This window comes from Gekko japonicus, unplaced genomic scaffold, assembly GCF_001447785.1.
Source record: "Gekko japonicus isolate JY-2015 unplaced genomic scaffold, Gekko_japonicus_V1.1 scaffold687, whole genome shotgun sequence".
Lineage (NCBI taxonomy): Eukaryota > Metazoa > Chordata > Lepidosauria > Squamata > Gekkonidae > Gekko > Gekko japonicus.
In genome coordinates, this window is record NW_015161424.1 from 107,702 (window position 1) to 179,790 (window position 72,089).

Sequence of the window (72,089 nt, forward strand, 5' to 3'; positions counted from 1 at the left end):
TCACCACCCTGAACAACTTTGTATCATCCGCAAATTTAGCCACTTCACTGCTTACTCCCATCTCCAAATCATTAATGAACAAGTTAAAAAGCAGTGGACCAAGTACTGATCCCTGCGGTACCCCACTGCTTACCACCCTCCACTGAGAAAATTGCCCACCTACACTCACTCTCTGTTTTCTATGAACTAGCCAGTTTTTGATCCATAAAAGGACTTGTCCTTCTATCCCATGATTTTTGAGCTTACTTAGGAGCCTTTGATGAGGAACTTTATCAAAAGCTTTCTGGAAGTCAAGGTAAACAATATCTATTGGATCCCCCTTGTCCACATGTTTGTTCACCCCCTCAAAGAACACTAACAGGTTAGTGAGACAAGATCTTCCCTTACAGAAACCGTGCTGAGTCTGCCTCAATAGGTTTTGTTCATCTATGTGCCTACTAATTCTTTCCTTAATAATGGTTTCCACCAATTTACCCGGTATCGACGTCAGACTGACAGGCCTGTAATTTCCCGGATCTCCTCTGGAACCCTTTTTAAAGATGGGAGTGACATTAGCTACCTTCCAATCCTCAGGAATGGAGGCAGATTTTAAGGAAAGATTACATATCTTTGTCAGGAGATCTACAAGTTCACATTTGAGTTCTTTCAGAACTCTCGGATGTATGCCATCTGGGCCTGGTGATTTTTCAGTTTTTAAGTTGTCTATCAGTTTTAGGACCTCCTCTCTCATCACCTCAATCTGACTCAGGTCTTCCAACACCCCTCCTGAAATCAGTGGTTCTGGAGTGGGCAAGCACTTCTCATCTTCCACAGTGAAGACGGAGGCAAAAAATGCATTTAGCTTCTCAGCCATTTCCCTATCATCCTTCAATACTCCTTTTACCCCTTGGTCGTCCAAGGGCCCCACTGCCTCCCTGGCTGGTTTCCTGTTTCTAATGTATTTGAAGAAAGTTTTATTGTTGGTTTTTACGTTTTTTGCTATATGCTCCTCATATTCCCTTTTTGCCTGCCTGACCTCAGACTTGCATTTTATTTGCCATAGCCTGTGTTCCGTTTTATCAGCCTCACTGTGACTAGCTTTCCACTGCTTAAAGGAATTCTTTTTACTTTTTACAGCCTCCATTACTCTGTTTGTTAACCATGCAGGCTTTTTCCTATACCTGTTTGTGCCTTTCCTAACCTGCGGAATATATATTTTTTGAGCTTCTAGGATCGTAGTTTTAAATAGATCCCAAGCTTCCCCAATTGTTTTGACCCTTTCTACTTTTCCTTTCAGTTTCCTCCCCACGTGTCCCCTCATATCAGAGAAATTACCCCTTTTAAAGTTAAAAATGGTTGTGTGAGTCTTTTTGGCCAATTCTCTATTTGTACAAATGATGAACTCAACAACATTATGATCACTGTTTCCAAGCGGTGCAATCACTTTTACATCTCTCACCAGGTCTTGAGTGTTACTTAGGACCAAATCAAGGATCGCCTCTCCCCTGGTAGGTTCCGTGACCATCTGCTCCATAGCACAGTCATTTAGAGTGTCTAGAAACTCAATCTCTTTTTCCCGACTAGAACACATATTGACCCAATCAATGTGTGGGTAGTTAAAATCACCTATTATTACACAGTGTTTTTGTCTAGTTGCTATCTTTAAGGCATTCATCATTTTATAATCCTCCTCTATCTTTTGATCTGGTGGGCGATAACAAACTCCCAGTGTTAAGTTTCCTTTTGGCCCCCCTATTTCAACCCATAGAACTTCCAGAAGCGAATCCAATTCACTTAGCCTCTCAATCTTTCTAGACTTTATACCCTCTCTGACATACAGAGCTACCCCACCTCCAACCCTTCCCCCCCTATCCTTCCGATATAATATATAACCGGGAATCACTGTGTCCCACTGATTTTCCTCATCCCACCAAGTTTCAGAAATACCCACAATGTCTATTTTTCCCTCCGACACCAAGCACTCCAACTCCCCGATTTTACCTCGGACACTTCTAGCATTTGTATAGAAACAGCTGTAATTTCCCTTACAAGTTAAGCCTGCATCCTTCCTCTTGCTATCTCGAGTCGTTGTCCGGCAGTCCATGTCACCAGCCATGGCCTCTGTGGACAATTTCAATCCACCTCCCTGTAGAAAAGCAACCGGTACCCCCTCACCTCTCTCAGATGAGCCAACCCGAACCAGAGACTTTTCATCTCCTGTCGGCTTTCCCCCAATATTCAGTTTAAAAGCTGCTCTGCCACCTTTTTGATTTTAAGTGCCAGCAGCCTGGTTCCTTCTCGGGACAAGTGGAGACCGTCTCGCCTGTACAGCTCCCTCTTGTTCCAAAAAGTATCCCAGTGCCTAACAAACCTGAACCCTTCCCCCCTACACCATCGTCTCATCCACGCATTGAGACTCCTGATCTCTGCCTGTCTCTCCGGCCCTGCGCGTGGAACAGGTAACACTTCTGAGAAGGCTACCTTGGAGGTCCTGGACCTAAGTTTCCTGCCCAGCAGCCTAAATTTCTCCTCCAGGACCTCACGACTGCATTTCCCCACATCGTTGGTGCCGACATGCACCACGACCACTGGCTCCTCCCCAGCACTATCTACCAGCCTATCTAAAACACGCGTAATGTCCGCTACCTTCGCACCAGGCAGGCAAGTCACCATACGGTCAGTACGCGGGTTCGCCACCCAGCTGTCTACCTGCCTAAGGATCGAATCACCCACTACCAAGAGCCCCCCTCCCACCCTGCTCAGGGATGGTTCCTTGGTGCAAAAGGAGAGCCGCTCACCAGCTGGGGAAGAGGTCCCTTCTGAGGGCACATTCCCCTTATCCTCAGCATGGTGCCCTGTTTCCCCTAGACCCTCATGCTCCCTGACAGCAGCGGGGCTGCCAGATCCAGAGTGGGACGAAGCTAACAAGTCCCCGAGAGTCTTTTCTGTGTGCCTAGCTGACTGTCTCTGCTTCTCCAGGTCAGCTGGCAAGGTGCTTTCTTAAATACTGAATTACAGTCAATCACAGTCCAACAATGCCCCTTCCTCTCCCTCTCTCAAGCACCCAGGACTCTGCAACAACTCTAATCACTTTCTCTCACTCCCAAACACAGTCCTCCCACACAATATCCTCAGCTAAATCCCCTCAGCTGAAGGAAAGTAAAAAAACAACACTCGCCCCTCTAGCAGCTCTGTCTCCTGCTCCTGCTCAGAGCTCAGCTGGGTCTGCTCTGCCTCTGGCAAGGTGCTTTCTTAAATAGAGGCCTCCCCCAGCAGAGGGTGGGCAGCAGCAATTCAAATTCACCCAGGCACTCAATCACAGGCAAAACAATGCCCCTTCCCCTTCCCCTTTCTCTCAATGACAGTCAATCACAGTCCAACAATGCCCCTTCCTCTCCCTCTCTCAAGCAGCCAGGACTCTGCAACAACTCTAATCGCTTTCACACACTTCCAAACACAGTCCTCCCACACAATATCCTCAGCTGAATCCCCTCAGCTGAAAGCAAGTAAAAAAAAAACACTCATCCCTCTAGCAGCTCTGTCTCCTGCTCCTGCTCAGAGCTCAGCTGGGTCTCAATCACAGCAGGCTTGTATGTTTTATGGGTCAACATCCTCTGGAATTTGAGATAAAAGCCCCTTCAAACCCATAAAAGTTCCACTGGATGGCAATGGTGACAGAAAAGTGAGCTCGCTTTGCTGTCATCATCACCATAAAGTGTGTTGTTGGACACTATTTGCTTCAAGTTTTTCTTCACTGGTGCTCTGACTACCTGGTCAACTGTTTCATCATCTGAAGTTCCTCAGTAAACCAAGGGGCATTCTGGACTCCATGGGAGGACAGAGAGCGCTCAGGGCAATCATGCCCACAGCCCAGGTCATCTTCATGTCCCACAGATCAACTAGGTTTGCAAGACGGGCACCAACCTTGCTGATCAGAAAATCTCCAAGAGACATCAGGAACCCCTCTGGATTCATAAGCCTCTTGGGTGGACCATCCTAATTGTCCTCCCATATTTGCAGAGGTTCTGAGAGTCCATGAGTCTAAATCTCATCAGATAATGGTTAGTACATGATAAGGGCAAAGTGGAAAATTCTCCCATTACCAAACCATGTACATTATCCCCAGAGAGAAGCAAAACAAGTGTAAGACCTGCTGTTGTATACATAGGCACCAGAAAGTTCTGGAACAATGTCATCGTTGTCATAGCAGTCATGAAGTTCTTACATGCTCCTGTTAGGGTAGCCTCAGTATGAGCATTGACATCCCCAAGGACAGCAAACCTTGGCATCCTCAGTGGCAACTCCAAGATAGCCTCTATCAGCTCAGATAGGGATACCGATGGATAGCAGGATGCGCAGGATGCCAACAGAATTCGTATTCTGTCCTGAGTCCCCAGCTTCAGATACATACAATCAAAATTGGGACCCTGGGTAACAAAGCATCTGGAAAGTGCCACAGATGTCTGATAGATCACAGCTACCACCCCTCCCCACCTACCAAGCCTTGGCTGACGCCACACAAGGAAGTGTAGCTGGCAAAACAGGGAGAGAGCCACCCCTTCCTCTTCACTCACCCGGGTCTCTGTAATACATACCAGATATGTTGGGAGAGAAAGTACATTTCTGATTCCACCCTGGGTAAACTTCTAATTTTTGATCAGAACCTTTGGAGAATATACAACAATGTAGGAATATTGGGTTGGAACCAACACTTTAATTAATTAGTAGGCTACTTGCAGTTCCCATAAATCTGCCTGAGACCCCTTCATCCTTTAAAAGAAATTATTGAGGAGTTGCTGCAATCATATTTATAATGGCTGCCATGGACTGCAGGGCTTGGAGTTTTTCTGGATATATCCAGTCATCAACCTTTTTGGTTACTCTCACTGGCATTAATAAAAATTATGCATAAGGATTGTTTTCAAAATTCTTGATAAAATATTAAAGAACTATTAATAATCTAACAAAGGAAGCCTTGACCTGAATAGCCCAGGCAAGCCTGATCTCGTCAGATCTCAAAAGCTAAGCAGGGCTGACCCTGGCAAATATTTGGATGGGAGACCTCCAAAGAATACCAGGGCCAGGAGCCCAGAAGCAGGAAATCAAGCCACCTTTCTGAATGTCCTCCTTGCCCCAGTAGGAGTTGCTAGAGGTAGCCATGACTTTTAGGCACGGGCACATGTGTGCACAAACACACAAATGCAAGAATACACCAACAACAAAAAAAGAATCTAGCAAAGATAAAAGAAACCTTGAAGATTAAGCATTTTTTTCAAACAAAATTAAATGTTATGCAGTTTTTGTTATTCATACAAACAGTAAGAGTTCTCTTTCGAACCATACCATAACTTAAACACATTCTTCTTATACTATTTTAGTAAGTTATACAACTCTGGGGCTCAAAAAAATTGGTGTACAATATTCAAAAGTGTGGTCTGCAGACTCAGCCGGAGTGATGGAGAGAACACATGCTACGTTTAAATGATCCCGACGTATTTTACTCAAACAAAACTAATCTAACAGCTGTTGTGTACTTTTGTTTACGTGTTATATGTCAAATCTTATTGTCCCCAAGGTACTTATGAGAGATGCTTTAGCAGTCATTTTCTTAAATACTGATGCCTACCCGAATTTGGATTTTTCCAGTATTGAACAGAATGACAAGCACACGATTGCTGTACTTAAAGCAATCTTTCACAGCTGCCTTGCTTCTTCACTGATCCCATTAAATTGACGACATATGCCTGTGGGGTCTACTGTGTTACAATACTGCTGAACAAGATGCTGATTTGTACAATGCAGTGTAAGAGAACATGGCCATACTGGGGAAGAAACATTTCTTAGGTCAGTTTTTTTTTTTTTTTAGTTTGAGCAAAATTAAATTTAGATACTCATCCACTGTGGTCTTTATCCGATACCTGGTTATGTTAATTGTTTAGATGTTCATGAACTCTGACACTCAATGGCAGTAAGCATGAAATCCTTTCATTCTTAAAATGTAACATGAGTCATGCCTTTTCTAAAACTGAGCTAAGTCGCTGTGCATTAAAAATGCTGGCACATCTTCTGCTTGAGCAAGTGGACCAAAATGGTGTGAATTGTTAATGCCTTGCTCCTTTGGTTCACGGCTTGTGATTGATCATTTGTAACTATATCTACTCCTTGTTCCATGAAATCAAGTATGGAGTAATGGGTTCATCAGATTTTTAGGTTAAATTGAGAGTGAAGAGGTACTGTGTGTGGAAATAAGAGTTGCCATGTTCGGGGCTGGCCTTGTAACAGCATGGAATCTAAAGGCGATATTCAAAACCACTTCACTCATCATACGCTTACTGATTCTGAATAGGGTCCATTTGCAGGGGACATTTGGTAGTTTTCCAATACACTTTATGCCTCTTTCCTGCTTCTACCACCCTATATACTTTTTAAATAACACACACACACACACACACAAATATGTATGTGTGAATATCTTCAAAGGTAAAAACAGAACTTAACTTCAAGTTCACTGTCCAGTTGCTTTTCACTCTTAGCTGTTGGTCTCATTGATGTGTTCAGGCAATTCAGACAACAATTCCATACTGCTGTCTTTTTAGAATAATCTGTCCTGAGCTCCTTCTTAGGTCATTTCCCTAAGTTAGTAATATATTTTGATAGCTACCTCAACATGTTAAGTGGTTGTGGAAAGAGTAATATTTAGGATCATGAGAAGTAAAATCAAATATGTTGTGATGGCCTTTAGGAATAAAATCACAGTAGACAAAGTCCACTTAAAGCATTTTAGAATTACATTAATTTGAATGGAAAATATGTGAGCACATTTTCAATGCTGCCATAAAGATCAATTTTACTTAGTAGTCCTTTAATTTGACTGGATCAACTTCATGAAAAGCAGAGACAGAATGTGTGGCACCAGGCTTCTTAAGCTGCTATTTGAATTACAAAGCTTGTCCACATATTTTGTGACAAGTAACAACTCATATTTGACAAGTATTATCACGATCAATGGCTTTAAGTACAGCTCCAACATGATGGTTCAATATACCACCTTGACTCTACAACAAATAAATTTCCATAATGATAAAGTGTGCCCCAGTACGTATGAATTTATCCCACAATTAGTCTTTGATATGCCCCAAGACTGTTGTTTTTACATCAGACTAACAATATTAACAATACTATCCTCCCTGGGAGTAATCATACACTTGCAACAGGTTTTCACTTACAATTCTACACTTTTGATGAACTGCCAAGACTTCCAAATACTAAAAGCAGCTGAATCCACAGAAATTCTGAAACCAGAACTAGGTCTGGGCAGCATTATATTATTGCTTGATAAGATACAGTAGGTAATATTTTAGTTATAAGAGTAATTCTGAGTATTGTCTTCCCTCCACAAACCTCAATCAGGGAGTTCACACAGTGAGAACAATGTAACAGTTTTTTATAGCTTAAGTTTTGAATGCCAGCATGGTGTAGAAGTTAGTGTTAGACTAGGATGTGGGTGACCCAGGTTCACTTCTCAACTGTCCAGTGAAGTTTATTGGGTGACTTTGGGCCATTCACTCATTCTCATCCTCACCTACTCCATAGGATTGTTTTGAGGATACCACTGAGGAGCCAAGTGTAACATATACTGCCCTGAGGCCCTTGGAGGAAGGGTGGGATAAATTTATCAGGTAAATAAATTATAACTACCACAAAAGTTAGAATTTGCAAAATCATAAGCTACAAACAAACAATCAATCAACATCTATTGTGTGTGTGTGAGAGAGAGAGGGGACATATACATATGGGGGCAGGGGGTACACTGACTATACAAACGGAGGAACATCAGCAGTCAAAGCGCCAGTTTGCTGGGGGAGCTTAAGGGAAAGGATAATGTCAGAACGGGCCATGTATAGGTAAATCTTGCTGCTGTTAGTATTCCCATAGGTATGGCTGTACCCTATTCCACTATGTGACAAAGCAGAATTCAGAATTTTACTGTTTGAGCAATCAGAAATGGGGTAAACGCCACTTACTCAAAACAGTCTTTTGGACCAAATCCTTATAGTACAAGGATGGGACTGGAATCTTTCTCCTTTACTGGATTTTATCTGAAGATCTTGCTGCCATAGTTAAGTGTGTACTTGGACAAAAGGTTAAGGGGGGGCAACAAGGAGAAAAGGAAAAGTTGGAAAGTAGTAAAAGCTGGTCCTAAATATTTGTATCTCGTCTTCCGTAGAAGGCAGGCAGGGTGAGCCCACTAAGCACTACCTAACTGCCCTTAGACATTAAGGGAAGAAGATGTCATTTGCCTGGACAGAAGCACTGCTGCTTCATGTTTGAGTCCTTCCATTGGGGGCAGCTCCAACATTGTGTTCTGGATCATGGAAGGGGGTAAGATTTTACATTTATAAAGGTTTGTGAACCATACCTGAACAATTCTGCTTGACATTAGATTTACATTTAGAAATGTACCTTAAAGCTTTAACAGCAACAGATATATTTAATAAATTTCTGGGGTATAGATTTAAACTGTCTCTGCTTACAAGTACAAAGATTTGATCCATTAGCCTCTCATTTTTCAAACATTTGCATATGCAAAAACTAGTTCTGTGAACAAGACAGCCCTAGCAAAGAGGTGGCATAACCACAGTAACCACACACCTCAAAGAGGTAATAAGAGAGTAAGTTCAGCAACAGTGCATGTTCAGCAATGAAGGGGAGGCAGTCAGCAGGGGGGTGGGGGCTATCCACTGTACAGTACTACATAGACTATCTGCCTGCTGGACAAAAGCTATAGCCATTTCGTTGGTGTAATTGACTCTTGGTTCCCAGGGAACATGAATGTATCCTTGAGACAAAGTTTACTGATATGGAGAAGCTGAAGAGGCAGTAAGGTATGTAGACAGTTCATCTGATACCAAACAGAATAAAAGTGATGAAGGGTTTGGAACATCTTCCCTATGATGACAACTAAAAGCAGAACATGATATAGGTTTATAAAATTGTGTCTGGATGGAGATATAATTAGAAAGAACCGAATGAAATTGATGGATGGTAGATTCAGGACAGGCAAAAAGAAACAACCTGTGAAATTCACTGCCACAGAATGTAGTGATGTTCATTAGTTTACTTAATTTTAAAATGTCTTGGGCAAATTTATGGAGGATAGCCACTGGTTGACCTATTAGCCACTATGATTAAAGGGAATCTCCAAACGTTGGAGGCAGTAACCCTCTTTTAAAAGTACTAGTGGACAACAAGAGGTGGATGTCTTGCATCCATGCCTAGCTTCTTGGGCATCTGGTTAGCCACTAAATGAAATAAGATGCTGAACCAGAGGAACTATTGTTCTGATCCAGCACACTTGTTTATATGTTCCTAATCAGCTGATACAGATAGTTCATTAGGCTGTGTTTTTTTTAAAAGAATCAAACAAAAGATAAATTTCACTTACCATTTATGAGATCTTCAATTTTTTCTCCTTGTATATTGTATACATACTTAGCAGGCAAAGTAAGGTTCAGTCTCATCGTGCAAGTATCTAAGAACTGGGGGGGGGGAAATCTTATTAAACCCTCAAAACTTAAAAAAAACTTTTAAAAATTAAATAAAGCATAAAGTGCCAGAAGTTTATACATTTGCTTTTTTTTTCGAGGCACTGTAATAATCCTCCTCCACCAAGTGCCTTGTCTACATTGCTTCATGACTTTTTGCGGTTGTTCACAACCATCATATAGCTTCATTAGTACTAATTGTCCACTTTCTTCTTCCTCAAATTATCCCAGCCAATCAGGAATCATGTAGTAAATGTAATGACTAATGTAATACTACATAAGCAATCAAATTTGTCTAAGTGACAACATAATATGGTGGCAACCAAAATCAAATGAGACTGAGGCCGATATTTCCTGCATTGTGTACCACTATTAGACTGGAAAAACACATTTGGCTCTTATCTGATGTGACCTCTGAAAAATTTCAGGTTATTTTTTGCCACTGCCAAAATCTTTTGCAAAAAGTGCTGTCTTGTTAGTTCGAAGGAGGAGGAGAAGGAGAAGGAGAAGGAGGAGGAGATTGAATTTATACCCTGCCCTTCACTACCCAAAGGAGTCTCAGAATGGCTTACAAACTCCTTTCCCTTCCCCTCCCCACAACAGACACCCTGTGAGGTAGGTGGGGCTGAGAGTTCTTTCCAGAACTGTCCCTGGGAGAACAGCTCTGACAGAACTATGGCTTGCCCAAGGTCATCCAGCAGCTGCTAGTGGAGGAGTGGGGAATCATACCCAGTTCTCCCAGATTAGAGACCACACACTTAACCACTACACCAAACTTTGTCTTCTATTTAATCCTTTTTTTAAATTTCATGAGAAAAACTCAGATGTTGGTTAGGGTAAATAAGAAAGGATAAATAAGGGTAAATAAGAAGGAAGACAGTAGCTGTTGCATCTCATCAGTAGAGTTGTTTACTCTACCATAGCCATCTCTAACATACCAGTTCTAGTGGCATCTGTTTAGGGGAAAGGAGAGGGAAGCAAAAAGGAAATGTTCTCTAAAGAAAAGAGAGGTAACCTGCTACTGCTTCCTTCTTATCTCCCTGCCTTTCTCAGATGGCACACCAAAGAAAGCACCTATCTGTCAACTATCCCAAACACCACACTCTAACTCTCTGTCACCTGTGTGCATTCTGCAGTTCTCTTGCCCTATCACCCCTTCTTCCTCCAGTGTCCTTATCTTACTGTTTTCTTCATTATGTTCTTTCACAATTTAAAAACAAACAGGAAAAATATACTCTTACAAATCCTTATGTGTCAGAGTTGATAGCTTGTCCCTCACACCTCTTTTCCAAAGTGCTACAATCCACAGCACAGAAAAAGCTGTGGATTCCCAATGTACACAATGACACAAGAAATTACTCAGGCAGGGTCAGCTAGATCCTATGCCTGGATCTATTTCTGGGAAGCAGTATGGAAGAAGTGGATTGTCTCCTGTCAGGGAACATAGCAGAGTTTACAAGAAATACTCTTTGCAACATGGATCACAAGGATGTCAGAAGGAATCCTGTGCCTTTCCTTCTCACGTGGTTGATTCTATGAATCTAACAAAATGGAATTTGCTACAATTCTGGAAAATTCCTCTGCTAGGTGCACCGGGTGTGCAACTAGTGCTGCATATTATCACCTGATTTTCCCCATATTGGTCTTAAGATCCTTCTCCAAAGCTGTATTCAGGACAATTCAGATTGGGAAGCTGAATCTAACAAAACGGAATTTGCTAGAATTCTGGAAAATTCCTCTGCTTGGTGCACCGGGTGTGCAACTAGTGCTGCATATTATCACCTGATTTTCCCCATATTGGTCTTAAGATCCTTCTCCAAAGCTGTATTCAGGACAATTCAGATTGGGAAGCAATCTTATTAATTTAAATAAGGTAATCCCAAAGCACAGCAACTGAAGACAATAGCCCTATTAAAAACCAGTTCAAAACACTGCAGTACACTATGGTGCCTGTCTGGTGATTCTGGGGTGGGCATGCATGAATCCTTTACAGTCTATAGCTGAATCTCTCATCATACTATTGGTTTAAACTATAGGGCAAAATTGTTATCAACTGTTTCCAGTGCATTTGGGCTCTGCCACATCCAAATTCACCTTTTCTATGTGGTCCAAGGGTGCTGTTATTTCATAACCATCTTGCCCCATACAGTTCTTAAATACCAAAATCCTGATACTTGGCTTCTCAGCAAGTTTCTTCATGTGTTTGGCAAGCACAGGCCTGACTTTTCTCCTCTTGACATCTCTAGGAAGGACTAGACCGTTCAGTGTCCAAGTTGTGTTCTTCATTAACAACAGATGGTCTGGAAGAAAAAGGGTAAAGTCAATATTTGGCTTCAGAATTAAAAGCGAACATGTCGTGCTCCCTTTCCCTTATTACCTTAATAACACACTGGCTGGTATCCATATAAAAGCTGGTATTTTTGGAAAAACGACCCCATCTTCCCACAAACCGTGACATAAGCTGTAGCAAGCTGTCTCTACTGATAGCCCACATAAATCATCATTCCTGAAGGGAACAGATGTTCAGGGTATGAAAGAGTAATACCACAATTTAGTCATAATTAAAATTCACCTTAGCACGCCTCTGTAACTGATCAGAGAGGAACATTTTACTTCTCATCTACAAAAATAAATGCTTTCCATCACCTTTGCTTATAACAATTAATCCTGGTTCTTAACTTGCACCTGTCTTGTTTCACACTGCTCACAGTGTATCCCACAACTGATCCATTAAACAGTTGCTTTCCTAATTTCCTAAGATCACTTTGAAAGAATGACCCTACCCCATGTAACATCTTGGTAGAAAATCTAGAATTTGAAGTGACGGGTAAGTATTTAACTCATAATAACACGATCAGTGTGACTGACAATTGAGAAACAAGTAGAAGGGGGGGGGAATGTAGAAAGTTACATGGTCTGCAGCCTGACATTGTTGTCTGCTGTTGACTCAAGATACAGTACAATGGGCTACAGCAGCCCTTCTCTTGAAAGACATCTCTTGGAAGCTGCTACTTTGCTCTACTGAGGCGTCTTGGTGCCAAATACTACTACTGTCCTAATGTATGAAACACGACCAGAGTCAGATCATGGGGAAAGGATGTTTAGTAATTCTCTTTCTGTCTGCAGTAGTAAGAAAACTAAGAAAGGTTTTTTTGTTCCCCCAATCCCCATTCATCTTTAGATGTCATTACTATTAAGCCATCATCCAGATAGCTACTTTAGGTGCACCCACTATGAGGTAGATTCTACCAGCTTTTTCACTGGTATGAAGGGAGAAAGGCCAATCGTGCCCAATTCCCCTCCATCCTGCATGGCTTTTTGTCCATACGCATCCCAGAATTGCTGGCATACATTTTTAGGAGGCAAAAAGGATTCTTCCTCCTCCTTGCATGAATAGAAAAGCTGGAAATAGAAATAGAATAGAAAAGCCCATCATAACTTGCCATAAAACAAACATCCCATAAATATTTTAAATAAATAAAAACAGTTTTTAAATTACTTGCAGGACAGTGTGGGAGAGAACTGCTGATCAGAAGGAAAAAGCGTATGATAACTATTTTAAAAATGCTATTTAAAAGGCTTATTTGGGCCCCGTTCACACAGAGCATTTGCTGCACTGAAGGCACGATAGTCCCGCAGATTTTCCGGGCTCGATCACACTGGAACATCTGGGAGGCGTAGTGCACCTGTGGCGAACCCGTGGCGTCCTGCCAAAGATGCACATTAAAAAAGTACCTGGGACGACCTACTGACAAATGGTTTGCCACGGGCTGCATGCAGACTCCCTGGGTGTGATCGCGCCATTGCCTGGCTTTCTCCCCCATTGTCCTCTTTGCTGCGGGGAAGCCGCTGTCGCATCTGATCGCATAATGGGGCATCAGAATGCGACGGCGCAAATAGCCGCGCTTCCCCCCCGCGTTTTCCGGCACTTCTGACCAGGACCTTGGCTAGTTAAATTCATTATTAAATCTGTTGATTTATTCAGTTCCATATTATGTTTCAATGAGAACCGCATTTCCAGCTGTAAATTTTTCCCACCTTATCAAATTGGGTTAGACTTCTCAGAAATTGTACAGTTTGTCATTAAAGCTGCAGTTCTGAGATGGAGAAGGACAGGGTTTTTTGTTTTGTTTGTTTTTTTAAAAACCCTTTCTTCAGCCATTTCCCCAAAAGGAAGTAAACTGTTTTTATTCCTACCAGGGAAGACTCGTTTACAGGCACTGTGTAAAGTATTTATGTTTGCTTGATTGCTTGCAGAGTACATATGACATTTCCTATATAGTGCTATACAAAGCAACAGACTTGCAGTTACCCTTACCCAGGCTGCTCCTAGTCCACCACCACCCTGAGTATCTCCCCACATTGCCCACATCCCTTGCTAATTGCCATGAAATTAAAAGACGCCTGCTCCTTGGGAGGAAAGCGATGGCGAACCTAAACAGCATGATAAACAGTAGAGACATCACCCTGCCAACAAAAGTCCGCATGGTCAAAGCAATGGTATTCCCAGTAGTCATGTATGGCTGCGAGAGTGGACTATAAGGAAGGCCGAGCGCTGAAGAATAGATTCTTTTGAACTATGGTGCTGGAGAAGACTCTTGAGAGTCCCTTGGACTGCAAGAAGATCAAATCAGTCAATCCTATAAGAAATCAACCCTGACTGTTCCCTGGAAGGCCAGATAATGAAACTGAAGCTCAAATACTTTGGCCACCAAATGAAAAGGGAGCACTCACTGGAGAAGACCCTGATGCTGGGAAAGACTGAAGGTCAAAGAAGACGGGGACGGCAAAGGATAGATGGTTAGACAGTGTCATAGATGCAACGAACATGAAATTGAGTGAACTTCAGAGGACGGCGGAAGACAGGAGGGCCTGGTGGGAGCTGGTCCATGGGGTTGCGAAGAGTCGGACTCGACTGTGCGACTGAACAACAACAACAACACCTGTTTCTGCCAGTCAGCTGGTTTCCAGGTGTGGGGCAGCTGTCAGTGCTGGCTCAACAATCCCAGGTCCCTGGGTTACCACTTCACCCATCACTTCCAAACAAATCCAAGTATTATTGGCTCTAATTGTCAAATTTTGAATAGTTATAGTGATAAATCACAAGACTTCAGATTTTGATTAATTCATGTCTGAGTACACAGCCTTAGAAATGTCACAAGACACTTCCTTAAACATTAAATTACATACAAATAGGGGATACCCCACTTTCCCCTGTATTCCCCTTCCTACACTATTTCCTCTTGTCCTCCTCCTGGCAGCCCGCATAAGCTCACTTTTCCCTGCTTCCTTTTCTCCTTCCTACCCAACTGTCCTTTATCTGTCCCCTATCTTCAGCTATGCTTATTTTTTTAACCTCATTTATAGAACACTTTTATCAACAATGGTGATGCAAAATGGCTTATATCATTATCCCCATCTCCATTTTATCCTCACCTGTGAGGTAGATTAGGCTGAGAATATGTAACTGGCCTGGAGGTATCCAGTGAGCTTCCCTGGCAGGGTGGTGATTTGAACCCAGGTTTCCCAGATCCAAGTCTGAAACTCTAATAACTACCCCACACTGGCTTTTGGTGGGTGGCTGCTGTTAAACAGTAGCAAGCGCCCAGTCCTGGATGAGTCATGCAAAATCAGGTGGTAACAAGTCACCTAGTGGTTGCTAGTGGACCTGGTCCCAATAAGTCCTCTGTCAGAGGCTAAAACAGCCCTGAAAAGTTCCCCCCCATCTTTTGCTGACAGAAACCAAGTCTGGAAAGCTACTGTGATTGCCTAGTAACCTCCACAATGGCCACTGCAGAGGGGATTGTTACTTAAAGTACAGGTGTTGCTTCTATTATGGGGGGGGGCTTTGTAGGATTAACCCTGCAATGCATTTTTTTAAGAGTTCAGACTTTTCAGTAAGCCCAACTTTTTCAGATTTGTAGAAAGATCTGTCTGCTCTGGCTTCAGCCTCTAGATTTAAGTATCAACAGATTTTGCCATGTTGACAATTAGATATATTCTGGGGTCATTTGGGGCCGGAGCACTGCTCCAGCAGCCCAGGAGCTGGCACAACTGGTGGTGGCAGCAAGCCCCGCCTCCAGCTCCCCCGCCGAAGTGCTGTGGCCTGGGGGAGGCCTGAAGAGACCCATCGCTGGCCTTCTGGGGCCCAGGGGAGGCCTGGGGAGGTCCATTGCCAGCCTCCCGGGGCCCACACTGGAGCACTGCGGCCCGGGGAAGGCCTGAGGAGGCCTGTCGCCGGCCTCCCAGGGCCCGCGCTCCAGTGCTGCAGACCAGGGGAGGTCTGAGGAGGCCCATTGATGGCCTCCCGGGGCCCGTGCCAGAGTGCTGTGGCCTGGGAAAGGCCTTGATCACGGTAAAGGATCCGCATGAGGGATCCACAGGGGTGGTGGTGGGTTGATGGGAGGGTGGGAGAGCCTTTCTCCCTCTCCCCATCTCTTTGCCCTCTTTCTTTCCCTCCTTTCCTTTCCTTTCTCTTTTTCCCTTTCCTTCCTTCCTTTCTCTATTTTCCTCCTTTCCTTCTCTCTTTTCCCTCTTTCCTTCCTTCTTCCCCTCTTTCTTTCTTTCCTGCCTTCTTCTCTTTTTTCCTCCTTTCCCTGTTTCCCTCCTTCTTCCCTTCTCTTTCTTGCCCTCCTTTTCCTTCTGTTTCTTTCCCTCTTTCCTCCCTTATTTCCTCCTCTCTACTCTCTCTCTGGAGTTTAAACTTAAACTCTTCACTTCTCCCGCCCCCCCCCCTGGCTGGGGAAGGGGAGGCTTTTGAAGATGCCTTCCCCCCCTTTTGCTTCCCCTTCTGACATCACTTCCAGTGACATCAAGGGGTGTGGCACATGCTAATGAGCTATTATGCTAATAGCCTAGTAGCTTATTAGCATACCTTATGCTAATGAGCTCCTGCAGCTCTTTTTCTATGAAATGACCCCTGGATATACTGGCATGTGGGAGACTCATAAGGATTTGTGGGGAACATCTCATTTCCCTTTCCCCCACAATTTCCTCTTTGTCTTCCCTGAAAACCCCCATAGCCTCTCCCCTTTTTCTGCTTCCTCTTCTCCTTCCCACCCACCCACCAGCCAACCAACCTTTTTCTGCCCCCCATCTTCTGCTTTCTCTCCTTATCTCACCCTGGCAACCTCTCCCCAAAAAACATCTGGCACAGTTGTATGTTACCAGTCCTCAGTTACATGGTGGGGAACCTGCAAGAACTTACAGGGACTACCTCACTGTCTTCACGCCTCCTCCCCACACTATTTCTTTCCTCCTAGCAGCTCACATATCCCCAGTTTTCCCAGTTTCCTTCTCTCCTCTCTCCAATTAATCAACTTACCTTTCATCTCCCCCCCCCCATCTCCAGCTATATTTATTCTTTCATTTATACCTTGCCTTTCTCCCCAGTGGGGACCCAGAGCAGCTTACATCATTCTCCACTCCTCTATTTTATCCTCCCACTAACCCTGTGAGGTAGGTTAGGCTGAGGGTATAAACTAGCCCAAGGCCACCCATTGAGCTCCTATAGCATAGTGGATATTTGAATCTGGATGGATGCATTTGGATGGCAGCAGTCCCTTGGACTGCAAGAAGATCAAATCAGTCAATCCTAAAAGAAATCAACCCTGACTGTTCCCTGGAAGGCCAGATAATGAAACTGAAGCTCAAATATTTTGACCACCAAATGAGAAGGGAGCACTCACTGGAGAAGACCCTGATGCTGGGAAAGATTGAAGGTCAAAGAAGACGGGGACGGCAAAGGATGAGATGGTTCGACAGTGTCATAGATGCAACGAACATGAAATTGAGCCAACTTCAGAGGACGGCGGAAGATAGGAAGGCCTGGCGTGATCTGGTCCATGGGGTCGCGAAGAGTCGGACTCAACTGTGCGACTGAAGAACAACAAAGACAGTCAGGCCTGGGTGAGCCATGTATGTTATGTGGTAGCAAGTTGCACAGACTTGCTTCCAGGTTTGGCCCTGACAAGACGTCCCTCAAGGGCCAAAACATCCCTGCCCAATTCCCCTCATTTTTACTGACAGAAACCAAGGTTTGAAGCTGGCAATACTGTTGCAGTTCCAAACAACAGCCATTAAAGGTATTCATTTCTTAAAGCTACAAGCACTGCTTCTATGGGGGGGGGTTAACTCCCCAGTCTTTGTTTTTAGGGTTTCAATTTTCCTGCAAACCTGGATCTTTCCTTAAGTACACAGAAAGATATGTCTTATCTCTCCAAGGCCCCAGTCTCTGGATTTAGGCTTGCCAAGTCCCCCCGGGGGGCGGGGAAACCCCCACCCCAGAGGCCCATTTTCTGTCACCGGATCAGGCCCCGGGGGGAACCCCACCCCGACGTGCACGTCACCCAGAAGTGACGCAACCACGTCGGGGCCACGGTCATTCGAGGGGAAACTCAGAGTGCCCGTGCTTCGCTACGGTATTTAACTTCCATAAATCCGGTTATAATACTAATGATGTAAAGTTTGAAATGTAACATTTGTTGTAAGCAGGGCTCTTTTTGTAGAAAAAGCCCAGCAGGAACTCATTAGCATAATAGGCTACACCCAACACCAGAAATCTATTAGCATATTAGGCCACACCCCTGCCAGCACAGCTCATTAGCACATTAGGACGCACCCCCATATTACCAGAAGTGTGGTCATCCAGCCACACCCACCTTTTGCTTGTTATTCTGTTTACCTTGTTTGTTGTCAAAACCCAGGGCTTTTTTTGTAGCAGGAACTCCTTTGCATGTTAGGCCGCATACCCCTAATGAAGCCAATCCTAATGGATTTCTGCTGTTGGGTGTGGCCTATTATGCTAATGAGTTCCTGCTGGGCGTGGCCAACTTGGGAGCCAGCTGGAACCTCGTTCCTGTGCGTTCCTGCCCAAAAATAGCCCTGGTTGTAAGAATTCTAATGGAGAAGATTGTAGTGTAAAAAATTAAGTGAGACATACATACTTTTTTTCCTCTACTGAAGGATCTTTCTGTAGACTGCTGGGGCAGGCTCCCTCATGGCTTTAAGCACCCTACAGCCGCTGCTGCACCTGACAGACAACCATCAGAGAGGCTGAGCCAGCAGCATCGCTAAGGAGATCCATCAGGGACACCCCAGCAGGATCTCCTTAGCGATGCTGCTGGCTCAGCCTCTCTGATGGTTGTCTGTCAGGTGCAGCAGTGGTTGCAGGGTGCTTAAATACCATGGTGAAGCACGGGTATCAGGCTAGTGTATTATGAAAACAAGGACATCAGAGTATTTTTCTAAGATATTTCTCAAAAGGGATTATAGCCAAAAATTCCAGACCTTTTTAGTGGATCTATGAGATAATTGTTAAATTGGAGGGGGGGGATTACACTGTTAATACAAGCAGAATGAGTTAAACTTCTCCACGTTTAAAAATCACTAACTATTAATCATTTGGGGAACAATCTTTTAAGTGTATTAAGATTTACAAGTTTGGTTATATCATTTAGCTAGGATATGATTACCGAGTCAGTTTATTATAACCTCAATACAGTTAAAATCAGCTGAGAACAAGTTCCAGTGAAAGCAGTGAAACAAGCTAGTTGTAACTTTATTCCATTTGAGTGGTACTTATAATGCAACTCTGAGCAGTTACAGCTTTCTTCAGAACACTTAAATCAATGGGCTTACAAGGATGTCATTCTGTTTAGAATTGCACTGTTAATCATAGCTAATTTCATCAGGATTTGTTGGCATCCAGTTGAACACATCATTGGTCCCAGAATCCACCATTAGATACATAGTCAGGAATTCAGACGTCCTCTGTTCTTCGATTTTGAAGTCCTGTGCATTGACCTACTCTCTCTTTCTTCTATAAGCAGGTACACATTTTACACATACAACAATTTTTGATAAACCCTGATGTCATGAAACAACATGTTAACATTTTAAAAGGATGGAACATAATAAATTTGACTTCAAAAACTGCATGTGAGATACATTTTATAGCATTATACCTTGTACAAGGCTATACCCTTGTTAGTGTGAAAATTAAATACAGATTACAATTCAAATCATATTTAACAATAGAACAACCATCTCCTTTATAATTAAGTTTTCTAAATGCAAAATGGACTAAAAATAAACTGTTAGATATAATTATGTTAACTATTCAAAACACAATTTCCCCCTATACTTATACTCAGGTCACATTCCAGTGTTAGCTGAACAGTTTACAGTCACTCCCTTTTCTTTAAATGCTTAACTTTTTTGTTTCTGCATGCTCCGAAGTGTCATCCTATGTTGCCTTAGGCACAATAACTATGTTTTAACTATCAGTTAAGGCAGTTGTCATTAGCTTTTAAAGTCAATTACATCACTCTAATGCTGTTTCAAGTATGTCTTAATTGTAAATTTGATTAAAATTAGAAACATCCCATCTTTTATGTCAATCAAAATGTTTTAGCCCCTCATTTTAACTTTTCCATGACCTCTTCATATACCAGTCACATCATCAGTAGGCATCTGAAAAACATTTTGATCCTGTTAAAATATTTGTGTACTAACTGCAGAAGCTAAAATCATCAGTAGATCTAGGGGAATGGTAGAATGGCTTGCCACCACACAAATCAATTGGGGGGGGGGTGCTCTGGCTTCTGTGCTGCAGTCTCCTCTTGCATGATGCCATATAATTAGATATGTCTGATTTATTTTTATTTATTTATCATTCGACTTGATATACTGCCCTAACCCCCGTAGGGGTCTCTGGGCGGTTTACAGTTCTTGGGTGCTAGTCACCTATATCAACCCTAACTACGGCCACATCAATTCAAGGGGGGGGGGGCTGCCTACCAGCACCCTGGTGGAGGCTCGGTGTTGTTAACTTTTTCCCAGCTCGGCTCGGCTTCTTCATTCGGCTGTGAGATGTCCCAGTGCTTAGGCAGACAGGCGGATTTGCTGTTTCATCTCAGCAGGCAGATCATGATTTGCATTTTCCCTAGGAAGTGAGATTCCAAACTATGCAGTATTCCCAGTTTAGAATCCTGGTTTGCAGGGCAAATGCAAACCACAGTTTGCTAGTTCAGGCTGCCAAATTGTGGCAGAACGTGACCGGAGGTAAACTGTGTTTATGCAGGAAAATATTTTAAAATATTTTAAGTTCATTTTTTAAAAAGGCATTATGTTAAACAGAGCTCCTGCCTGAAATGTTGAAGCTTTACTATTAGAGTTATGCACAACCTCACTCCCTGACAGTTTGTGGTTGGTTCCACAAAATGTCAGGGAAGTTACTGGCTGAGGTCATCCAGGGATGTGGGGTGATGTGCTATCAGCATGCTGACAACACCTAGCTCAATTTTTATCTCTGTCAATCTTTCTCATATTCTTAATAAACTATTTCCAAAGTTGCTTACAACATTGTAATTAGGACAATAAAAAAGTGAATAACAGTCAGCAGCATCAATGACAGCAGTCATAAAATAATTAAAAGCAATAACAGGACAGGAAATAGAAATAGAAATACACTCAGTTTTGAATCCAATAATAAATAGTAGATCCAGAAGAGAGAAAACAATCAGTGACAATAAATTAAAAACACACACTCACAGAATCCAGGAGAAATGAGGTAAAGTATATAAATTGAAAAGTAGTGGAGTTCCAGACATAGGGACCCCCCCGGGGTAAGAAATGTACCTGGTTCTGATGTACTGAGGTACTGTGGTGTTCTGTTGTTTCTTGATGGGTGGTGGCATGGCGCTTGTGCAGCAGGCCCGGGTGATGTGGCCCTGTTTTCCGCAGGCGCGGTAGACTGCATCCCGAAAACGGCAGGACCTCTGCTCGTGAGTCTCCCCCGCAGCTTGCGCAGGTTGCCGGTGTGCTGGAGGCTGCGGCAGATGGTGACAGGCGCGCTTCTCGGTGAGTAGACCAACAGACTTGAAGCACCTCTTCTTCATCCAAGGAGGCAGGGGCACTCCTCGATACCTGATCGGTCCCAGACGACGACGGATGATCCTGATGCGATTTTTCGAATGCGTTGGTGGTCTGTAGTGCTATCTCGAACATCAAGTCAGTGGTTCCCATGAGCTTCCTGCGCAGCTTGGGATCACGGATGCCCCAGACGAGCTGTGTTAGGATGATCTCTTTGATCCCTGGTAGTTCACAGTTCATTTGCGTTCGTGCCCATTCACCTCGCCATTTTCGTGGGCTTTGGCACGAAGTACCCATTCAGGACCTTGAGTAGATCCTCATACATTTTGTCTTCCCATTTGGTCGGTGCTATGAGGCTTATGACCAGGCAAATGGTGGCTACCCCACAGGAGCTCATTAGCAGGGCCCACTTCTTACCGGCATCTGTGATGTCGTGGAAGTTGAGGTAATTCGTCAGCTGGTCCACCCATGCTTCCCAGAACTCTGGATGCATGTGGTCAAAAACTGTGAGGAGTCACGGAGCTGCAGCCATGACTCGAGGGTGGTGCGGAGAGCGATGATCAAAGGAACGGGGCACGGTGCGGTGCTGCTGGAGAGTGTTGCAGGGTGTGGTTTCCTGTTGATCGGTGCTTGGTGACGGTCCCAGGTTGGAGTCAGGCTCATTCATTGGGATCCCACCTTCATTGCCAGTGAAAAGTAGTGGAGTTCCAGGCGTAGCATAGTGAAATCAGCTCTCATTTATTAATTACATCGGAACGATAAAGGATAATTTAGCCGGCATGAGCCCGGCTTATATTGGTGCACTCACACCCAACACACCCCCAATTCCCGTGATAGGTTCTATATACAGAGCCCCTGTAACGATAGGTTCTCTTCAGGATCCTAGCGCTCCCGTTGGTCCACGGGGACTATTGTTCTAGACCCGAAGGTCTGTGAGTCTGATAGACTACATGGCCTGGTGCACGCCATCGCGGCCATCTTAATACATAACATAAACTGTCCAAACCACTGAAAAAATAAAAATTAGTATTCGCCTTTTAATTAGTCAGATGGCTTAAAACCCATTCTGTACAGGTATCTGGAGTCAGTAATCAGATGGACATGGATTTCAACTCTAACTTAATCCAGAAAAAGTGGCTAAAGTCACATGATACACACACACACACACACACACACAAATTAATATGAGAGTTAGACTTTGTAAATTGTAGACTGTCACAGGGAAAATCCTATGACTCTTGCAAGGTCAATGCCATTTAAGGGGATCAATGACAACCTGGATATGTACACAGTGAATCCTTTTCCAGCAATGCAACCTGAATAAATGAGTAGTGAGAAGCAAACATGGATTGGAGAAGAAAACTGACAGTCATTTCAGAAAGATAATCCAGGCAAATGAATTGAGGGAGGTAAATAATTGTTTGTATTGGTGGGAATACGGAACCAGGGAAGACTTGCAGGGTTAAGAAAAAGAATGGAATTTGTGAGCTGCACACTATAGATGCTTTACTGTACAAACTGTACCACAAGGAAGATGAAATGAAGGAATTCAAAAACTCAATAAGACCATTTGAGCTGCAGCAGACCTACTACTGTTTTCCATAGATGCAGTGATCCTGCCAGCTTCATGTTTACTGTTACAAATAATGCTGATACAGCCTGTCTAGGGCAATACATAAATGTGCAATAGGGTCAGGCATGGTTACTGTCGGGGCTCTCCCCCGGGATCCTGCCCACGCCACTGGACACTGTGGCCTCTCTCTCAATCCTCCTTGTGGGCTCTTCTTCCATGAAGGTCCTCAGGCATCCAGAGGTCTCAGGAGGGGAGGAAGTCACATCACCACCCTCCATCTGCCCAACTAGTGCACCTGCCACTTCCCTCTCTCTCGTCTGCAGCAGTCTGTGCTCCCAGTCTCCACTCCTCCTTGACCATCTGGCTGCTGGCCTTATATTCCCCACCACACTCCCTGCCTCCCTACTCCAGCCCATCTCCTTGTGGCTCTGCCCCTCCATCTGGAGCAGTTGGGCTTGGACGCTATGGGGAAGCCTCACAAGGGAGCTGCAGGTGCTTCCTTCTGGCTCCTAATTTTTTTCTATCCACACAGCACTGTGCCAGCTTCTGGGCTGGGCAGACCCAGGCGGCGGCCACATGGGCACAGCCATGCACAGCCGGTCTTGCCGGCATCAACTAAGGAAGCAGAGGTTGCTCTGTTGCACCCGCTGGGGGCCACGGGTCACCTGCATGCTGTGCCTGCTTTGCTGGTCTCCCTGACTGTTGGTCCCCCTGCCTCTTTGGACCACAGTCCTGGTGTTCCTTTGACCTGGGTAAGTGTGGGGCTCCAGGGGCCTGGGCTGCAATTAGGGCTTTTGGCACCTTCTTGGGCCATGGGGGGGCTGTGCTGTGGCCCACCAAAGTGATGCTGGGACAGTTTTTACACGGTTTCAGAGTGTTGTGCATGCTAGAGCTTTACACCTATAGAACAAATTTTAAGTCAAATGAAGCAGCTGTTCTACTGCCGGGGGGGGGGGAGTTCCTTGTACTGGAAGAAACACATTGGATACAACCCCGGTGCCTTTCAGCAACATAAGAGAATATGTCATACTTCTTGTTTTTTAGTCATTTCTCATTAGAAAAATCACAGAATAATTTCACTCACAACTTTTTTATTGTTGTTGTTCAGTCACACAGTCGAGTCTGACTCTTCATGACCCCATGGACCACATCATGCCAGGCCCTCCTGTCTTCCGCCATCCTCTGGAGTTTGTTCAGTTTCATGTTCGTTGCATTGGTAACACTGTGTAACCATCTCATCCTTTGTTGTTCCCGTCTTCTGTTACCTTCAGTCTTTCCCAGCATCAGGGTCTTCTTCAGTGAGTGCTCCCTTCTCATTTGGTGGCCAAAGTATTTGAACTTCAGCTTCAGTATGTGGCCTTTCAGGGAACAGTCAGGTTTGGTTTCCTTTAGGATTGACTCATTTGATCTCCTTGCAGTCCAAGGGACTCTAAAGAGTCTTCTCCAGCACCATAATTCAAAAGCATCTATGCTTCAGTGCTCAGCCTTCCTTATGGTCCAGCTCTCGCAGCCATACATTACTACTGGGGATATCATTGCTTTGACTATGCAGACTTTTGTTGTCAGGAATGTAAATTCTATCACTGCTTCCACAACTTCCCCTTCTAGATGTTTTTGTGGTACTCCCTTGCTTTCTCCATAATCCAGCGAATGTTGGCAATTTGATCTCTAGTTCCTCTACCTCTTCGAAACCCAGCTTGTACTTCTGGCAGTTCTCTATCTATGTACTGCTGAAGTCTACATAATTATTAATAATCATTGTAATAGGGATTCTGTATACTAAAAACAATTTGTCTCATTAAGCATCTCCTATACAACAAAGGAGAGTCAAAAACGTTGTAATGGATTGCACAGAAAACCAGACTTTTTAATAATGTTGCTTGTGTCACAGAATCAGGGATTTCATGAGTTATCTTCCCTGAAGAGAAGAACTTATGTGATTGGCTGTTCTATTCACTCTCTGATTGGCCAATGCCAGCTGAGAGAGGAAATAAAACTGTTAATCTGGAGGAAAAAGAGGTCTTTCGCAATTTGGTCTTTTGCCTTTTGGTCTTGGTCTGAAAACTTCTGGATCAGTAGCCAGAGGTTTGGCTTCTGAGGGAAGCAATATATGGGAATCAGTGTTTTCAGAGAGAAGAAGATATCCATTGCCTTAAATATATTAAAACCGCTCTGAGGGAGAATTTAGATTCTCAAGAAAGCTACAGAACTGTCTTATACAGACAAAGGATACTGGAAAGGATTTGGCAAAAGATCTGGGTATTCAGAGTGAACTCCCATACAAGCCAAATAGTAAAAGGAGTTATTGCTTCTTAGCAACAAGGAGAATAACTTCCTGTCAGTGAAAGGGGTTGGGAAGAGAAACCTAGTCTGTGATAAAGGGGAGAAGCTTAGACACCTCAGGAGTTAGTGAAAAGCTGTAATATCTACAGGAAAACCTAGAACTCTGAAGGAAGAAGTCTAGAAACTTTAAGAAAACACTGTCCTCCAGAAGAAACATTAACAAGAACTGTGTTAGTGCTGAACAAAGTACCTCTCAAAGAAAGAACTAGAAAACCTTGAAACAAAACTACAAATACACTCTTGAAGGTTCTAAGAATTCAACTCTGTATATATTAGAGTTTACCTCAGCAATCTCAAAACCTTGACTAATCCCAATATACTTATATTTCCTGCCTGTTTAATAAAATCTTTATTCTGTTTTTGAAAGTTAGTTTGGCTCAAGGCCATTTCACAAAGGTTTATAAAACAGGACAGCTCCTGTCTTTCCCTCAAGTTCCTGTACTTGGTCTAAAGCCTAAAAGGGTGGGACAGTTTCAAGTTTATATCAATAGAGAAGATACACACGCTACTGTAAGGCAACTCAGTCACTGAGGGGAACTGAAGTTTTGCCAGGACAAATCTGCCAGACAGTTGGGGAGATATGGAGGTTCATCATACACATCAAAAGTCAAACACGGCTGAATTGCTAACAACAACAATACAACAAAAACCTTTAGGGTTCAATTTGAAATCAATTGGAAATTTCTGCTGATGCTGAAACTGAGGTTTAGCTTCTGTAATATGGCCAACTCTTTGAAACAGTAGCATACAAGAACATTGCATGCTATGCCATGGTCTGCTTATAGGATGTATTTGTAGAGCAGAGTGTAACTTGTTCACTACTTTGTAATACAATTTGTAGTTTAACAATCTGTTGGGTCCCAGGCCATGGCCATCTTGCACCAGGATCCAGTTTAAACAATGTGCCTTCCCTTGGCCTCAGACGAAGAGAGGTGGGAGTTGAGCTCTTCCCTAGCTCTACTTCCTTCTGATACTGGGAGCTAGAGTTGGTCTGTCTTCCTCAGCCTCCTCCCTCAAGCTTTTAAAAGGCCCTAGCATACCAATTGGCTTCTCTCTACCCAGAAGCCCAATGGAGTATGGCCAAACTTCTGAAGGACCAATAACACCTTCAGAGCAATCTTTTCTCTGCTGCTTACATGCCCTGCCCCCAAGGTGCAACTTTCAAACAACTGATTGTCAGATGGCTGGCTGTCAAAGGGCCAGCTGTCATTGAAAGGCTGACTCTTACAGGGTCAGCCACCACTGAGCAACTTGCTGATGTGGACCCTCACATGGTGTATGTGTGGCCCAGCTGGCTGGGGGGTGCAGAGTGACATGCAGAACCAAACATTTGTAACAAATTACATGGTGGGGCTAAGCCAGAAGGCTGAACTAAAATTAGAGCATCTGAAATAGTTTTAAAAGTTATGTTTATGTATACACACATGGAAAGAAAGAAAAATTAATGGCCTACGAAGTTACTACAGAATTACAAAGAACAACATTAGATGGACTAAAGCACAACACATAACAGTTATCCTCCTCTAACAGGGAGAATCACATTACATTTATTAAGGCATACAATGTATAAAATGAAGAACATTGCAAATCAAGTTAGAACAAAACAATAATAACCTTAAAAATAATCAGGCCAATGTACTGTGTAAGTAAATCAGTTTAAGTTGGTGTGTTAAACTTTGATCCAGCATCAGTTTAGTTGATTTCTGATTTATTTATTTATTTTTGCCTTTGGGAAAATGCTACAGATTCGATTACTGTTATCATTGGCACCATTAACGTTGATGTTTGAAATTGTATATTGTATCTTTGAATTTCTAATTGCCACTTTCTATGTTGAGAACTCTTGTGTGTTGAAAAGATACATTTTCAAATAAAGAATGGCAAAATCTTGATATAACAGACAAAAATTATACATATCTTCTATGGCTTGTGGTATGCAAGTATGTGTGTTTTTAAATTAATTAATAGGGAAAGTGAAAAATCTGTGATAAAATATGTTTAGCACCAAGTTCATTAAGCTGATGCATTCTTCGAAAAATAAAATATGGCAGGGTGTATAATTTCAATGTGATTATCAGGAAAAGTGTTAAACTGTTGTTTAGAATGCTGCTTGGAATTGAAACATTTCCAAATCTGTCAATAATTAGAATAGTGGGAATCTATCATTTCGCTGACGCTTCTGCCTTCCAGAAGAGGTGGCTTATTTTAAACATGCTTGCACAGATTCTTGTCAATCAAGAACTGCCATCACAAATTATTTCATTTTGGGAAATCCCTTAGCGTTTCTCAGACAGCCCATTTGTGCATGGACTCTAATCTGGGAGAACCGGGTTTGCTTCCCCACTGCTTCACATGCAGCTGCTGGTGTGACCTTGGGTCAGTAATAAGATCTTTCAGAGCTGTTCTCCCAAGAGCAGTCCTTGAAAGAGCTCTCTCAGCCCCACCTACCTCACAGGGTGTCTGTTGTGGGGAGGGGAAGGGATTGTAAACTGCTCTGAGACTCCTTCGGGTAGTGAAGGGCGGAGTATAAATCCAATCTCCTCCTCCTCCTCCTCCTCCTCCTCTTCTTCTTCTTCTTCTTCTCTCTTCTGTTTTTACAATGGTTTTGAAATATAGCATCACCCTTTTGTATACTTTCATGTCTTCATAATGTTCAAAATGTTATTCTTAACAGATGGATGTCTGATATCAATATGTGCAAATTCTATCTGCAAAGTACCAGATTGATCTGGGAAAGAAAATGTAATGGCAACTGGATTTACAGTGTGTTGTTATAAGGCTCTGTGCTAATATCTTCCCTTAGAGAGAGATGAAAGCCATAAAGTTTTGCAAGATAAGACTCCTGGAAACTGGCCAAGTGGCTAGAGAGGTAGGGAAGGGAAAGAAGGAAAAGGAGGCAAAAACGCCTTAAGTACTGGTTGCCTCATTCTACTTTCTCAAGTTCCTGGGATTCAGCCAGCAGTTTCACATCCCTGGGACAATTTTTGATGTAACTTGAAGAGACTTATGAGCTTCTGGTAATTACAATAAAACCAACATCAATAGTGTAATTGAAAGATCTGCTCTAACATGGATTAACAAAGTAGGATAAAAAGAAGGTTCAAAATGTGCCACTAAACAGAATCTGCTCCAAAACAATATATTCCAACTTTGGGGGGGGGGGATATAACTAGTTTTACTGTTACAGTCTATTAAAATATCCAACCTATCAATTTTCCAAATAATACTATAAGCAGATTAAAACTATAACTTGAAAAATTGTTTCTTTGAGTCAACTGTAATAAATAACTTAGACAGAATACTGGCAACATTTAGGGCCTCACATGGCAAATATCCAGAAAGCATTAAACGAGAAAAGGTTGTCAGTGAATCCAAACATGGAATGAAAATAAACAGTAACCAGAACCATGAAAGAACAATGAAATGCAATGACCACTCCCATCTATCTTTTTGCCCAAAGAAAAATGCCATTGTGTTTCAGATGTGTTTCCTTACTAGGAAGTTTCTTGAATACACCTGATGCCACAGTCATCAAATATATGGTGGGCTAAGTTTCTTACTGTAGAAATTTTATATTTCATTTTTCCATTCCATAGATATGCAAGGTGACTTTCATCTATTACAAAAACGGAACAGAAAGTCTTGAAATACGAATGACTAGGAGTAAGGCTCATTGTGGGAAGAAATACAAGGAGCTCTAGAAGGAAGCTCCATGTGAGTGTCCCGGCTGTGGGTGGTGGGGTGGCAGAGAAAAGGGGAAAATAGAAGAAGGCAAGCCATGTTTATTTCCTTCTGCTTAGCTATAAGGCAAGTGGGTAGTATGGGAGGACAGCCTCATGGTAACAGGTATGGTTCCCTCCACCCCTGACTTACGTTGATTTGGGGCTATGCAGTGACAGCTAAGGTAGAAAAGCACCTCCTCCTATGCCATGTCTTCTGGCATCCAAGGGTCTGGAAAGCGGTTCCATAGCCAGTTACAGGGTTTCCAATTCTGGGTTGGGAAATACCTGTAGATTTGAGCGGTAGAGCCTGGGGAGGGCAGGGTTTGGGGTGTGGAGGGACTTCAGCAGGGTATAATTCCATAGAGTCCATTGCCCAAAGTAGCCATTTTCTCTAGGAGAACTGATCTTGGAGATCTCCAGGTGCTGTCTGGAGTATTGCAATACTAAGGGGAAGTTTCAAACCTGTAGATTTGAGGGGTAGAGCCTGGGGAGGGCAGGGTTTGGGGTGTGGAGGGACCTCAGCAGGGTATAATGCCACAGAGTCCACTGGCCAAAGCAGCCATTGTCTTCAGGAGAACTGATCTTGGACATCTGGACATCAGTTATAATAGCTGGAGATCTCCAGGTGCTGCTTGGAGGTTGGCTTATATTAATTTGGGGCTATGCAGTGGAAGGTAAGGTAGAAAAGCACCTCCTCCTATGCCATGTCTTCTGGGTTCCAAGGGTCTGGAAAACAGTTCCGTAGCCAGTTACAGGGTTGCCAACTCTGGGTTGGGAAATAGCTGTAGATTTGAAGGGTAGCACTTGGGGAGAGCAGGGTTTGGGGTGGGGAGGGACCTCAGCAGGGTATAATGCCATAGAGTCCACTGGCCAAAGCAATAATTGTCTCCAGGATAACTGATCTTGATCATCTGGACATCAGTTGTAATAGCTGGAGATCTCCAGGTGCTGCCTGGAGGTTGGCTTATGTTAATTTGGGGCGATGCAGTCACAGGTAAGGTAGAAAAGCACCTCCTCCTATGCCATGTTTTCTGGGTCCCAAGGGTCTAGAAAGTGGTTTCATAGCCAAGTACACGGTTGCCAACTCTGGGTTGGGAAATAGCTGTAGATTTGAGGGGTAGAGCCTGGGGAGAGCAGGGTTTGGTGTAGGGAGGGGCCTCAGCAGGGTATAATGCCATAGAGTCCACTGGCCAAAGCAGCCATTGTCTCCAGGAGAACTGATCTTGGTCATCTGGACATCAGTTGTAATGGCTGGGAAATTCTCTGTAGGGGAAATGATGTGCTGTGGCTGGGGAACACGGTGATTTGCGGGAGATCTCCAGGCCCCACAGGGAGATTGGGGTATTTATTTTACCTCAGGACTCCCAACAGCAACAGCAAACTGTTTAGAATGTTAGAGGCAAAGGCCAATCAGGCCGCATATGCAGATGACATCTGTGTTCTGACTGGCTATTGGGGGGAAAGGAAAAGCAAACTGTTTAGAATATTGGAGGCGAGACTCAGGCAATGCAGCCAGTGGATAGGGACAGCTTTTGAATGACAGATCACAGAGTCAAAGGCTGTGGGCGTTGTGTGGAATGTTCAGCAATGTGCCACCACCAAATCAGCTTTATAATATAGGAGAGATGATGATGATGATGATGATGATGATGATGATGAAGATTTATATTTGTGAATCACCCAATCCCAGCTACTGTAGGGCTCTGGGCGATGTACATTAGCCATAAAAACATCAACAAGATAAAAACAATTAAACAGCATTAACATCACATTTTAAAAGTCAGATTGTGAATAATCATTATTCCATTATAGACTGCTGGCTACTTTGTGGCAGCAGAATACTTAAACACCCCATGAACATAAAATAAAACCAATAATATAAAGGCACAGTTATAGAATACATACAGTACAAAGGGAAAAGGAAAAAGAAAAACGTGTGCCAAAACAAACAGGACAGACTTCACTTACAATCTGCAACATGACATATAAGGTTGCCAGGCAAACGCCCCTCCAATTTATCATTGGCCCCGTTCACACGCCAAATTTGCTGTGGGAGAGCCACGAATGTTGAGTAGATTTTCTGGGTGCGATCACACTACAACATCTGGTGGGTGTAGCGCACCCGTGGCCAACCCGTGGCGTCGTGCCAAAAATGCATGGTTAAAAAGTACCTGACCAACTTCCAGTTTTGGCGTTCGCCATGGCTGCTGCGGTGGCTCAAGTGGTTAAGATGCTGAACTGCAGGCTGTGGAAGGTCAGTAGTTCAGCAGTTCAAGACCCGGGTGCCGCATGATGGGGTGAACTCCCATCTCTAGTTCCAGCTCCTGCCAACCTAGCAGTTCGAAAGCAAGAAATTGCAAGTAGATAAATAGGGACCACTTCAGTGGGAAGGTAACAGCGTTCCGTGCGCCTCGGTGTTTAGTCATGCCGGCCACATGACCACGGAAACGTCTTCGGACAGCGCTGGCTCTTCGGCTTTGAAACGGAGATGAGCACCGCAACCCTAGAGTCGGATTCGACTGGCTTTCGAGCAAGGGAACCTTTACCTTTACCTATGGCTGCTGCTTCTCTCCAGACCTCCAGGAGACAGTAGCCAGAGCCCATGGCTGGGAGGGGGCGCGATCGTCCATGCCACCCCTGGAGCCCTTGCGATGGGTCCCTAGTCATGGGTCGCTAGAGTGAGCTCTTCCACTGGCAGTCCAGCCGGAGAAGGGGGGCTCCTCCATGCCCCGAAGGTTTCGCTGCGGAGCGTCCCGTATGGGAAAAGGAATTGCACACCAGAACAAGCGCTTGGTGGCCCAGCAAAATTAAATGGAAAGCGGATTCAATATTGAACTGTGAGTTGGAGTAAAAGCAAGAACCATCGAAAATTTAAGCCGGAAACTTCCCTTTAAAAGCGAGGGGGGGGGACTCTCCCCCAATAAGAAAAGCTAAGCAATTTTAAGCTACATTGATAAGGGAGGTGAACGATTGACGCAAGATAGACTGAATTAATAAGCATTTAAGAACTTACCAAGCGTATTAAGGAGTATCAGAGACTGTGATAACTTATATAAAAAGTAAAGAATCTCTAAAAATAGCACCCACGAGGAAGGATGAGAAGGAAAAACAAGTTAAACCAACACTTCCTATCGGACCTGCCGGGCCAGTGAGTCCTGCCCTTAGACAGGACACAACTGCAGAGCTACAAAAGATGTTAATGGAAGCTGGATCAAATAACGGCAAATTCGATGCACAGCAACTGCAACTGGCTGAAATAGCCGAAAAAACCCAGACAAAACTGAAAAAGAAGTGGATGCCAACACCAAAAAATTGGGGGGGAAACTGCAGGTGATGGTAAAAAAGAGCTTGATGAAAGAGGCTCAATTGCTACAGCTACAATTGGAGAGAGCAAGCTATGTCTTAAGGTTTCAAGGTGTTCCTGAGGATAAGACTGAGAATCTGAAACAGACTATGTGTGATGCCTTAGGCCCTTTGGCAGATATAAAAGCGGACATATTACAAAGCAAAATAGATATGATCTATAGATCTTATCCAGAATTTATAAGAAAAAATAATCTGCTGGGAGAAGTGATTGTAAGATTCTTGAGAAGACAAGTGAGAGTTCAAATTCTCAAAGTGACAAATGGATCTACCTTGAAAATCAAAGACAAAGAAATAAAAGTGCTAAAGGACATACCATTTGAAATAAGAAGGAGGAGTAGGAAATACAGAGACCTAGTACTATTCCTACAAAAGAAAAGCATTCCCTACAGATGGATGGTACCCGAAGGCACAATCTTCAAATTTATGGACATTTCAAAGAAAGAAAAAATTGCCTCTGTTGAAAAGGCACAAGAATTTTTGCATCTACATAGCCGCCCACCATGGGAAAAAGAACCTGAGAAAGAAGAAGACAGCACCAATGAAAGTGAAGAAGAAGGGGTAGCGACAGACTCAGACGAGGATCCAGACTCTAAGTTAGGGGCAGTTGCCCCGAAAACAAGCTATCAATTGAGAAAACCAAAGTATAAGAAAAAATGAGATGTTATTACACTCTGAAAACTATATATTTTCATAATTAATTCTTATAATGCTTTTTAAAATAGGTCAAAACTAGAAGTGGTTTAAGTTATTACATAAGCCAAAATAATTGTCAGATGACCACAGTCAATGAATTGTTATTGAACAAGGAGCTAAAAGCTAATTTTGATAAGCAGTATGTATGGCCACCATCTCTTGGGTTTTTAGTGGGTTTTCTTTACTTTATTCCGTAGTAAGTAGTCACCCTTCCCTATTTTCATTTTATTTTAATAGTATGTAGTTTTTAGAAATGCAAATTAAAAAAATCCCCTACGGGGGGCTCAAAAAAAAAAGTACCTGACCAAAAGTATTGGCAAATGGTTTGCCACGGGCTGCCAACAGACTCTGTCTGTGTGATCGTGCCGGTACAGCTTTCCCCTCCAGCCACCTTTGTTGAAGCGCACGGGCCAAGGGATGGGACCGTGGTGTGCCACCGTCGTGTCTGATCGCATTGTGGCAGGTCTAACTACGCTGGTGCAAATAGCCACGCCTCCCCCCCACATTTTCCGGCACGTGTGGCCGGGGCCTTTATTTATTTTCATACATAGTACATATCATATTATATGATCATTTTGATGAGAGCAAAAACAAAGTAAAGCAGTAGTAATAATTATACTAGGGATATAAATCATCTATATAATCAATTATCGTGGTCATTTTCCAATAACTGTTCCATAAAACCACAGAACATTACACCTGAATATTTTCTGTGTTGTGGCTTATAATAGCCATATAGCAAGGCTGAGCAGAACAGAAATGCTTGTTTGATTATTTGTTTCTATTCTTGATGGTATTTTCCTTGTATAGTTTTAACACAAAACAAGCTTTTTATAGTGACAAAAATCTTAGAGATGGCAAAATTGTTACCAAGTAGAAAGGCACTTTTCTAAAACATGTATAAGATCTGCAAACTATGTCGTATGTTACTCAGACCATAAATAACCATATAGCTATACAATACATACAATATTTTCAAACTCTATAATAGTTCAAATACACACACAGAAACACACACCCTCTTTGTGTTATTCAAAAACATAATTAAAAACTTCCAGTATTTCAAGAATTTGTCCTCATACAAATTCTCACCACCCAAATAAATTTATAATATGTTAATTCAGTAACTTTTCTTAGGGGATAGGACAGTCTCAGAAAAGTAGAACAATAGTAACACGCCAACCTACACTAAATTTGTTAGGACATGGGCCCCTGTGCTGGACTACATGGTAACGAATGATATTCTCCCTGCTAAACAGATCTATCATAAATGGCTGTATTTATAGGTTGTAGCAGTTGTTCTATAATGGTCGGACTCATGGTGATTTACGAATGCTGTATGGAGGGAATAGATGTTAGAAATGCTAGCAATTATTCTTATTAATTTAGAAGCAAAAAGTATTTGATGTATGTAAAGTTTATGTTATTAACAAAAAATAATAAAAACTTTAAAAAGAAAAGTAGAACACTTCAGAATGTGAAGAGTTCAAATGACTTAAACCTGATCCAGGATTGTGTATGAAAACAAACTGGAAGACAATGTGGATAGTCTACAAAAATGTTCTCATTTTACCATGTTCTTGTTAACATACCATGTCCTTGTTAACCATGTGGCCATCATATTCTGGACCAGCTGAAAGTTCTAAAGATTTTTTCAAAGTCTCATGCTTAATGCAGTTTAGTAATCTAGTCAACGTTACTGAGGAAAGGGTCATTTGTGGCAAGATCAACCATTTCCAGGAGGGGTCGTGGAAGACAAACCAATCAAAGTTGGTAGATGTTGTCCTGTGCTATGGATGTCCCATATGCATCAACTAGCAATGTGGGATGTAATAGCACCCTAAAATTGTGAACTGATGTTCTGAGGAGAGTTGTAGCTGTTATTTTCTACAAGCCAGCTGTAAACCCCATTCTCCCAACAATATTTATATTAACTGCAATAATAAAAAGGAAACTTTAAAACCCCCACAAAGAATGAAATTTGCCTTCAGTGCTCACTATCTTTGATTTCATCTAAATTAATGATGAAACCCACAGGAGCCCTATTTTAGGCTTTTTTCAGCAAATACAACAGTTCAAACAGTGGTCAACATGTACATTGTCCAGTGAAGTTTCGTGAAATCAAGCCAATCAATAACTTTATATTTGGGGAGTTCTTTGTTCCGCAAAATATACATGCTGTATGGTATTTTACCTTGTTATAAACACTATATATTTGCTATTTTAAAGGACCGATACAATTCTTAGTTTAAATCCCTATCTAAAATAATTTATTACATAAGTTAAGAGGGTTTTTTCCACCTTTAATACTAACACATTATTGTGGCAAGAGTTCACAGAGTTCATTTTTCTTACATACAGCTTTCCAGATTAGGGTGCGGGGCTGAGGAGGGAGACAGTTTGGTGGTAGAGCATATGCTTTGCATGCAAGCAAGTTACAACACTTCTACAGACACACCACAGTAAAATGTGGACTAGATACTGAGAACACTTTATATTACAGCCACATGCCTGACCTAGACTTCTTAGTCTATTCTGACAAGACAGCTAACAGTAATAAAACAGGAGACAATTAACAATATATAAAGACAAAAATAAACAACAAGGATCATACTGGAAGAGACCTTGCAAAAGAAAGAAAAGCATATGGGAACTTGCCAGCATGGTGATAGTTCCTGCTGTTCTGTCTGCTGCTGAAAGTATAACAGAATCATGGAAGGATAATCTAAAAGATGGGGATTTTTAAATCTATCCATATGCAAAAAGCCATTGTGTCACCAGTATGTCTCCTTAGTAGAAAGTTTGAATAAATTTGATTTACAAATTTAAAAATAGAGGGAAGCCCCATCAACATAGTGCAAGGAATTTATCTTTGCCAGATATAAGAAAAGACGGACATGTTGAAAATGATGATGGACACTTCAGAAGCCACTGTAAAAATGCTTCATTGTTATTAAATATAACATAACAACAGCAAAGTGGCAGATCCCAGTGCTAATCACAAAAGGAGCACCACAGGGTCACTCACAGGCAAGGTGAAGGTCTCTGCATACATTGAAGAGTCCCCAAGTATGCAGAAAATATTACTTCGTAAACTCGGTAAATTAATCAAAAGGAACATAAAATCCCTGGCCTGATATAAAGTGGATATAATCCAACAGCACAAAACATTGACAGTCAATTAAAAGAAAAGGGGAGTTGAGAGAGGGAAGAGAAGGCTTGCTCAAGACAAAGCAAGCTTACAGAAACTCGGAGGTTAGGACCTTGGGGATGGAGGGGACCTCTGCCTGTAGTAATACTAATAATTTTCTCTGTAAAAACACTTCTCCATGATACAGTGATTTTTAATGGGGCTGAACTACAAATCTTGGGGGTATTCAGAACTTTTGGAGGCAAATGCTGGACATTCAGTATTTTAAGATTTTAGGCAGCCCCCTTTTGCCCACTTGCAATGGTTTCTAACGGCTGGTGAAAAGAGAGGCTCCATTCAAAGTGATGGCATTAATTTCTGAAATCATAAACAGCTTGTGTGCAATTTAGCTGCAGAAAGCCACTCCCCATATATGCTCAGGGCCGGCTTGCCCGCTAGGCAAACAAGGCCTTCGCCTAGAGCATGAGCTGGCCATTAGGGCACGGGAGGAGAGGCAGGGGTGGCCACTGGCGCACCTGGCTAGCGAGGGAGGAAGTGGTGCTGCGCAGCCCGCAGGAGTGTCCTCCATTGAGCCAGGCGCTGCGGCCCGCGGTGACACCAGCAGCTGGGAGAAGTGCCGGCTCTGCTGGCTGCAGGAGGAGGACGTGCGGCTGCGGTGGCATGGGCAGGGCACGGCACTGTAGCTGGCCGGTGGAGGAGCAAGCGAGGGGGTTGAGGTGGTGGGGCTGCCTCTCCCTGGGTCATGCTGGAGCCTTAGGTGGGCGATGCTGCGCCTGCACTGAGAAGAGGACGAAACGGTGGACCTTCCAGCGAAGCAAGGTAAAATGAGCTGGCGCCAGATGACAGCAAAAGCCCTGCTAGTCATAACAACCCCCCAAGTGCAAGTGGTCACTTTCCCCTCTCCCTCCCCTCCCTCCCTCGCTCCCGACTTCCCTCCCTCGCCGCTCTGCTTCGCAGGCAACAAAAGTGACCGAAACGGACCTGTCCCTTGACGCCTCGCCCCCTCCAATCCCAGATGCCCCAGAGGTCCGCCGCGCTGGCCCTCCTTCCCATGTGCCCTCCACCCAAGATGACGTGGGTGGTGCGAAGAAGGCTGAGTGCGCCAGAGGACTTGCTGCCGCTCTCCTTGCCGCTCTTGGCTCAATCCAGTCAGCCCACACTCACCAGGCTTCCTGGCCGAGCGGCTGGGCCAGATCGAGGGGCGGTTGCAGCAGGGAGCGCCCACCGACTTCGCCGGGATGGTCTGCAGGCCCCGCCAGGAGGTTGGCATCTGCGCTAGCCTAGAGCGCAGGACAACCTAGGGCCGGCCCAATATGCTTTCTCATTCCCCATATTTGTAGTAGCAACTGCCTCTGGAATTTCCTGTCCAGGGTAGTGTGCTTATCAAGTTCTCTCCTAGCATTCACGAAGATACTCAGGAGGACTGGTCTAGTTACTAGTGCTTTTGGAAAGAACTGAAGGTTATTGTAGCAGATGCTGCTATTTCTGTTATGGTATATTGTATACTGTTTTCAGCAAAGCTACCATGGTTCAGACTGAAAGACATGCTAAAAACTGAGTACATATATAATTTTTTGTCTTAGGTTTAGCATTTTGTATTTCAAATATATTACAGTCCTTTTTGTAATTTTATTGGTTTTGTATTACATTTGTGAAAGGCCCATTTTTGACTTAAGAAGGATATGAGCGACTGGTATCTGAAATTGTGGGACTTCTTTTTACAGGACAAAGTTTCCACTAGCATCCTACGATCTGAAAATCAACCCGTTCCTGACAATATTCAAGAAAAATGGATGCCCCTCTTAGAAGCATCAGCACTGCAGCACATAAAATCGACACCTCCCTGTTTGCCCTGCATAAACACCAGGATTTGCTTTCTTATTTTTAACTTTTTTTAATGTTTAATTAAAAAATTTTTTTTTAAAGAAGGATATGAATTTAAATAAAATACATAACAATACAAATTGGCAAGCGAAGCTAAGGGTAACTAGTGAGTTCATGGCTGAGCCAAGATTTTAACAAGGAACTTTCAGGTATACTACTCAGACTCTTGACTACTAATTCATATGCAGGTATCATCCATCAGTGCAATCGAAATTGTATACCCTTAAAAAAAAAAAGTCAACCACAGAAGAATGGAAAAGAGAATTGTACCTTAGCATCAGTAATGTCATACATATTACTAAGCGTGAGAGGTACATCCCCCTATATGTAAGATGGAGAAGATACCAGAGTTTACCAGATAGCTCCTTGGTTTCTATAAAAGCCTGAAAATATCAATTTGAAAATCAAGAGAAAACAAACAAAAATAGGAAGTCCACATACAAGAAAATGAAAAGCAAGTTTCCAGATCTCTGAAAATATATTTAAGACTTCAAGGTATTTGATTGTGCTGACAACCCCTAAGGATCAGAGCCCAATAGTCCAAAAGCCTCCACAAAAGGCAAACTTAAGGTACAGGAGAGTCCAGTTTTGACAGATGGGTTATTTGTGATACTATAAGCAACTGAAACTAGGATAAGTAAAAACAAAAGTGTTAAGTTTAAAAATTAGGTCCATGCAGTATTTGTAAGAGAGACAATTTATGAAAGAGCAAATTAAGAAGTCAGTGTTTGACACTTACCTTGACACTTACCTTTGTAAATCTTTGGGCAATATTTATAAATACTCTACTAAAGCAGGCAAATATAAAGCAACCTAAATACTATAGAGGGAAATTAGACTAACAGGCACATTTGAAAGCTTAATTGCCAGAAAGCTTTGAATGATGTGAAGATAAATAAGTGACACAAAATATAAAAGAACAATGGGAAACAGAGGAGCAGTTGCAATAGTATGACAGAAGTGTTAACAATGGCCTGAATTCCACACAACCACTTTTTTGTTGTTGAGGAGAAAATTCTAATGGCAACTTGTCACACATTTCCTTCAAACTGAAGTAATCACAGTGGGCCAACTGTGAGCTCAGTAAGTGAGCTTCTAAAAAGAATAGCAGCCATTAATTGGAAAAGCTCTTTCTCCCATGCAGATACACAGAGGATGGGTCAATACAACTGGGTGATTATGTACACAACTACTAATCGTCTACAAAATAATTTATGTACTCTATATAAACAGCAATGGAATTATCTGTAAAACATTGCATTCACGTGGGCTCTCTGACTTTCCCAGCCAGCTCATCTGACATTAAGGGTCACTTTAAGAAACTCTTCCCAGAGTTACATAACCATAAAAATGTAGACATGTATAAAGTTTATCCCTCACACACATGCCATTGCTCAAAGGAGAAGGAAACCCCATCAATCTCCTTATAACACTGTAAAACCATGATCCAAAACACAGAGAATGGTCTTAGAAGATATCCCAAAGGGATTATGAAAAGTCGACTCAGAAGCCACGAGGGGTAAAGAAAGACTTATACTTGTAGTATCATGACTCATCTTCCTGAACAGTAGGCACCTGTCATACAAGCTTTCTTGGATGGACCCAAGAAAAGTCCCTTGATTTTCCTCGTCTCTGGGCCAATTCAGATGTTCCAAAGTCCTCATGTCTTTTACATGCCCTGTCAACAACAGACACACTCTGGGAGTTCCATGCTCATAACTTAATTTCCAGGTGCAGGTGGGCCTGACTTTGATCAGGATCATGGAGCACAAGGAGAGGGGGCTTAAGCCTTCCTCCCCACACTGTTTCCCCTACCTGAAATGGCTTTTGGGTAGCCACTATCTGCCCTGTTGGAGAAACCGACATGTATTCCGTCAATATATGTAGTCCATCCCCAGCAAGGCAAATAGGGTTAGGGTTAGTGCAGGAATGTGATCATTCCAGATCAGAAAAATTGTGTGAGTGGAAAGTCTTAAGCTGAGTTAGACTTGAATGCTGGAAAATTAATTTCTGAGCACGAAACTCCCACAGCACGTCTGTGGACAGAACATATCAGGGACACAAGGGCTTCAATGTGTGAATCAGTTCTCAGAGAACCTATCAAAATATCTATTTTATTTGGATACAGCACCTATTATATTTGGGCATTTGAAAACCATTTCCTCTTTTCGTGGTTAGTAACTTGTGCGGTTTTATGCTGCATTCTAAAATGGGTACAGGGAAGAGGCAGGAGTGGGTCTCTGAAATAATTTTAAAAAACCAACAACCTCAGTGCAGGGAATAATTTTTTGCACCCTGTGGGGACCCCCCCCCCCAAAAAAAAACCCTTATAGGAACTGAAAAGTACATATGAGTGCTGCCCTCATGATACATTAGAATTCTGATAGCAGAAAATGGCAAACAGATGTAAGCTCTCAGCTGGCTATTATGCTAAAATGTGTCTGAATCCCTAAAGGCTTTTTGGATTGTATTTAATGAATTGTTTTGTTTTTTATACTAATAATTCATGTTGGTTTTATGATGTTTTTACTTGTCAGTCAACTTGAGTAGAATGCTGGAAAGGAGTCCTAAATTATTTATTTCCTAAATAAATAAATGGTTGAATTGGGCTCAGAAGATTGAGCTACTTCAGGTGTGCATTCTGTGAACTCAGTTCCTCATTTAAAAATGTGAGGAAAGATGCCTCCTTGAAGGCAGGGAGGAACTAATTCATGAAAAATGTGGAGGCTTGCAAAAATTTCATGATTTAAAGGAGTGAGCAGAATTCCTCATGGCCCTTTAAATTGTGAGGGGACAGTCCAGGTCCAATCTCTACCACACTGCAAATCTATTAAACTGCAAGAGAAAATATCCCCTCTCAGTTTAAAGGAAGGGGGGAGAGACTGGCATCTAACAATATTCCACAGTTCTTCATATATTATTACGTTCACTGCAAGGGTGTTTAGGTGTAGTTGTGGGAAAAATTAAGAAAGTTAAGAAACCTGAGAGAAAAGCCTCTTTAACTTTCATTCTGAAGCTACTGACAGTTATTAGTACATTTTCGACTTTGGCACAAATTATTGCTCTTGGACCCAGGCCTACTGCTGGATAAGCAGGTGGCAGCCATGACCACAAGTGCCTTTTACCAACTTCGAATTGTTACCCAGCTGTGGCCTTTCCTGGGTAGAAAAGATCTGGCCACTGTGATACATGCCCTACTTACATTTAGATGGTATGTGTATTAAGTGTCGTCAAGTTGCTTTCAACTTGTGGCAACCCTATGAATTAATGTCCTCTGAAACATCCTGTCATTCTTGCAAACGGAGGACTGTGGCTTCCTTGTTTGAGTCAATTGATCTCATCTTGGGTCTTCCTCTTTTCCTGCTGCCTTCAACTTTTCCTAGCACTTTTGTCTGTTCCAGTGACTCTTGTCTTCTCATAATGTGACCTAAGTATGGTAGCCTCAGTTTAGTCATTTTAGCTTCTAGGGAGAATTCAGGCTTGATTTGATCTAGAACTAAATTATTTGCCTTTTTGGTGGTTCATGGCATCCTTAAAACTCTCCTCCAACACCATATTTCAAAGGAATCAACTTTCTTCCTGTCAGCTTTCTTCATTGTCCAACTTTCACACCCGAGCATAGCAATAGGGATTGGGAATACTATGGTATGAATTAACTTGATCTTGGTCGCCAACAATACAGCCTTATACTTAAGAATCTCTTCTAGCTTCTAAATGGCTGCCCTTCCCAGTCCCAATTTCCTTCTGATTTCTTGGTTGCAGTCTGTCTTTTGGATGACGATAGAGTCAAAGAATAGATAATCTTGAAAAAATTTCTTATAGTACACTTTATTAAATGTTTAGGTTACAGAGGGATAGTGAAGGGAAAGGAAACAAAAATAATAAGTCTTCTTCATATAAATCTTCTCTACTTATTTCACATTACAAGGATAGACTGAAATTTTAAACGTTCATAAAGGTCTCTTCATATTATATTATTTAAAAGTTAATGTCTTTATATTTCTTTCTTATCCAGTCGTAAAAAGGAGTTCATATTCCAACGAAATCTTCTTCCACTTGCCCTTTTAGCATCATGAATGATAAAATCATGAATGATAAAATATCTTTGATTTTTGTCAAAATCATCTGGTATGCAATTCAGTAAAAACAATTCTGGTCGAAAGGGTAATGAAGTCTGCAAAACTGTCTATATAAAAGTATGTACCCAGAACTTGCATACAATTTCACATGTCCACCACATACGGTAAAATGTACCCACATGTTCTTTTTACACTTCCAGCAACTATTTGGCATATTTTATACATTTTAACTAATCTATAAAACACCTTGTACAAATTCTCTTTAAATGCAACCAATTCAGTTATTTTCACATTCACTTTCCACAGTTTACTCCACTGTGCAAGATCAATATTATAACCTAGATTTTGCATCAATTTAATCATACAATATTTAACCACGTCATCTTCCATTTCCATTTCTATTAAAAATACATACATTTTCTTAATCAACTTATCATTAGATGTACATAACAATTTTTCAAATGCACAAACCAGATTTTCTATCCTTAACATATCTAGATTTAATTTGAGCCCTTGCCCACCAATCTAGATTAACACCTTGCCTTATTAGTTCTTCCTTTGTTTTTAGGGATCCTTTATCATCTAGATCTTCATATCTAAGAATTTTCTCTAGTGAAATTAGGCTTGGTTGTGAAAAGGCTTCAAGGGGTGAGAGACCCATCTTGGGATTTTAGAATATACCAATGGTAGAATCTTTTCCCTAGTTGATGATAAGGATTTTCTTATCAAATGATTTTAAAGTATTTATGCCCAGCTGCTTTCCCATACCAAAAAAAAGCATGCCACCCTATCTTTAAATCATGCCATTCTAGAGCTAAAAGTATTTGGTTTTCAAGCAGAATGCAATCTCTCATCCAGACCAAGCAGGATGCTTTATAATATGTCCTCCAATCTGGTAGAGCAAAACCAGCATTTTCTTTAAAATCTTGCAGTGCTTTCACTTTCATTCTTGACTTTTTCCCTTGCCAAATAAAATTAGATGTTAGCTTACTCATATCTTCAAAGAAAGAGTGATTGATACAAACAGGAATAGTCTGATAAAGATGATACGTGGCAATATGTTCATTTTAACAGCTGCAATCCTTCCCATCAACGATAGATGGAGACCTTTCCATCTTTCTAAATCTTCCTTAATTTCTTGGAGCAGTTTCAGGTAGTTATCCTTCATCAGAGAACTACACTTTGGAGTTAAATATATTCCCAAATACCTAGCTCTTCTCTCCAACTGAAATCCTGTTAAGTTAATTAACTCCATTTTTTGAGTAGAAGTCATATTCTTTGTTATATCCTTTGTCTTCTGGTAATTTATTTTCATCCCAGCTATTTCTCCATACTGTTTAATGTTATTCAACAAATATTCAATAGAGGTTCTTTAGAGTCTGCTGGGTCCTCCAAGATAAATACTAAGTCGTCAGCAAAAGTTTGTAACTTATACTTATGACCCTTTATTGAGTGAGGCTCCTTTGATTGTAGGATCTTTTCTAATACCTCTTGTCAAAACTTCCAAAGTTAAAATAAATAAAAGTGGCCAAAGAAGACAGCCTTTTCTTGTCTCCTTTTCAATCAAAATAGTATCTGCCAAGTCACCATTTACAACTATCCTCGCTTTCTGTTTAGTATAAATAGCTTCAATTACTCTTATAAAATCAGTCCCAAATTTCATTTCTTTCATCTGTTCAATAAGAAATTGCCAACTTAACATTATCAGAGGCTTTTTCAGCATTCAAGAACACCCGAGCTATCTGTTTCTCAGGATGGGCTTCATAGTATTCTAGTATATTTAGAACCATTCTAACATTGTTTCTTAATTGCCTTTTTGGTAAAAATCCTGTTTGGTCTTGGTGTATAAATTCTGATAGAATTTTTTTTTCAATCTCGTAGCTAAAATTAATGCAAAACTTTTATAGTCACAATTAAACAGAGAGATGGGTTGATAATTTTTAATTTCTTTTGGGTCCATTTCTTCTTTGTGAATCAATGAGATAGTTGCTTCCATCCAAGATTCAGGCAGAACCCCCTCTTCTATAACTGTCATAATCATATTCTTATATGGTAGAAGGATAATATCTTCTAGTGCTTTATAATATTTTGCAGGTATCCCATCCGGGCCCAGCGCTTTCCCCATATTTTGCTTTTGTATAGCTTCCATAATCTCCATTATTGTGAATCTTGAAACAAATTCAATTTCCTCATTATCAACCTTAACATTGAGCAATTCCCCAGTAGTCAATATTTGTGTCTTCTTGGTGTTTAACTGTAATCCTGCTTTGGCACTGATGTAATCTAGATTAGATTACTGCAATGAACTCTACGTGGGGCTGCCCTTGAACAATTCTGAAACTTCAATTGATACAGAGTGCTGCAGCCAGGATGTTGACTGAAGTGGGTCATAGGAACTCTACCATTCCAGTCTTAGCTCACTAATACTGGCTCACAGTCTGTTTCCAGGCACAATGCAAAGTGCTGATGTTGACCTTCAAAGCCCTATATGGTTTGAGACCAACATACCTGAAGGACCTCCCACTCCTTCAAGAACCCGCATAACAACTATGGTAATTGTTGAAGGCTTTGCTTTGGGTGCCCCTGCCTTCTCAAGTTAGGGGGGTAGCAACTCATGAGAGAGACTTCTCTGCCATGGCACCAAGGCTCTGAAACTTTCTGCCCAGGGAGATTCATCTGTCATCTTTTGTTGCCATCTTCTACAAGCTGGTGAAGGCTTTTTTGTTTTGCTTGGCATTCCCTCAGTGATCTCTCTTTCCTGACCAACATATTTTAACTCTGTTTTCAGTTTGTTTTAATAATGTGTCTGTGGGAGGGTTGATTTTAATGATTTTAAAATGTGATTTTACCATGTATGTTTTAGATTGTTAGCTACTTTAGTGGCCCTTGTGAGGCAGAAAGGTGGGGTATAATAAATAAATAAATAAATAAATAATGTAATGTAATAAATTTATTGCCATAAGGAACTATATCCTTTGCTTTCAGCCATTACAGAACACTGCAATTGTTTAAAGCATTGAACATCCACTATTTGCCCTTCCCTGTAAAATAAACTTGCTCAGTTTGTTTTAATTCCCTGTGTTCCTCCTTGGCTAATGAAAGAACAGATGAGGTCTGGAGGAAGTTTTACCAAGGTAGGGCAGAGCAGCTTCTGTAATGCAATTGCAAATTACCTCAGGATGTCTTTAATTTAAATAGGGTCAAGGGCTGGCAGGTAGGGTTACCTCATCTCCCTGAATGGTGGGAGAAATCCCACCAGCAGCCTTCTTCCCCCATCACCACTTGGAGAGTTGGGTGTGGCTGAGAGAATCACCTGAAAGGGTGATGCAGTGATGCCACTTCCAGTGCCACCAGCAGTGATGCCATCATATGGGAATAACACTCTACCATTTCCCCAAAGCCCAGTGGTTAAACCAAAGAGGTTTTGACAAATGTAGAGCATCACCTCTACATGAGATCACTTTCAAGTCATAATGGAAATCACATCACAACATCACAGATGAGCCCCCTCCCCAATGCTAGTAGGTCGCCTACTTCTACCACCTTTGTTTCGCAACACTACTGGCAGGTCAGTAAATGAAGTTCTAAATGGCTTCTGTATCAGCTGGGCTTGGTATATGTGGCTGGTGGGGAACTGTAGTGTTTGTTTAACGTCTCAATATACACTAGTTAGTATATTCACACTACTATAAAGAGGACACAGGCACTGCATCAAGGTTGTGCATTCATGCCAAAGCACAAGCGAGTAATTCCATGTGTGTGCCCCTCCAACATTCCTACAGGATAGCACTAGGGATGGGCATGAACCAGCTCATGAACCTTTTATCAGCCAGGTTGATAAAAGAGAACACAGGCTGTGGCAAATAAAATGCAAGTCTGTGACCAGGCAGGCAAAAAAGGAATATGAGAAGCATATTGCAAAAAACATAAAAACCAACAATAAAACTTTCTTCAAATACATTAGAAGCAAGAAATCAGCCAGGGAGGCAGTGGGGCCCTTGGATGACCAAGGGGTAAAAGGAGTACTGAAGGATGGTAAGGAAATGGCTGAGAAGCGGAATGCATTTTTTGCCTCTGTCTTCATTGTGGAAGATGAGAAGTGCTTGCCCACTCCAGAACCGCTGATTTCGGGTGGGGTGTTGAAAGACCTGAGTGAGATTGAGGTGATGAGAGAAGAGGTCTTATGACTGATAGACAACTTAAAACTGATAAATTACCGGGCCTAGATGGCATACATCTGAGAGTTCTGAAAGAACTCAAATGTGAACTTATGGCTCTCCTGAAAAAAATATGAAATATTTCTTTAAAATCTGCCTCCATTCCTGAGGACTGAAAGGTAGCTGGGCGCTGGGACGTGGGGTGGGCGGAGCCAGCCTTGCTGGGCTCGGCTCGGCTCGCGCCCTAAGCCAGTTGTTGCCTTGTGCTTGCCCGCCCACCCGCCCTGTTTTTTCTAGTGTAGGCTGAGGCTGGTCGCCTATGGGGGCCAGGTAGGAATTTTTTGCTATTACCCTGGATAGGCAATGGGGTGGTAGTGTTTTCGCCTACCTTACACTGGAGCAGTGGAACACCGGGTAGGGGCGTGGCTGTTAAATAGGTTGGTCACTTTGGCAGAATAGGGCAGCGATAAGGAAGCGGAAAATGATGAGCACCTTAAGCCGTCCCGTGTTTTGGGAAATGGGGGGTCTTCAGGAATGGCCTGCGGGCTATTAAGGCCCTGGGTGGTGAATGAGGATCCCCTCTGGGAGCCTCTTGGGTAAACTCCTCTCTGCAAGCTGTAAGGTTTCAGGGGTAGGCGCTCCTGGGAGGCTACCCGTGGCTGGGCTGCTGGTCGCAAGCCAGATTAATGGCTCAAGACCGGGGTTGGTGGCTCGCCCACATATCAGACAGGGTGGCTGGTCAGCCTGACACCTGCCTTGTCTGTTCCGCTACCTATGAAGTGCTCCCTTGCCAGTTGCTGTTAATAAATTGTATATAGTTAATAAAGTGGCTCTTGTTTGATCCAAAAACTGTTGTCTGTCTCGTTATTCCAGCTGTGGGGGCAAATACATTCCAGTCTACCATTCCAAATTATATTACATTCTACTATTCATTATGCTACCTTACAATCTACTATGGCCCTGTTCATACGAGGCGTTTTGGGCCGGGAGTGGGACAGAACGGGGGCGGAGCAAATGGGCATGATCCCACGGCAACATCTGGGAATCGTTGCCTGCCCATCCCCGATCCGTCCCTCCCGCCAAAAACCCGCACCAAAAAAGAACCACCTACCTAGGTGGTTCTTTCGAGTAGAGCGCCTCAAGCTGGACCGTGGGATCGGCCGGCGTGTCCTTGCACCGGTGCATCTCGGCCCCCGGCTCATGAACCTAAATTTGTGATGAACTGGGCCCAGTTCATGGTTCAGAAACTGAGGTTTGTGCCATCCTACCGCCACGCACCTCCTACAACCCTCCCAGGTGGCTTTAGGAGGTTTATGCAGTTCGTGTCTCTTAAAATGCCTTCTCCAAGCCCCACCTCCACCACAGAGCAACTCAGCAAGTGAACTCAGAAGATATTTAAATGCCTTCTGGATTCACCTGTAAGTCGCACCACAGTACCTGTAGTGTCTGGCCAGTACCAGCACAGCTTTCAAAAACCATTTAGAGGCTTTTAGAAGACTGTTCACTTTAAATGGCTTTTGCAAGCCACACCGCATCCTGAACCATGAACCAGTTCATTAAATGGGAAGGTTCATGGTTCATGAGACCCCACAAACTACAAACTTTCACAAACCTCCATTTTCCCGGTTCATGCCCATCCCTAGATGGCACAGTAACCATGACCCCATACTGGTGTTAACCAAAGTCAGTGTTGACCTTGCCACACTGATCCATAGCTCTGCAACCTTGAGGCTAGATTATTGTAATGCATTATATATGAGGTTGCCCTTGAAAATTGTTTGGAAATTTCAGCTGGTATAAAATACCACACTAGATTATTTTCTGGTTTGTACTGGTACAGTCATATTACTCCTGGCTGTCTTTTGGTTTCCAGGCATAATTCAAGATGCTGATTATTACTTTTAAAGCTCCTCATGGTTTGAAACCCACATACCTCCTGAATTACCTTTCCCCACATGATCCTCTGTGCCAGCTAAGCTAATCAGGCATCATAATTTTTGGAGACCACTATTCCACTCATCTACAGCCCACGCATGCTCATTTTCAGTGGCTGTACCCATACTTCACAACTGCCTGCTGGATATGGTACAGAAAGCTCCCACAATCATTCTTTCATAAAAGGTGCAAAGTGGAATTATTCTGATGCTCCTTTGCCAGAAGCTGCTAATAAATGTCTTTGATTAGCAGCTGATGGTGATATTTATTACAGGGATTGCAGTTTTAACCTGATGTATTTGAAGTTGTAGCTTGATCTATGTGTTTTAATATATTTTCAATTGTATGCCTTTATATTTTGCAAGCTGCTTTGGTCATTGCGGAAAGGTGGGATATAAGTATTTTAAATAAATAGATTTTTCATTAAACTAGAGAGGTGGGAGAATGAGTCTTGACACACCTAAGTGATTAAAATGCAATTAGTATGACATATACACTGTGTCAGTCTATGAAATACCGAACTGCCTAGACAGAAAAGGTCTACAAATTAATTCAGTGAAATGTACTAGATGGAAACTTATTTTTATAACATTGTGATTCTTTTTTTTTTTTTTTTAAACTAGAGAGGTGGGAGAATGAGTCTTGACACACCTAAGTGATTAAAATGCAATTAGTATGACATATACACTGTGTCAGTCTATGAAATACCGAACTGCCTAGACAGAAAAGGTCTACAAATTAATTCAGTGAAATGTACTAGATGGAAACTTATTTTTATAACATTGTGATTCTTTTTTTTTTTTTTAATCCCCCGAAGGGTAGCTTTATTGATTTTTTATTACAACTACGTGACTACAAAAGGAAAGAAAAGAGAGGGAGAAAAAATGGAAGGGGGGAAAAAAAATAACAAACTAAAATAACAAACCCCAGGATACAAACAGTATAAAGAAAGAAAACCCACACTATAACTAAAAACCCAAGAAAGTAGGGTCATTAACAGTTAGTATGCAGTTAGTTATAAAAATTAATGCTTTCATTAAGTCAAGGAATTTAGGAGATTAGTTAGTCCATTTTGTTGTATATCTAATTTCTTCTCAGTGTGCACATAGACTTCTTCCAGCTCATCCATAAGTCTTTTTAGTTCATAAGTGCTATTTGGCAACTCTTAGCCGCAAGTCATATGCTTCTCTGGCCGTGCCTCCTTCTGCTCCAAGTAGGTCTCTGTCCGTCTCTTCCAGGTCAGCTGCCTGGCCTCCTCCGTCTTGCTGCTCTTCCTCTTTCTGTCCGAAGAATTGCTTCAACCATTCTTCTGCTTTTAACACCGAGTCGATTTTTTCTCTTTTGTCTCTATATTTGAATTGGACCCCTTCTGGAAAAAGCCAGGAGTATTGAATTTGGTTGATCTGAAGTGTTGAGATGAGTTCTTTGTACGCTTTTCTTTTCTGTCGAACCTCAAATGGAACGTCCTTAAGGACCCTGATACTTGCTGATCCCATTTGCAGGGGTTTGTCTGCTGTTGCTTTGAGAATATCATCTCTTGTCTGTCGTCGGAGAAATTTGACCACGATCTCGCCCGGCAGTTTGTTTTGCTTAATATATTTAGAGTAAGAACGATATGTCACTTCTATCTCTGCATGCGCTTCAGCCGTTGCAATGCCGAGCGATAGAGCGATTAGCTCAGCTGCCACATCTTTCAAAATTTCTCCTGTCGTCTCAGCCACCCCTTGGAATCTAAGGGTTTTATTCGCTTTGTCCATTTGTAGGTTCAATAGCTTCCTTTCGTGTAGATCCTGCTTTTGTTCCATCAGACCAACTCTTTTCTTCAGCTTTTTAGCATCATGTGTGGTCTCTTTAAGTTTTTCATCAGTTTGGATCGATTTTTTCACAAGCTCGGTGATCTGCTGTTGCTGTTTTGCCATGCTCTGGTTTGAGGCAGCAATCAATTGGTTAAGGCCATCGAGTCTTTCATGAATGGGCCGAAGCAGCTCTGTTAGTGTGGAGAAAACATCTCCTTCCTCCACTCTCGGACTTTGAGAACCACGCCCCCCTCTTACTCCTCTCCCTCGGACGCCGGCCATTTTCCGCTTTGTTTATACTAAAGAGTGCTTTTTCACACTTCTTCAGCAAGTGCTGGTTTATCCGCAAAAAACAGCTAAGTCTCTGGCACGCTTGAGTGATTAATTGTCTTCTCCCCCTCCCCGTCTCTTTAAATCACAGTTCGGTTTGTTTACGTCTGGGATTCCTCCCGACGCCGCTGAGGGTGGGGGGGGGATCGGAACTCACTTTTAAAGCTTCTTCGCTCGTCTCATTCTCCAGTTCCTTGACAGTCTGATCACAGACTCCTTTTAATCATGCTTCATTCGCTGACCCGCTTGCTTGTCCCGATCGGCATTCAGCTATGCTCGGTAAAAACCGAGCCTCTCAGGGGGTGGACCGAATGGGGCAGGGAGGAGCGCCTCAATTCCCCGGCTTCAAGCCGTGGAAGAGGTCGCCCCTCAAGCGCCCCCGGCTTGGAGCCTCACGCTGAGGCTCACCTGGGGGTGCCACTTGAGGTGACACCCCTCCAACACCCCTGGAGCGCGGAATGCCTCCCCCGTTCAGGAGAGAGCCTCCGCCATCGCTGAAGCCATAGACCCTATAACATTGTGATTCTTTATTATACTTCAAAATGTGTAAACACTGATGAATTTAAAAAATGATGAGATGAGGCCTTGGGCAAAAGTCACAATTCAAATATGAAAGAAAGAATCCAAGGTTAATTAAAGAACTTGGTAGTTTAAAAAATCTGAAGCAATTTGTAGCTAAAACAGTATATTATAGACAGCCAATACAACTCATTCATATATAGAATCCCCTGAGTGTAATAAAAACTGATAGCAACAAGCATCAAGTAGAATGAATTCTCAAAAGTTTATTACTGTCATGTTTTAATATCTCTACATCATAAAACAGTTATCAAATAAACAATTCTGCTGTATTTTAAATAAGACGGTTAATACAAAGTTCAGACTTCTGTTACAAGCTTTCTGCATGGTGAACATTCTCGAGATACATGCATGATTACTTCATTAAACACATGTTTTTACTTGTATAAAAGGTGATTTTCCAGAGTGTAATGTACTTGCCCAATCAAGACTTTGTATTAACCTCTTCGGCAAAAATCCTGTGCTTATTATTTTAGTGTTTCAAAAGTATTTCTTTAAATTAACTTTCCACCCTTGATTTACATTGCAGTTGAACACCAAAGTTAAGCAAATTTTAAAGCTAGACTATTTTAATACTTTGTCTGAAATATGTAATAGAACAGACTTTTAGATGTAATCTGCAATGTGTTTTGTCAAAGAGCTAAATTAACACTATAAACCTAAGCAATGTTCCTCCATTAATTACAGCAAACTTAGAAGGGTATATTTCTCCCTAGGATAGATTCAGGTGGGTAGCCATGCTTGTCTGAAGCAATGGGACACAGTTTGAGTCCAGTGGCACTTTTAAGACCAAGAAAGTTTAATTCTGAGTATAAGTTTCCATGTGCATGCATGCTTCTTCAGATATCAAACAAAAGCTTATACCCAGAATTAAACTTTGTTGGTCTTAAAGGTGCCGCTGGACTCAAACTTTGTTCTCCCTAGGATGGCACTGTAAAAGTAAATTCAAATGTAAATTTTTTTTTGACATCATAAAAACAAAGTGGGCTCTTAAGTACTTGTGTTCTCTCATACCCAAAAGACAATTTCCAACAACAGCCAAATCAGCAGCGCTCCTATCCCACTTGGAGCTTGAAGAACAGAGCCCAACAATTGTTTATGCATTTTTACACCTTTATGGCTAGGCAGACCTACAATCGTCAACCTACTTGCCATTTTTTAACAATATAGTTATTATGTATTGAGATCAAGGCAGCGTTTCAAACAAGTGATTTCTTTATTAGCTCAGAACAGGACAAAACAACACACAGAACAACCCAACTATATACAGTTTGAACCAGGAAAACCACACCTCCTGGAACAATAATGTCCAATCAATGATGGGTGCTTAGACCCAATGGGAATTGTTCCAGCCGAAATCAGAGTCTTTCCGGATTGGTCTGTTTAGCAACAGCGACCAATCTGGTTGCTTAGTTTAGGATGCTGGCAGTCTAAGGAGCTTGTGGCCAAAGCTCATGCTCTACAAGTACATAACAGTAGTGTACAAGATGTTTGTGTATCTAATCTCAGTAATAACTACAACAACCCTGTAAGGTAGGTAAACATTAATAGAGCTGGTTTTGCTTAAAGAACCTAATGAATTTGGTAGAAAAGAGCAAGACTCCAGTAGCACCTTAAAGAAGGAAATATGTGGCAGGGCTCACTCTGAGGAACTGAGCAGTGACTCACGGAAGCTCATGCCCTGCCACATATTTTCTTAGTCTTTAAGGTGCTACTGGAGTCTTGCTCTTTCTGCTGCTACAGACAAACTAGCACAGCTACCCATCTTAATGAATTTGAAGTGAAATTTGAATCAAGGAATTCCAGGCTCAGAACTCAAACTGTTAATCATTACACAATACCAGTTCTGCATACTTGCAGCACAGCAGGACTGAAAATGTCTTTGGAATTAGATCTTAAATATAAATTTAGATTTATCTGTTTATCAGTAGACAAATAACTCTTCGTTTTTCATTCTTACACTGTTTTTGTACTCTTCCTATAAGATATATTTTACCAAAGAATTACTCTTTTGTTATATCATATATGATACATTTCCTCTATATTGTATATTGCAGTAACAGGTTTGCTAAGAATATGTTGACATCTGTAGTTTGAAAAAAATGTTTTGTTGACAATGTTTTAAAATTACTTTTGGAATGTGTTTAAATCATTTGGGACAAATCTGTAATAGAATTAAATTTATAAACCAGATTGTAAAAAAGACCTATTGGATACTCTTGGTGGGTCTTCTATGCATATCAGTGACTTTTTCCTGTAATACTTACCCTAGCAAAGCCCTTTTAATGGCCACACAATATGTTACACTGTGCCCAACCTCACCTACTCTTTCTTTTCTCAAAAGACAAGGCACATCTGCCACCTGCTCTAGTCTGAGTCCCAGAAACAACTGTCGAGCTGCAAAAAGATTGATTATCAGTCAAATACTATTGCACTACACCAGATTTTGGTAGGTTAAGCTTGCTGATCCAGCAAGAGTTGGTGTGAAATTTTCAGTACTGTGTGCCAACATTTTGGTGCTAAAGGAACAGCAGTGCATATGATATGATGAAACACAGCCAAAAGATGCAGACAAAGCAGAGAAGTTTATTGTTGGGAATGATGAAGTAGAGGTGATGAAAGAAATAAATGCTTAATTAATTTGAAAATGTAGTCCAACATGACTTGGAAAAAGTAATAATGCCTTACATAAACTATTCTTATGACTATACAGAATTATTATAATATTAGGTTTAACTTAATAACTCCTAAGATATAAAATAAAGTGAATATTGATTATTGTGGTTTATTTGAAAGAACAGACAATTCACTGTTTTTATATGAACTAAGAAATGACAAAAAGATTTTTGTCTAAATTTATTTCCTTTATTGAGTTAATAGACTAAAACATATTCAATGGATCATTTGGACTACATTCAAGGAGACTGTCATATCATCTGTAATACTACACTACATGCATAATTCATGAGTTATGAGTTACTTATTGCAAATATAATTTTTGCAAAAACAGAAATAAATGTATATTATAAGATTCAGCTTGTGGAATAAATAAAATAAAATGTTTTTCTTTGTAAAATGTTTATATAATATGCCTTTTAAAAAGGTATTTATGGGCACTTTGATGTTATTAATCCCTTTTTGTATGAAACAATTACTGTTCTCAAGCATAATTCGCTCAGCTTACAATAACATTTCTTTACTACAGAGTCTTCCAACATTTTCCTCTGAGCCACCAATATTCAATGCACAAGCATTTGGGCACAATTTTATTTGGCAGTGACAACATCCTTCAGTGTAATGCATTCATTTGTATAACATATTTAGACTGGTAGCTCAACACTTTCTATTGACGTATTAAGAAAAAAGAATGAAGAATATTTTGCTGTTTTTCACAAAAATTAAACACAATTGTAACTGCTATGGAAAAATTTAGAACAGTACTACATTTTAAAGCCATGATCCATAAAAATTTGCACATTAGCTGAAAACTTTGTTTTACTTAGGCCTCAACACAGTGCATTAACCTACGTAAAAAACTAGGCCAATACAGTATTTTAAAATGTAACATTACCTAAGATAATGAATTTTATTTGGGGGTCAGTGGTGTGATATTAAAGAGGATTCACTAACTCAATCCAGTTTTATGAATTTCATAATTTTAATATTTAACAAAAATATTTCAGTTAAAGTCTGATAGTAAATATTACACTGCAATATTTTATGACTTGGTTATGGAAGCCACACACAACTTTGTACCAACATGCACTGTTGTCAAAATCAAAATCTTTTTTTAAAAAAATACTTGAAAATAGCAGCAGCATAAAATTTTAAACTCTAGTCTTGTAATCTGAAAACATATACAATCAATTAGTGATAAGAGACAGTAAATTCAGATATTATGTTGAAAAAAGCTTTAACTGTCATAATTTAACATTAGAAGAGGTGCACATATAAATTTATGTGCAACTTCAGAGTGAATATTTTATATTGTTGTATGAACAGTCTGATAATTATTTTAATGGTATGTCTTAATAAAGGTCATATGCCTAAATTAATAAAGCACTCAAACTCTGAACTATTATTTTTGCTAGTGTAATAAGCCTAATGAATTGTGTCTGCTAGATGTCAGTGAAACTAACAGTAAATTCAATAATCTCTGATTTAATTTATTATATTTTCACCATTTAACCTCCTGCAGGCTCCCTAATGTCTATTCAGATCTATATTAAATTAAGCACCAATGCTAATGAAGGGCAATAAACGTGGCTGTCAGTAGATTTTTCTTTCATTAAGCACATTATCTTCTTACTGAGCTGTAAATGAGTAAACATTAGTTTTGTTAAACCATGCAAAAAGACAGGATGAAAATCATTTTTAATTGCACCCCTTAAGCCACTGACTGTGGCATTTTTTTACCTTTAATTTTTTTGAATGGATTTGAAAAGGGCTCTCCTGTTGAAATATAAACGTCAGCATCATGGGGAATGTCTATGGCATCCAGTACTTCAGTGCCGTCTGCCAGGAAGACTCGTCGTGCAGCCATATTCAGCTTCAGCTTTTCGGTACATTCCTCCAGCAGCTAAATGAATACAAAAAGGTAAGGAAAAAGGGATTTAAAATTTACTCCAGTAAATCATTTAGTCAAGAATCAAATCTTTAAAATCCAGGTCTTATATATTTACCCATATGCAGTATTTAGGCATCCAATTGCTAACTATTTTCAAGCAATGTTATCATTTGAGAACATGATGAAACAGTAACTCTCATAATTAAGATCCATATTTCTATATAATTTAATCTTGCTGTTTTCTGGATTTCATAAATTGAAAATTTGGCCCTGTGTCTGTATATTTTTGTAGCCATTGTTTTACATGGACAGAGTTTAAGGGGGAAAGATAATTACCATATACATGCATAATTTTGAAGTGTTTCATTTATTGTGAGAATCATGTTGAATATTTGTAGATACAAAAAAATTATATTAATACTTACCAGTTTAATGGAAGGTGCCACTGCAACTTTAGCAAATACACTTAGTGTACCATTCTTAAAAGCAGTTACTCTGAGTATCCAAGGCTGCCGCTTAAAAAGGTGGAGCACTTCAGAGGCCTTCCGAGCCAAGTGAAATTTTGAGCAAGGAAACTGTAAACATCTGTTGCAAAATAATTCCAGTTTAATTCAATTAAACCGTTATTAGTGCTTTTCATTTTAGACAGTGTCCCTCAAATATCATTTATCTCATAATTTCTGCAATTTAAAATTAAAAAGTACTTTTTGCTAAATTTATGGGAAAATGCAACCAACAAAGTAAATTTGTTAATATTATTTACAGTGCCACCCTAAGCAGAGTTATTCCTTTCAAAGTTCATCGACTTCAATGGACTTAGAACAGTAACTTCCTTTATAATAGCAGTGAGTTATATCTTTTCCTTTAAAGAGCCAGTAACACATATTAGAGAATTAAATAAACTTTTAAAATAACTACATGCATTTTACAGCTAAAAATGATAATTTCCTTGTAATTTTGGATTCCTCATGTCCTTATGTTTTTTATATGCTTAGAAGTTCCTGTGCTCTTCCTATCCATATTTATTGGAAATTCATTTTACTGTGTTCAGTTAGGCTTACTTTAAAGTATGTGTGCACAGATTTGCTGCCTTAGTCCCACTGAAATAGAAGTTTACTATTACCCTAATCTTCATAGACATGCACTGGAAATGGCATAACAGGTCATTTATTGGTAAACTAAATAAATGTAACACATGATAATGTACACATGGTTTACATGATTTTTCATACACACAAGAAATCCTCACAGCCTCCCCCCCCACACACACACACATTTAAAGCTGCCCTGTGAATGGAGGAATCATAAATCTTAATAAATGTTGAGCTGTCTTGTACTATAAGTTTAAGGCTGTCATTTGAATCGTCATTACTGATCCAGTTGAAAGGGGATAGAGCACAAGCAGTCATAGTTAAAAGCAACATGGAACAGCTTTGATTACCTTAGCTGACCTGGCGGAGCACTGACAGGTCTGTTTCTCTTGGATGATGATATAAGATAGAAATTGTTTGTTCTATTTGATTTGTTGCTGACTAGTTCTGATATTCTATAACTGCTCTGAACTGATTTTATTTGATGTGTGGGACCATCTTGAAGTCCTGACCTTCCTGATACTACTGATGATTGCAGGTGACTCTTAGGGCCATGTAGAAGCTCTCTTTCCTTCTCTTCAGTATTTTTATCTATTTTCTTTGTACAAGGGAGCATGCCTTTTCTGCAAAGAAAAAAAAGACAGGATGGTCTTTCAGTAGGATTAAATAACCACATAAAACTAAAGGAATGTGGGAAAGTCTGTCATGCGCAAATGCTTGTGAACAAGGTAATTAAAATGAGAGGGTAATTTCAAAGGAGAAAAATAAATGGAGTATTAAGAAACTGACACAATAAATAAAATTTCAGATTTTAAAAAAGTTAAGTCAAAGAGCAAAGAAGCATCCACTGTATACTTGAGTTGTTTTTAAATGAATACATCTTATTGCAATCAACACACACACACACACACATATATATATGTCAGTTAAAGGAAAATAAGGAGGAGGAAAATAAGCTTGTTGGAGCCCTTGCTCAGTATCCACTCTATAATCAACTTTTTATGAGCCCAGAAAGCATCACAATTTTTTGACAGAGTGACACAACAAAACCAAAAATTTCTCATGCATATATATTTTCATGTACACATAGAGGCCCAACAAAGACTCCTCTCATAAATAGGGATCTCAGTCTCCAAGTAGGACCTGTGGATCCCCCAGAATTACAGCTCATCTCCAGACTGCGTAGATCAGTTCCCTTGGAGAAAATGGATGCTTTGGAGGGTGGACTCTATGGCACTGTACACCGCTGAGGTCCCTGTCCTCCCCAGGCTCCACCCCCAAATCTCCAGGAGTTTCCCAACCTGGAGCTGGCAACGCCTACCCTGCCACCCCCACCGGCGGCCAGAGAGAACTTGGCAACCCTCCTCATGAAGCATTTATGCCCTCAACATTACACACAAGAAAACTATCCAAGTATTGAGATGATCTATAGGTTTAGATATGCAACATTTTGGAACTGTATTACATTAGATAACAATGACTGGATAAAACACAGTGGACCATAACAGAAAGACAATCTGCTAAAAGCATGATTTCATAATCCTATGCCATTTATGTAAATGTTAAGATTTGTTAAATGTTGGTTTCCCTTGTACATTTAATTTAAAATGATTACACAAAATCAGAATTAAAATTTAGTTCTTTCTATGGTTGCAAAAAAAACAATTTACTTAAAGGTGTAAACCAACTGACAAAACACTTTTAGTTTAGCCAGTAATTAACGACCACAATAAACATGTCCCTGACTCGAGACCTTAAGCCACATGAGTTGATCATTAAACGAAAGGAAAGGAATAAACATGTTGAATTTCCCCCCACAAATATTCCCAAGGTTAAGCAGGCAGCAAAGGATTTCTGCGATATATAGATTTTAATTTATAGGCAGCAGGAAGAAATATGGGCCATTGGTATATGCAGCAGTTTATGCAAACATGGAGGAAAGGCTGGATTGTGTGACAAAAGACTGGGAGAGAACAAGACAGAAACACTGGTTGGAAGTAATCTTGGTAGAGGAGTTAAATGAAAATAGTGGGAGGTGTGTTTGTCCTCTTGCTTGACATGGGAGAAAACCAGAAAAACTAAACTACAGAATTATAGGACTCAAGTACATTAAGATAATAACAGCCTCATGAACTCAAAAGGGATTGTTATATCCCTAACACATCAAACAGGCATGGTCATGTAATTCAGATAATGATGACACTATTAAACGTATTGGCTTGGAGCACAATGCTACCACCTACCCCTCTCCTGCAGTAGTTGCAAATGCTCCCTGAAATCCTGCTCTTGAGGGAGAGGGAGCTCCAGGAACAGGATATGGGGCAGCATTTCAGGCTGTCACGGGCGGGTGAGGCAGGACAATTGCATTCTGTCAGAGGAAATCCTTGCACCCATGGAAACCTTAGTCTGGGTCCAGCTCAATGTCCACATATGAACATGAAGTTTTTTAATGAGATCATTGTTCCATCACATTGTTCCACCACAGTATTCTGACTAGCAGTAGCTGTCCAGGGTCTCAGGAACAGAAAGATCTTTCTAATACTTGCTAGTTGAGATCCTTTTAACATAGATATCAGGAATTGAACCTGAGATCTCCTGCATGCACAGGCATGTTCTGCCATGAACCATGTCCTCTCCCCAGGTATTCACTGGCCTGTTGAACAAAAACCAAGCTGAGCTCTGAGAAGCAGCAGGAGACAGAGCTGCTACGGGGTGAGTGTTTTTTATTTGCTTTCAGCTGAGGTGATTTAGCTGAGGGTACTGTCTGTGGGGACTGTGTATAGGAGTATGTGGGAGAGTTGTGAGTTGTTGCAGAGTCCTGGATGCTTGAGATAGGGTGAGAAAGGGTCATTGTTTGACTGTAATTGAGTGCCTGGGTGAATTTGAATAGCTGCTGGCCATGCCCTCTGCTGGGGGAGGCTTCTATTTAAGGCAGCACCTCACCAGAGGCACGAGCTGAAGGGTGAGAGCCAAAGGGCTCTTGGTCTTGAGACTCTGTTAGAAGCCCAGGAAGAGCCAGAAAGCCAAAACCCTAGTCTCCTTGGGTTCCCAGTAAGGTAAGTAGACTTCTACAAGAAGAACCACATAAATACAAATGGTTTTAAAAGGAGGGTTATATATAATTATGTTTTAAAAAACAATTATGAAGCCAGAATGCCAGCAGGGGGTTGGGGGCTATCCAGTGCTTTGCACAGAGTGTCACATGTATGACTATCTGCCAACTGGACAGAAGTCTTGGGTGTGTGCCCGGTTCAAGGAGCTACTGGTTCTCAGGGAACGAGTTTGCTCCCTTGAAGCCAAGGTGGCTGACCTGGAGAAGCAGAGACAGTCAGTTAGGCGCATGGAGAAGACTCTTGGGGACTTGTTAGATATGTCCTACTCTGAATATGGCAGCCCCGCCGCTGCCAGGGAGCATGTGGGTCGAGAGGAAACAGGGCACCGTGCTGTGTATAAGGGGAATGTGCCCTCAGAAGGAACCTCTTCTTCAGCTGGTGAACAGGTATCCTTTTGCACCAAGGAACCATCCCTTGGCAGGGAGGGAGGGGGGCTCCTGGTAGTTGGTGATTTGATCCTTAGGCAGGTAGACAGCTGGGTGGCGAACCCGGGTACTGATAGTATGGTGATTTGCCTGCCTGGTGCAAAGGTAGCAGACATTACACGTGTTCTAGGTAGGTTGGTAGATAGTGTTGGGAGGAGCCAGTGGTACATGTTGGCACCAACGATGTGGGGAAATGCAGTTATGAGGTCCTGGAGGAAAAATTTAAGCTGCTAGGCAGGAAACCCAAGGCCAGGACCTCCAAGGTACTTCTCAGAAGTCCTACCTGTTCCACGTGCAGGGCCGGAGAGACAGGCACAGATCAGGAGTCTCAATGTGTGGATGAGATAATGGTGTAGGGAGGAGGGGTTCAAGTTTGTTAGGCACTGGGATGCTTTTTGGATCAAGAGGGAGCTGTACAAAAGAGACAGTCTCCACTTGTCCCGAGAAGGAACTAGGTTGCTGGCGCTTAAAATCAAAAAGGTGGCAAAGCAGTTTTTAAACTAAATCTTGGGGGAAAGCCAACAGGAGACTAAAAGTCTCTGGTTCGAGATGGCTCGTCTCAAAGAGATGAAGGGGTAGCTGTTACTTTTCTACAAGGAAATGGATTAGAACTGTCCACTGAGACTGTGGCAAACGATATGGACTGCCTGGCAAGGTCTCGAGGTAGCAAGAGGAAGCTTGTGGGCTTAACATGCATGGGAACTATAGATGTTTATATACAAATGCTAGAAGTGTCCGAGGTAAAATCGGGGATTTGGAATACATGGTGTTGGGGGGAAAATAGACATTGTGGGTATTTCAGAAACTTGGTTGGATGAGGAAAATCAATGGGATACAGTGATTCCTGGTTATAAATTATATCATAAGATAGGGGGGAAGGGTTGGAGGTGGCGTGGCTCTGTATGTCAGAGAGGGTATACAGTCCAGTAATACTGAGAGGGTAAGAGAATTGGGTTTACTTCTGGAAATGCTATGGGTTGAAATAGTGGGTCCAAAAGGAAGTTTAACACTGGGATTTTGTTATCGCCCACCAGATCAAAAGACAGAGGAGGATTATAAAATGATGAATGAATTAAAGATAGCGGCTAGACAAAATAACTGTGTTGTAATAGGTGATTTGAACTACCCACACACTGATTGGGTCAATATGTGTTCTAGTCGGGAAAAAGAGACTGAGTTTCTAGACATTCTCAATGACTGTGCTATGGAACAGATGGTCACAGAACCTATCAGGGGAGAGGCGATTCTGGATTTGGTCCTAAGTAATGCCCAAGACCTGGTGAGAGATGTAAAAGTGATTGCACGGCTTGGGAACAGTGACCATAATGTTATTGAGTTCAACATTTGTATAAATAGGGAGTTGCCCAAAAAGGCCAACACAACCACTTCTAACTTTAAAAGGGGTAAATTCTCTGATACGAATGGACATGTGGGGAGAAAACTGAAAGGAAAAGTAGAAAGGGTCAAAAACCATTGGGGAACCTTGAAGACTATTTAAAACTACAATCCTAGAAGCTCAGAAAAAATATATACCACAGGTTAGGAAAGGCACAAATAGGTATAGAAAAAAGCCTGCATGGTTAACAAAGTAATGGAAGCTGTAAAAGGTAAGAAGGATTCCTTTAAGTGGTGGAAAGCTAGTCTCAGCGAGGTTGATAAAAGAGAACACAGGCTGTGGCAAATAAAATGCAAGTCTGTGACCAGGCAGGCAAAAAAGGAATATGAGAAGCATATTGCAAAAAACATAAAAACCAACAATAAAACTTTCTTCAAATACATTAGAAGCAAGAAATCAGCCAGGGAGGCAGTGGGGCCCTTGGATGACCAAGGGGTAAAAGGAGTACTGAAGGATGGTAAGGAAATGGCTGAGAAGCGGAATGCATTTTTTGCCTCTGTCTTCATTGTGGAAGATGAGAAGTGCTTGCCCACTCCAGAACCGCTGATTTCGGGTGGGGTGTTGAAAGACCTGAGTGAGATTGAGGTGATGAGAGAAGAGGTCTTATGACTGATAGACAACTTAAAACTGATAAATTACCGGGCCTAGATGGCATACATCTGAGAGTTCTGAAAGAACTCAAATGTGAACTTATGGCTCTCCTGAAAAAAATATGAAATATTTCTTTAAAATCTGCCTCCATTCCTGAGGACTGAAAGGTAGCTGGGCAAGTTGGTCACTTTGGCAGAATAGGGCAGCGATAAGGAAGCGGAAAATGATGAGCACCTTAAGCCGTCCCGTGTTTTGGGAAATGGGGGGTCTTCAGGAATGGCCTGCGGGCTATTAAGGCCCTGGGTGGTGAATGAGGATCCCCTCTGGGAGCCTCTTGGGTAAACTCCTCTCTGCAAGCTGTAAGGTTTCAGGGGTAGGCGCTCCTGGGAGGCTACCCGTGGCTGGGCTGCTGGTCGCAAGCCAGATTAATGGCTCAAGACCGGGGTTGGTGGCTCGCCCACATATCAGACAGGGTGGCTGGTCAGCCTGACACCTGCCTTGTCTGTTCCGCTACCTATGAAGTGCTCCCTTGCCAGTTGCTGTTAATAAATTGTATATAGTTAATAAAGTGGCTCTTGTTTGATCCAAAAACTGTTGTCTGTCTCGTTATTCCAGCTGTGGGGGCAAATACATTCCAGTCTACCATTCCAAATTATATTACATTCTACTATTCATTATGCTACCTTACAATCTACTATGGCCCTGTTCATACGAGGCGTTTTGGGCCGGGAGTGGGACAGAACGGGGGCGGAGCAAATGGGCATGATCCCACGGCAACATCTGGGAATCGTTGCCTGCCCATCCCCGATCCGTCCCTCCCGCCAAAAACCCGCACCAAAAAAGAACCACCTACCTAGGTGGTTCTTTCGAGTAGAGCGCCTCAAGCTGGACCGTGGGATCGGCCGGCGTGTCCTTGCACCGGTGCATCTCGGCCCCCGGCCTTACTGCGCATGCTCAAGCATGCGCAGTTCGGCAGCCTCCCCCTGCCATCCGACTCTTCCTCCCCGGCATCTGTTCGTGCCGGGGAGCGCTGTGCCGTGGCTCAGGGGATCCGTGGGATCCCGCCGCGGCGTCTCAACTTTGGTGAGGCTTTTAAAAGCCACACTTTTCCCTGTGTTTTCCCTGCCGTGTGAAAGGGGCCTATTCTAATCTATTATTCCAAATAAAAAATAAAATAAAGAGGACGTATGGCCCTTCTGGGGGATTGGTGAGAATACAGATATAAGGGCTGAATGAGGTTATCATATGTAGTAAGATAAGAAACCAATATCCCTGTTAAATCCTGGGGATTTAATTGTTCTGAGTGTTGAAATAACTTGCAACTCAGCACTTTCCCTTTCTAGTCTGTTCCTGAAGTTCCTTTGCAATAAAACAGCTACTTTGAGGTCACCCATTGAATGTCCTGGAACAGGTTTCTCAGTCCTGTGATTCTTGATGTCAGATTTGTGTCTATTTATCCTTTGGCAAAGGGTTTGACCTGTTTGCTCTATGTAGGCCCTGGTCACACGAAAGGTTTTGGGCTGGGAGAGGGACGGATCGGGGGCACAGCAAATGGGCGCGATCCCACCGCAACATCTGGGAAACGTTGCGCACCCGTCTCCGATCCGGCCCTTCCGGCCGAAAACCCGCGTCAAAAATACACCACCTCCAGAGGAGGTCTTACCGAAACGGCCAGGGCAAGCATGGCCGTGGGATCGCCAGCACGTCCTTCTGCCGGCGCATCCCCGGCTCCTGGCCGAACTGTGCATGCTCACACATGTGCAGTTTGGCAGCCTCCCGTTGCTTTCTCCCCAGTATCTGATCGTGCTGGGGAGCGATTGTGTGGCGGCTCACGGGATCTGTATGATCCCGCCACTACGTCTCTATTTTGGTGTGGCTTTCAAAAGCCGCACTTTGCCCGTCCTTCCCCCCCCCCCCCCCCCCCGCGCGCCGCCGTGTGGCAGGGACCTTAGAGAACCAAAGGGCACTGTTGACATTTAATGGCATATACAGTGTTAGAAGATGAGAATGTGAATAAGCCTGAGATGGTTTAGTTGATGTTGTTAGGTCCAGTGATTGTGTTGTCTGGGTGTATGTGGCAGTAAAGATGTTGCATTATTGTTGGTGAGGAGTTCAAGATTGCAGGGCTGTCTGTGCACAAGAAAAGGTTTGCCTCCTAGTACTTGTGAAAGAGAACTGTCATTATCCAGTAGAGATTGTAAGTCCCTGATGATGCATTGAAGTGTTTTGAGGAGAGAGCTGTATATGACCACTAGTGGTGTTCTGTTATTGTCTCTTTTGGGCCTACCTTGCAACAGGTTTTCTCTGGGTATTATTCTGGCTTTGTTAATCTGTTTATTGACTTCATCAGGTAGATGCTTTAGTTCTAAAAAGGGTTGTTGTAGATCCCTCAAACGAGAATCTCTGTCTATAGGATTGGAGCAGATGCGGCTGTAGTGTAGAGCCTGACTCTATACAATGGTTCGCTTGGTATGTTTAGGATGGTAGCAGGAGGCGTGTGGGTCAGTAGGTTTCCAGTATCAGGCGTTGTCTCTGGGTTTGTGTATTTTGGGTAGAAGATAAAAGGTACCTGGTCGAGGTTCCTGTGGTGTGTCTGAAAGGATTTGTTCCTGAAAGTGCAGGGGTAATTCTTTTATAGCCAGGATCTATGCTACAGCTGCATCTTCTCCAATCCTACAGACAGAGATTCTCATCTGAGAATTTATTTCTAATTTGGAATAACAGATTATAATGGGAGATTGTAATGTAACATAATGAATAGTAGAATGTAATGTAATTTGGAATGGTAGATTGGAATGCATTTCTATATGTATGGACTAGTAATTTCCATTTCATGGTATCTGAAGAGTGTATGTACACAAAACCTTATGCCTTGAATAAAACTTTGTTGGCCTTAAAGGTGCCACCAGACTCAAACTTTCTTCTCTCTCTTTCTAATGTTTCAGATCACAGAACATGAGACAAGTCAGCACTTTCTGTTTCACTATTTTCCTTTTCCTGCTTAGTAAATATAAAGAAGATAAAACAACAAAATAGTTTCTATAGCATGACTTCTTGCTGGCTTATATCTTTCTCTTGATGTTACGGAATGAGCTGTGGTACTGTTGGGCATTCGGAATGGGGAGGAAGATCATAAGATTTAATGCTGCCGTAATAAAAGCTACAGAGAAAACTGGCATGTCAAGGAGAAGGCTAGGCTAAAGACCTCCTCATTGGTGTCAGATTTGCAAAGGCAGGGAGATTCTTGTGCAGGGAAACATTCAATCTTATGATCTTCTGCCAGCATTTTCAAGTAATGAAGTTCAAGAATGACCACTCAAATTCTCTGAAAGTATACATCAGCCCTTAGCACTGTGAGTATATAGTCTATCCAAGCCCCAGTTTTGTTGCAGTAGCAGTCATCAGCAATATACTTTCAGAATTGTTCCTCATCCCTTTTCGGCACAGCTATGCTACACAAGGAAGTTACTTAGGCCAGAAGAGTCTGACCTGCATATGACCCTGAGGTTTTGTTCTAGAATAAGAATTCTACCCAAAAGGTATAAGGGGGTGGGGGTGCTGAACTTTCCCCCCTTATGCTTCCCCCACCAAGAGCCATCCTCCACCAGCTTTGCTCTCAGCTAGGCTCTGATGCAGGCTCCAGAAAGAGAAAAGCAGCTATTTGAGGGGTCAGGTGTATGCAAAATACAAGGGGTAGCTTTTGCACCCTCTTACCACCAGGGCTGCTGAGAGATGGGTACTGAGGGGACTAAATTTGGGGGGGCCCCAGTCAGCTGGAGGGCCCCTGAAGCCAGAAGTCCTGCTGCATTCACAGAATGCATTTTTAAAAATGTCTTATGTAGTTCTGACTGCAGCCACTAGGGGTGAAGGCAGAGCACTGTAAAAAGCACTCAGTCTGCTGGCTGGGCCTTTTAGCAAAGTTTACTAGGCGACTGAGTGAAACCATTGGCTGATTGGATGCTATTAAACCCATCAGCTAAGCCAGCACTGGAGCAAAGCAAGACCAGCCAGGACAAGCTATAGTCCTTGCCAGGATGCAGCCTCCTAAAAAGGTCATTATCTTCAGTAATCTGTGGTTTTTCCCTTTAGTTCCACCAATCTCCTGCAAAGCCAGATCTTGCAAAGGGGCAGCCCTGTTGGCATGAGGTAGCGATTTTTAAAAACAAAAACAACTTTCATTGTCTTTTCCTACATTTCTCTAACTCTTTTCCACACTTTTCTCCTCCTTCATTTTGCTGCCTTACTTTCACACTCTGCCATTCGTCTATCCCCACTTCTACACCCCCCCCCAGTGGTTTACATTATTCTCCTTGCCTCCATCCTCACAACAACTCTGTGAGGTAGGTTAGGCTGAGAGGGAGTGACAGGCCAGATCCTACTCTGAGGCTTTAACCACTACATACGTTTAGCTTCCGTTGCAAATAGCATGTGGAAGAGGTGTCTGGAGATAACCTGGGCCAAGATATTACAGTTCATTTCAGTTTTGGCCCTGGAACTCCCATGATCATCCTGAACCTGGTGGCCAATTTTGAGATTCCTAGCTTTATATTCTGATTAGTTATGCCTGGCATAAATGGACAGACAGATGGACATACAAATCCTTTTATTATTATAGATGTGTGGTCAGCCAATTGATTTGGTTTGTTACGATATTTGATTTAGATCAGGATCATGGCAGGGGAGTCAAATGGAATCTTTGCTTGGGGGCCCATGGTGGCTCTTGGCAGTCCTGCTTACCACTTGCATCTTCTTTTCTTTAAGAACTGTACCACATCCCTCTTATACCAGTTCAGCACAACTTATGCTGGGTTATGCCATCATCATAACAGATCCATAGTTTCTTCTGTAGACTCCCATTAAGACTGAGATTAGAGGCAAGTACCATTGGTACCCACAGATAACAGAGTTTCCAAATTATCTCAGAAAAGCTTCTGCAACTGTATGTTAATGGAAAACTTCCATGAAATACAATGGAAATTTTACCTTACTCCAGGAAGGGATCCAAACATAATGATTGACAACACAGTTACAGACATGTCCAGTGTCAAATTGTAAGGGTAAAATATAATGAAAGGCATTCAGAGAACTGTAAATGACCTGCTATTTATATCTGGCAAAATATGTTTATATTTTAAAAAAAGAAACTAAATCACAAGACAAATGTTAAGAATGTCAGAATAATTTCATATTTTCTGAAGAGTATATGTGCATCAAAGCCAATTAGCCCAGTGCCCCCTTCTCACAAACACATGGGAATAAGCCCAATTATCTTGAAAAAGCCAATTAAAAATAAAACGGATAATCTTAATATCCAAACTTATAATACTCTTTTGATAATTACTTTTCTCACAAAGATGCTTTTAATGTAAACTGTGAAATATTGTCCATCATGCCTACAAGCAGCAAAGACAACACTCTCAATAATATGTTGTCTTTAAATGTTGTATTGCAGTTTGCACTAACAAGTAATCATAGTGACATTAAACATGCCTGTTTTTCTGATGCAGCTCCTCAGGCAGAGTTAGAGTCCTCAAAAATGGGAGCAGCTTCTGCAGTTACATCTTTAGTGGCATACTGAGATACAGATCAGATGAGACAAAAGAAATCTATTTCTTATTCTTATCTTTACTAAAGGGAAATATACCTATGATGGTCACTGTGAAGAATAGGAAGTTACGCTTTTTTAGTTTACATGGTTCAGGCAATATCAAGGCACAGTGGCTATATGCCAACGAGTAAGGAAAGACGGAGGATGTGGTACAATCTGTTATAGCCCATGCATGGTTGCAAAAAGGAATAGTGGTTAGGGTTTCCAACTCCATCTTGGGAAATTCCTGGAGATTTGGAGGTGATATAATCCTATATAGTCTACTCTTCAAAGCAGTTGTTTTCTCCAGGGGAACTGATCTCTGTAGTCTGAAGACCAATTGTAAATCCGGGAGATCCCCAGGCCCTTCCTGTAGCACAAGCAGTGGCCCCACATTTCCTCCTCCTTCTCCCTGCACCAACATGTAATCTTTGGTAGTACAAGCTACATGCCATGATCATTGTGCATTTTCTTGCCCTTCTCCAGTTCTAGTGCCACGAATAGGAAAACAACCCACACATGATATCACTACAGTGTCACTACATCCATTTTGCATTGCTAACCATTAGCAAAGAAGAGAGGAAGTGGAGATTCTGAGGCCAAGGTTTTTTGGCAGCAGCCACACAGCAGCTCTCAGATCTTATTCTTTAAATAGGCAGTTTGCATTACCTTTATGACTAAACTGTTCTCATGCAGGACTTCCTAGAAATTTCAGAATCTGGGGAAAATAATGAACTAAAGGCTGTATCTTCCAAATAAGATAACATACAGAAATGAAGAAGACATTTCCTCCCAAAATTGTCAGCTGAGAATTGGTCAGGTGAGACTATTCTACCAAGTGCTGAGCTCTTCCGCTTGCTCAGCTGTACCCTCTGGCTGCACCTCCTCTTTTATTGTTGTATTGTGATTTTAGATCAGGGGTGGCCAAACTGCAGCTCAGGAACCACATGCGGCTCTTTTACACATATTGTGCGGCTCCTGGCAGGGTGGATGGGGAAGCGAGGGGAGGCATGCCTGCCCAATTGGTCTTCCCTTCCCCAGCCAGTGTTCCCCTCCTTGGGTAGGCTTGAGGTGTGTGTGTGGGGGGGGAGCAGAGAAAGAAAGCAGCTTTAAATGTGTTCTCAAAGCACCCCTACCCGCTGGCAAGCTTGGAGAAGGAATTTGTCTTTTAAAATCCCTTCTCCAAGCCAAGCCAGCCGGCGTGGGAGGGGCTTGGAGGATGCATTTAAACTTCCCCCCCACCTCCCCCCCATTTATTTGCTTCTTTCCCACCTTTCTTTCTCTCTTTCTCTCTTCCCTCCCCATCTAAAGTTAAATGTGTTCCCCAAGCCCCGCCCGATTTCCACACTGGCTGGCCGGCTTGGCTCAAAGAAGGCATTTGTCTCTTTAAATCCCTTCTCCAAGACAAGCTGGCTGGCATGGGGGCATGGGGAGGAGGTTGGAAAACACATTTAAAGTTAAAGTTGCTTTCTTTCCACCTCTTCCTTCCTTTCTCCCTCCCTCCCCATTTATTTGCTTTCTTTCCACCTCTCTCTCTCTCTTCCCCTTCTTTCCTACATCCCCCCATCTATTTGCTTTCTTTCCACCTCTTCTCACCTTTCTTTCTCTCTCTCTTCCTTTCTTCCTCCCCCTCATCTTCTCTCCCTCTCTCCCTCCCCTCCCCTTCCCCTCCTTCCTCATCTGCTTTCTTTCTCTCTCTCTTTCCACCTCTTTCATTCTTTCTTTCCACCTCTCTCTCTTTCTATGACAAATAAATATCATTAGCAAACAAATAAATATAATTGGACAAATCAATGTCTGTTTTTACCCCTTTTGTTTTTATTCTTGGCAGTCTCATTTAATGTTAATAAAAAGCAAATCTGCATGTTTTTCAATAAAAACGTATGTGTAATATTTGTTCAGGTCTTGCAGCTCTCAAACATCTGCCGTTTATTCTATGTGGCTCTTGCATTAAGAAAGTTTGGTCACCCCTGCTTTAGACGGTTAACTTTTTTTTTTTTTTGGTAAGCTGCTTTGCAACGGAAAAGCAGGATAAAATATTTCAATAAATACATAAATAAATAAGAATACTAACAACAAACAAGATGGTGAACAATATAAAAATAACTAATCTTGTTTAAAAATTCTGGAAGTAAATAGAGTAACAAAACCAAGGGATGGGTTAATGCATGCTGAGACTATACTGCTACAAATGGTTCTGTAGCTCCTCTTCCCTAGGATATTCTGCTTGCCTTTCATCAAACATGTAACTGTATGTTTCTCCAGAGACTTTTGTTTGCCAGTAGCCCAAGATCATTGCTTTTTTTGTTTTACATCACCCATCCTATATTTCTTGCCAAGATGAAAATGTTACAAATGTACCTTCCTTGCTCTTTGCCTCTGGGAAACTGAAGCTGTCCTGGCATTTCTAGTTTTGTGGAAAAAGACAAGAAAACTGTATTCAAACTCTGATAGACATGTTTCCCCTGTGAGACTGAAGGGGCTAGAAGCCCCACTTTTAATGAAAAGTAGAATGTTAGAAAAGGGCAACTGTTAGTTTTCCTGCCTTTTCTGTGAAATTATATACTTTTGACACTAGGCAACCTTTGCTATAGTAGCTTCTCTTCTAGGATACATCTCTTGTTTAAACCACATATAGTTATGTTTAACTACACTAGGACAATCGCCTACCCACCACAACATGTTCATGCATGTCCTTTATTATAGCCATGCACATGGTTTCTTAGCCAAGGGGTCATTTCCTGCAGGAGCGCACAGGAGCGGAGCTCCAGCAGTAAAGAGCCCAGGGGGCGGGCACATGCAACAAGCCCCGCCCCCTGCTCCCAGCAGCCCTGGGCCACAAGAAGGAAGAAGTAGCCGTCCTTCTTTCCTTCTCTTTCTTTCCCTCCTTCTTTCCTTCTCTTTCTTTCTCTCCTTCCTTCCTTTCTGCACAGATCTGAGCATTCCCTCCCCCCAGCTATCAATCCAAAAATGTCCAGTGGCACCTTTAAGGCCAAAGTTTATTCAGGTACAAGCTCTCCCTCCTCTGTGAGGGCAAATCTGCGCTCCCCCCCAATAGTTAGGAATCCAAAACAGTCCAGTGGAGCCTGAGCGGTGGGTGTTGCCTTCTGACACACTTCTGGTGATGTCAGCGTGTGTGGCATATGCAAATAAGTTATGGTAATAAGTTATGCTAATGAGCTCCTGCACCTCTTTTTCTACAAAATGACCCCTGTTCTTAGCTATCACTGATTATTGGAAAAACATCACACACACTTTTCCTTGGACACAATCCTTTGCGGAAGACTGAGGGCATGATTCAACATGGACAGTAGATTGCCAGTAAACAATACAACTACAGACCAACATATAGGGTTAACAACCTCCAAGTGGGGCCTGGAGTTCTCTTGGAATGACAAGTGATCTCCAGACTACAGGAATCAGTTCCCTTGGAGGAAACTGCAGCTTTGGACAGAAGGATCTCTATGGCATCACACCCCTGCTGAGCTCCATCCCCAAACTTGCCTTCCCAAGCCACCATTCCAGTACTTTCTCAAGACAGAGTTGGCAATCTTACCAACATATCACATAACAGTAGTTGTGTAGGTAGCCTTTCTACACTGTTGCAGCTAGGGTTGCCACTGGCACGGGATGGGGGAGTACGGTTGCCAGATCCAGACTGGGAAACTTCTAGAGATTTGGGAGTGAATCTGGGGAGGACAGGGGCCTCAGTGGGGTACAGTGCCATAGAGTCCACAATCCAAAGCATCCATTTTGTCTGGAGGAACTGATCTCTGTAGTCCAGAAATGAGCTGTAATTCTGGGGGATCCCCAGATACTACCTGGAGGCTAGTGTCCTTAGCTGCAGAAATAAACCTTTATTAGCTCAGCAAACGGCATGGGTCCAGCTCTATAGCTCTTAAGAAAGCTGAGTGGACATATAAAAGGAATGCCAGACAATATTTTTATAACTCAACATGAACAATTAGAACCTGATTAAAAAGCAGTAACTGTCTGGAGTTTAAACAAGCAATTTATGCATTATCTGACAAAACGTCTGAACATTTCATTCAAACCAATTTGATTAAGAGCAGTGACAAACTCTTTCAGAACATTTGTAAAGACACAACAATAAAATAATTATGATCACCAATATACTCTTTATGTATTAATAGCTAATATTTTCCAAAATACCTTTTACATATCATAAAAAACTTATCAGGCCCAAATAGTAAATTATAACGAGTAGTTTTTAAATGAGATAAGTAACTTTTGAAAGATTTACAATAAATGTTAGTGGACTGATTGCAACACCAATCCACCCTTCATTTTAT

The 72,089-nt window shown here is 42.0% G+C and overlaps 1 protein-coding gene across 1 annotated transcript; it reads right to left on the reverse strand.

Annotated features, from left to right (window-relative positions):
* Positions 1-4,761: 4,761 nt before the first annotated feature.
* Positions 4,762-57,280, reverse strand: DCDC1 (doublecortin domain containing 1). Its single transcript, XM_015428439.1, has 6 exons — positions 57,015-57,280; positions 55,999-56,158; positions 55,423-55,585; positions 11,619-11,824; positions 9,425-9,518; positions 4,762-4,865 (listed from the first exon to the last, which is right to left on the reverse strand). Exons 1-6 carry the CDS (start codon positions 57,278-57,280, stop codon positions 4,762-4,764), a joined length of 993 nt encoding a protein of 330 aa, XP_015283925.1.
* Between the last annotated feature and the right edge of the window lie 14,809 nt (positions 57,281-72,089).

Coding starts and splice junctions, on each gene's coding strand:
- DCDC1 (XM_015428439.1), bottom strand. CDS start 57,280: ATGCTCCCTTGTACAAAGAAAATAGATAAAAATACTGAAGAGAAGGAA. Junction 55,586..55,998: donor TGGCACCTTCCATTAAACTG/GTAAGTATTAAT, acceptor GTATTCATTTAG/CTGCTGGAGGAATGTACCGA. Junction 4,866..9,424: donor AATTGAAGATCTCATAAATG/GTAAGTGAAATT, acceptor TATTAATGCCAG/TGAGAGTAACCAAAAAGGTT.